The sequence below is a fragment of the Rhinolophus sinicus genome, chromosome 9, assembly GCF_057876585.1.
Source record: "Rhinolophus sinicus isolate RSI-liver-muscle chromosome 9, RSI-T2T, whole genome shotgun sequence".
In the NCBI taxonomy this organism is placed as follows: domain Eukaryota; kingdom Metazoa; phylum Chordata; class Mammalia; order Chiroptera; family Rhinolophidae; genus Rhinolophus; species Rhinolophus sinicus.
Genome location: NC_142509.1, coordinates 6678499 through 6750587, shown reverse-complemented (window position 1 = coordinate 6750587; position 72089 = coordinate 6678499). Strand labels below are relative to the sequence as shown.

The 72089-nt window shown below is 42.6% G+C and overlaps 1 protein-coding gene across 1 annotated transcript; it reads right to left on the bottom strand.

The window, feature by feature from the left end:
- Positions 1-64940: 64940 nt before the first annotated feature.
- SPATA19 (spermatogenesis associated 19) lies at positions 64941-69257 on the bottom strand. Its single transcript, XM_019719389.3, has 5 exons — positions 69078-69257; positions 68845-68901; positions 68258-68350; positions 68027-68118; positions 64941-65256 (listed from the first exon to the last, which is right to left on the bottom strand). The coding sequence occupies exons 1-5, from the start codon at positions 69153-69155 to the stop codon at positions 65175-65177; spliced, it is 402 nt and encodes a 133-aa protein (XP_019574948.2). The 5' UTR covers positions 69156-69257; the 3' UTR covers positions 64941-65174.
- Positions 69258-72089: the final 2832 nt, after the last annotated feature.

Sequence of the window (72089 nt, the reverse complement as noted above, 5' to 3'; positions counted from 1 at the left end):
GTTAAGAGGACTTCGTTAAGCAGAAGAAAAGAGAAAACAAACAAACTAAGTAACAAAAATATGAATAATAAAATGCAATAATTATGTACCTATTGATAACACTTTAAACATAAATGGATTAAATGCTCCAATAAAAAGACATAGGGTAGCAGAATGGATAAGAACACAGGATCCATGCATATGCTGTCTATAAAAGAACCAACTCACATCAAAAGACACACACAGAGACTGAAAGTAAAAAGATGGAAAAGATATTTCACACAAATGGAAACAAGAAAAAAACTGGCGTAGCAATACTTATATCAGATAAAATAGACTTTAAAATGAAGACCATAATAAAAGACAAAGAAGGACATCACATAATAATAAAGGGATTAATCCAGCAAGAGGATAAAACCCTAATAAATATATATGCACCCAACACAGGAGCACCTAAATATATAAAATAAATATTGACAGACCTAAAGACAGAGATAAAAATAACACAATCATAGTAGGGGACTTGAACACCCCATTGACACAATGGACAGATTTTCCAGACAGAAAATCAACACGGAAACAGTAGCCTTAAATGACACTTTAGGCCAGATGGATTTAATTGGTATTTTTAAAGCATTTCACCCCAAAGCAGCAGAATATACACTCTTTTCAAATGCACATGGAACATTTTCCAAGATAGACCAAATGTTAGGCCACAAAACAAGTCTCAGTAAACTTAAGAAGATTGAAATCATATCAAGCATCTTCTCTGACAATAGCAGTATGAAACTAGAAATCAATTACAAGAAAAAAAACAGAAAAACACACAAACACATGGCTGAATAATATTCTCCTAACTAATGACTGGATCAACAATGAGTTCAAGGAAGAAATCAAAAGATACCTTGAGACAAAGGAAAATGGAAACACAACAACCCAAAATCTATGGGACATGGCGAGAGAAGTCCTAAGAGGGAAATTCATAGCAATGCAGGCCTACCTAAAGAAACAAGAAAAATCTCAAATCAACAGTCTATCTTTACACGTAAGGGAAGTGGAAAAAGAGCAGCAAAATAAGCCTAAATTGAGTATACGAAGGAAATAATAAAGATCAGAATGGAAGTAAATTAAACAGAGACCAAAAAAATAATAATAATAAAATACAAAAGTTCAATGAAACCAAGAGCTGGTTTTTTGAAAAGATAAACACATGGTTCTCTGCTTTTTCTGTCTGACTTATTTCGCTCAGCACAAGGGGGGTGGGGGGTGAGGGGTGGGAGATGAGGGTAGGGGAGATCGAATATATGGTGATGGAAGGAGAACTGACTCTGGGTGATGAACACACAATGGGATTTATAGATGATGTAATACAGAATTGTACACCTGAAATCTGTGTAATTTTACTAACAATTGTCACCCCAATAAATTTAATAAAATAAAAAAATTTAAAAAAAATAAAAGATAAACAAAATTGACAAACCTTTAACCAGACTCATCAAGAAAAAAAAGACAGAGGATCCAAATCAATAAAATCAGAAGTGAAAGAGGAGAAGTGACCACAGAAATACAAAAAAATTTAAGAAAATACTATGAGCAACTATATGCCAACAAATTAAACATTCTGGAAGAAATGGATAAATTATTAGAAACATACTGTATTTCCAAGGCTAAATCCAGAAAACATAGAAAATCTGAACAGACATATTACTACCAACGAAATTGAATCAGTAATCAACAAGCTCCTAACAAACAAAAGTCCTAGACTAGATGACTTCAAAGGTGAATTTTATCAAACATGCAAAAAAGAATTAATACCCATTCTCCTCAAACTATTCCAAAAATTCCAGGAGGAGGGAAGTCTCCCAAGTTCATTTTACAAGGCCTCCATTACCCTGATCCCAAAACCAGATAAAGACATACCAAAACAAAACAAAACAAAACAAAAAGACAACTATGGGCCAATATCCAAAATGAACTTAGATACAGACATCCTCAACTAAATATTAGCAAACCAGATTCAGCAATACATTAAAATGATCATATCCCATGAACAAGTGGGATTCATTCCTCGTATGCAAGGTTGGTTCAATATCCGCAAATCAATTAATGTGATATATCACATAAACAAAATGAAAAACAAAAATAAGCATATCAATACATGAAGAAAAAGCATTTGACAAAATTCAGCATACATTTATGATCAAAACTCTCAGCAAAGTGGGAATGGAGGGAACAAATCTCAACATAACAAAGGACATATACGAGGTAAGAAAATTAAGTTCACAAATTCATCCTAGAAAAAGTGCTACGTACTTAATTGCTTAATATCACTACAGTCACTTTTGAAGTACTCCCCTTACGAAGTTATGCAACAATGCCAGTTCCTAGTTCACCCTTCAAAACAATTTTGGAACTCTTTTTCTGGAATGGCCATCAGAGATGTCATTGTTACCCTTGATGTCCTGAATGTCATCAAAATGTCTTTCTTTCAATACTTCCTTTATCTTTGGGTAAAAAAAAAAAAAACTAGTCATTGGGGGGCATATCAGGTGAGTACAGAGAGAGTTCCAATGCAATTATTTGTTTACTAGCTAAAAACTCCCTCACAGACAGTGCCATGTAAGCTAGTGCATTGTCTTGATGCAAGAGCCATGAATTGTTGGTAAAAAGTTCAGGTGATCTAACTTTTGCACAGAGCCTTTTCAACACTTCCAAATAATAAACTTGCTTAACTGTTTGTTCAATTGGTCTACGTTCATAATAAATAATCCCTCTGATTTCAAAAAAAGTTAGCAACATCATTGCAACAACATAGAAAACTTACTTGTCAGAGCTCATATGACAAACCCACAGCTAACATCATAGTCAATGTGGAAAAGCTAAAAGCATTCCCCTTAAGATCAGGAAAAAGACAAGGATGTCTACTTTTACCACTTTTATTCAATATAGTAATAGAAGTTCTAGCCATAGCAATCAGACAAGAAAAAGAAATAAAAGGCAAACAAATCAGAAAGAAGGAGTAAAATTGTCATTATTTGCAGATGACATGATATTATATAGAGAGAACCCCACAGATTCCACCCAAAAACTATTAAGACTGATAAATGAATTTAGTAAAGTAGCAGGATACAAAATAAATATTCAGAAATTAGTTGCATTTTTATACACAAATAATGAAGTATCAGAAAGAGAAATTAAGCAAACAATGCCATTTACAATTGCATTTAAAGAAAATAAAATATTTAGGAATATATTTAACCAAGGAAGTAAAAGACCTGTACTCAGAAAATTATAAGACATTGAAGAGATAAATTAAAGGAGATACAAATAAATGGAAACATATACTATGCTCGTGGAGAGGAAGAATTAATATAGTTTAAAATGTCTATACTACCCAAAGCAATATATAGATTTAACACAATCCTTATCAAAATATCAATGACATGTTTCACAGAACTAGAACAAATAATCCTAAAATTTATATGGAACCATACAAGACCCCAAACAGCCATGGCAATCTTGAGAAATAAGAACAAAGCAGGGGGTGTCATGCTACCTGATATCAAATTAAAAGGCTACAATAACCAAAACAGCATGGTATTCATGTGTCTATTTGTTGAACTTTTAAATATTATTAATTATTTTAATTAAACCTCTGCTATTTAATGTACAGAACTATTAAATTGTAAATGTTAATGTCGATAGTTAACGCCTCTATTTTTATTTAAAAAAAGAAAAAAATGCACTCATCTTTGTTTGCTCTAGTTTTTAAACTGGTAAGTATCAATGATTATATGTTAATATTCTAAATACATTTTTGTTTTAAATTGTTTTTTCTTCATGAAATTGCTACTAAATTATCTATAACACTGCATGCAATTACATGACAAAGAAAATGTATTTATACAAAGTTAAGTCACATGTATTATTATCATAGGAACAAAATATGGAATTCTTACAAAAAAAAGAAAGCATGGTATTGGCATAAAAATGGACACATATATTAATGGAATAGAATAGAAAGCCCACAAATAATTCCATGTCTATATGGTCATTTAATCTATGAAAAAGGAAACAAGAATTTATAATGAGGTAAAACAGTCTATTTAATAAGTGATTCTGGGAAAATTGGATAGATACATGCAAAAAATAATGAAACCAGACCACCTTCTTATGCCATATACAAGAATAAACTCAAAATGGATTAAAGACTTAAATGTAAGACCTGAAACCATAAAACTTCTAGAAGAAAATAAAGGAAGTAAATTTGCAGATATTACCCTTAGTAATATTTTTATTTATATATTCCCTCGGGGAAAGGAAGCAAAAGAAATAATAAACAAATGGGACTACATCAAACTAACAAGTTTTTTCACAGCAAAGGAAACCATCAACAAAACAAAAAGATATCCTACAGAATGGGAGAAGATATTTGCCAATAAAACATCTAATAAGGGGTTAATATCCAAAATTTATTTAAAAACTCATGCCACTGAGCACCAATAAAAACAAACAACCCAATTAAAAGATGAGCAGAGGACATGAAGAGACATTTCTCTAAACAGGACATACAGATGGCCGATAGACATATGAAAAGATACTCAACATCACCGATCATCAGAGAAAAGCAAATAAAACCACAATGAGATACCACGTCACTCCTGTCAGAATGCAAAAGGGAACCTTCCTGCACTGTTGGTGGGATTGCAAATTGGTGCAGCCACTATGGAAAACAGTATGGAGGTTTCTCAAAAAATTAAAAATAGAACTACTTTCTGACTCAGAAATTACATTCCTGGGGTATTTGTCCAAAGAAATCCAAAACACTAATTTGAAAAACTATACGCAACACTACGTTTATTGCAGTGCTATTCACAATAGCCAAGATATGGAAACAACCGAAATACCCATCAATAGACAATTGGGTAAAGAAATTGTGGTCCATTTATACAATGCTGTATTACTTGGCCATAAAAAAGAATGAAATCTTCCCATTTGCAACTACATGGATGGACCTAGAAAATATTATGCTAAGTGAAATAAGTCAGACAGAGAAAGACAAATATCATATAATCTCACTTATATGTAGAATCTAACGAACAGAATAAACAAGCAAACAAAACAGAAATAGTCTCAGAGATACAGAGAAAAAAACTGATGGCTGTTAGATGGGTCAGGGGAGTCGTGGGGGACGTGAAGGGATTATAAAGTACAAATTGGTAGTCACAAAATAGTCACAGGGATGTGAAATACAGTGTGGGGAGTATAATCAATAATGTATAGATTACGTAGGTTGTCATATGGGTACTAGAGAATCACTTCATCAATTGTGTAGATGCCTGATCACTGTGCTGTATACCTGAACCTGATATAGAATACTATTGAATGTCAACTATAATTAAATATATATATATATATATATATATATATATATATATATATATATATATATATATTCACATAAAGTATAGCATAGAGAATATGGTCAATGGTATAATAACAGCTATTACAATGTCAGAGGGATAGTAGATTGGGAGGATTATTATCACTTTGTGAGGGGTGTAAATGTCTAATCATTATGTTGTTTTATACACCTGAAACTAATTTAAAAAACTTAAATAAAAGTGAAGAATAAACCACTGAAATGAAGAACGAACTAGAAAGAATCACCAGCAGACTAAATGAAGCAGAGGACTGAATCAGCGATTTGTAAGACAATGTAGCAGAAAACACCCAATCAAAACAGAAGAAAAAAAAAGAACTCAGAAAAATGAGGACAGTTTAAGAGACCTCTGGGACAACATCATACATAACAGCATTCACATTATAGGGGTACCAAACGAAGCAGAGAGAAAGCAAGGGATTGAGAACCTATTTGAAGAAATAATATCTGAAAACTTTCCTAACCTGGTGACGGAAACAGACATAAAAGTCCAGGAAGCACAGAGAGTTCCAAACAAGATAAACCCAAAGAGGTCCACACCAAGACACATTATAATTAAGATGGCAAAGGTTAAAGACAAAGAGAGAATCCTAAAAGCAGCCAGAGAAAGGCAACTAGTAACTCAAAAGGGAGCTCTGTAAAACAGTCAGCTTATTTCTCAACAGAAATTTGCAGGCCAGAAGGGATAGGCAGGAAATATTCAAAGTGATGAAAAGCAAGGACCTACAACTAAGAATGCTCGATCCAACAAGGCTATCATTTAAAATTGAAGGGCAGATAAAGAGCTTCCCAGACAAGAAAAAGCTAAGAGAGTTCATCACCACCAAACCAGTATTACAAGGAATGTTAAAGAACTTGTTAAAGAAAAGGAAAAAAATAAAAAATATGAATAATAAAATGGCAATAACTACATATCTATCAACAATTAATCTCAATGTAAATGGATTAAATGCTCCAATCAAAAACATAGGGTGGCTGAATGGATAAGAAAACAAAACCCTCACATATGCTGCCTACAAGACACTCACTTCAGATTGATACACACACAGACTGAAAGTGAAGCGATGGAAAAAGATATTTCATGAAAATGGAAATAAACAAACAAACTAAAAGCTCTAGTAGCAACACTTCTATCAGTCAAAATCAACTTTAAAATAAAGACTAATAACAAGAGACAAAAAAGGACCCATTAATCCCACTTCTGGGTACTTATCTGAAGAAACCCAAAATACTATTTCAAAGGGACGTGTACATCCCTATGTTCACTGCAGCATTGTTTACAATAGCCAAGATGTGAAGACAGTCTGGGTGTCCATCAATGGATGAATTGATAAAGAGGAGGTGATAAAATTATATAATGGAATATTGCTCAGCCATGGAAGGGAATGGGTTCTTGCCATCTGTGGTGGCATGGATAAACTTGGAGGGTATTTTGTTGAGTGGAGCATATCAGACAGAGAAAGACAGATGCAATGTGATTTCACTTATATGTGGAATCTAAGGAACAAAGCAAACAAACAAAACAGAAACAAACTCATAGATACAGAGAACATTGTGATGATTACCAGATGAGAGAAGTGTTGATGAGGTGAGTGAAAAAGGGGGAAGGGATTAAGAAGTACAAATTGGTTGTTATAAAGTAGTCGTGGGGATATAGGGTATAACATAAGGAATAACATCAACAATATTGCAATAACTATATGTATGATTTCAGATGGGTATTAGATTTATCAGGTGACAGATGGGAGAGGATTGGGGGTAAAAAAGTGAAGGGATTAAGAAGTACAAATTAGGTGGTGAACACACAATGTGATATATATAGATGATGTATTACAGAGTTGTACACCTGAAATCTATGTAACTTTACTAACAATTGTCACCCCAATAAACTTTAATTTAAAAAAGTACAAATTGATAATTAGATAATTAGTCATGGGGATGTAAAGTAAAGCATAGAGAATATAATCAATGATATGGTAATAACTATGTATAATTCCAGGTGGGTAATAGGCTAGTCAGGTGGATAACTTCTCAAATTATACAAATGTCTAACTGCAATGCTGTATACCTGAAATTAATACAAAATAATATTGGATGTCAAATGTTATTGTAAAATGTAAAAGAGGTGGAGGTGAAGGGCAATAAGTGGTCCAAAGATGCCCAACACTTGATATACACATTGTATATACATAATTCCTCCCCTTGAATGTGAGCAGAACTTGTGACTAGATTAATAATCCATTTACTTTTTTTTTAATTAAAGCTTATCAGGGTGAAAATTGTTAGTACAGTTACATGGATTTCAGGTGTACAATTCTGTATTATATCATCTATAAATCCCATTGTGTGTTCCCCACCCAGAGTCAGTTCTCCTTCCATCACCATATATTTGATCCCCTTTACCCTCATCTACCATGCCCTCCCCCCTTATGCTCTGGTAATCACTAAACTACTGTCTTTGTCTATGAGATTTTGTTTCTCATTTGTTTCTCTTGTTCTTTTGTTGTTTTTGGTTTATATACCACACACCAATGAAATCATATGCTTCTCTGCTTTTTCTGTCTGACTTACTTCGCTAAGCGTTATAATCTCAAGATCCATCCATATTGTCACGAATGGTCCTATTTCATCTTTTCTTACTGCCGAATAGTATTCCACTGTGTATATATACCACAACTTCTTTATCCATTCATCTATCGAAGGACATTTTGGTTGTTTCCATGTCTTGGCCACCATAAATAAAGCTGCAATGAACATTGGAGTACACGTGTCTTTATATATAAATGTTTTCAGATTTTTTGGGTAGATACCCAGGAGAGGGATTGCTGGGTCATATGGCAATTCTATTCGTAATTTTTTGAGGAACCTCCACACTGCCTTCCATAACGGCTGCACCAGTCTGCATTCCCACCAACAGTGTATGAGGGTTCCTTTTTCTCCACAGCCTCTCCAACACTTGTTACTATTGGTCTTGTTGATGATAGCCATTCTGACTGGGGTGAGGTGATATCTCATTGTGGTTTTTATTTGCATTTATCTGATGATTAGTGATGCTGAGTGTTTTTTCATATGTCTATTTGCCATTTTTATGTCTTCTTTGGAGAAATGTCTCTTCAGGTTGTCCGCCCATTTTTCAATAGGGTTGTTTGATTTTTGTTGTTGAGTTTCATGAGTTCCTTCTATATTCTGGATATTACACCTTTATCAGAGGCACTGTTTGCTAAAATCTTCTCCCATTCAATTGGTTGCCTCTTTATTTTGTCGATGGTTTCTTTTGCTATGCAGAAGCTTTTAAGTTTCATATAGTCCCATTCATTTATTTTAGCTTTTACTTCCCTTGCGTTTGGAGTCAAATTCATAAAACGCGCTTTGAACCCAAGGTCCATAAGTTTAGTACTATGTTTTCTTCTATGCCGTTTATTGTGTCAGGTCTTATGCTTAAGTCTTTGATCCATTTTGAATTAATTTTGGTGACAGATAGCTGTACAGTTTCATTCTTTGACACGTGGCTTTCCAATTCTCCCGGCACAATTTATTGAAGAGGTTGTCTTTTCTCCATAGTATGTTTTTTGCTTCTTTGTCAAAAATTATCTCTCCATATATATGTGGTTTTATTTCTGAGTTCTCAATTCTATTCCATTGGTCTACGTTTCTGTTTTTCTGCCAGTACCATGCTGTTTTGATTATTGTTGACCTATAATTCAAGCTAAAGTCAGGGAGTGTGATACCTCCACTATTGTTCTTTTATCTCAAGATTGTTTTGGCTATTCAGGGTCTTTGTGGTTCCAAACAAATCTGATGATTTTTTGTTCTATTTCTTTAAAAAATGCCATTGGGATTTTGATGGGGATTGCATTAAATCTATACATTGCTTTGGGTAATATGACCATTTTAACTATGTTGATTCTTCCAATCCATGAGAACGGAATGTCTTTCCATTTCTTTGTGTCTTCTTCAATTTCTTTCAAAAATGTCCTATAGTTTTCAGCATATAGGTCTTTCACATCCTTGGATCAGTTTATTCCTAGGTTGTTGTTTTTTGTTTTTTGTTGTTTTTTTTTTGCTGCAATTGCAAAAGGAATTATTTTTTTATTTCTTTTTCTGAGATTTCATTGCTAGTATATAGGAAGGCAATGGACTTTTGTGCATTGATTTTGTAGCCAGCAACTTGACTGTATTCGTTGATTGTTTCTAATTGCTGTTTGGTGGAGTCTTTTGGGTTTTCTATATACAGCATCATGTCATCTGCAAAGAGTGACAATTTAACTTCTTCATTCCCAATTTGGATGCCTTTTATTTCTTTCTCTTTCCTGATTGCTCTGGCGAGGACTTCTAACACTATGTTGAAAAGCAGAGGTGATAGGGGACAGCCCTGTCATGTTCCTGAACATAGAGCAAAGGGCTTCAGCTTTTCACCATTAATTATGAGATTAGGGGGCCAGCCCAGTGGCTCAGGCAGTTAGAGCTCCATGCTCCTAACTCCGAAGGCTGCTGGTTCGATTCCCCTATGGGCCAGTGGACTCTCAACCACAAGGTTGCTGGTTCAACTACTTGAGTCCCGCAAAGGATGGTGGGCTCCGCCCCCTGCAACTAACATTGAACACGGCACCTTGAGCTGAGCTGCCTCCCAGATAGCTCAGTTGGTTGGAGCGCATTCTCTCAACCACAGGAAAAAAAAAATTATGAGATTAGCTGAGGGGTTTTCATATATGGCCTTTATTATGTTAAGGTATTTTCTTTCTATACCTATTTTATTAAGTGTTTTAATCATAAATGGATGTTGTATCTTGCCAAATGCTTTTTCTGTGTCAATTGATATAATCATATGATTTTTGTATTTTATTTTCTTGATGTGATGTATCACATTGATGGATTTGCATATGTTGAACCACCCTTGTGCCCCTGGGATGAACCCCACTTGGTCGTGATGAATATCTTTTGAATTCATTGTTGCATTCGATTTGCTAGAGTTTTGTTTAGGATTTCTGCATCTCTATTCATCAGAGATATTGGTCTGTAGTTCTCTTTTTGTGTGTTGTCCTGATCAGGTTTTGGTATCAGGATAATGGTGGCCTCATAAAATGAGTTAGGGAGTACTGTCTCTTCTTCAATTTTTTGGAAGAGTTTGAGCAGGATTGGCATTAGATCCTCTTTGAATGTTTGGTAGAATTCACTAGTGAAGCCATCTGGTCCTGGACTTTTGCTTTTGGGAAGGTTTTGGATGACTGATTCAATTTTCTTACTGGTGATCAGTCTGTTTAGATTTTCCAGTTCTTCATGGTTCAGCCCAGGATGGCTATGTTTCCAAGAAGTCGTCCATTTCTTCTAGGTTATTGAATTTGGTGGTATATAGTCTTTCATAGTATTCTTGGAAGAGCCGTTGTATTTCGGTGTCATCTGTGATAACTTCCCCTTTTTCATTTCTGATTTTGTTTATTAGTGTCCTCTCTTTTTATCTTAGTGAGCCTAGCTAAGGGTTTGTCAATTTTATTAATCTTTTGAAAGAATCAGCTCTTTGTCACATTAATTTTTTCTACTGTATTTTTGTTCCTGATTTCATTTAGTTCTGCTGTGATTTTTATTATTTCCTTTCTTCTGTTGACCTTGTGTTTCATTTGTTCTTCTTTTCCCAGTTCTTTAATGTGTAACATGAGGTTATTTATTTGGGATTTTTCTTGTTTCTTGAGAAAGTCCTGTAATTATATGAATTTCCCTCTTAAAACTGCTTTTGTTGCATCCACAAAATTTTTAGGATGTATTTTAATTCTCATTTGTTTCTATGTATCATGAGCTCTCCTCTAATTTCTCCTTTGACCCAGTTATTCTTTAAAAGTATGTTGTTTAATCTCCTTGTATTTGTGTTTTTTTTCTGTTTTCTTTTTGCAGTTGATATCCAATTTCAAAGCCTTTTTGATCAGAGAAAATACTTGGTATGATTTCAATCTTCTTAAATTTGCTGAGGCTGATTTTATGTCCCAATATATGGTCTATCCTTGAGAATGTTCCATGTACACTAGAAAAAAATGTATAGTCTGATGTTTTAGGATGAACTGCTCTATAATTATCAATTATGTCCATTTCATCTAATGTGTCATTTAGGGCTGCTATTTCCTTATTTATTTTCTGTTTGGATGATCTATCCATAGCTGTCAATGATGTATTTAGGTCCCGTAGTATAATTGTATTTTGGTCAATTTCTCCCTTTAGTTCTGTTAGTAGTTGCTTGGTATATTTCGGTGCTCCCTGATTGGGGGCATAAATATTGATGACTGCTGTCTTCTTGTTGTATAGCACCCTTTATCATTATGAAATGTCCATCTTTGTCTATTGTTATGTTTTTCACCCTGAAGTCTGTTTCATCTGATATCATTATGACTATACCTGATTTTCTCTGGATACCATTTGCTTGGAGTATCAATTTCCATGCTTTCACTTTGAGTCTATGCTTGTCCTTGTAGCTGAGATGTGTCTCTTGGAGACAGCATATGGTTGGGTTTAGTTTTTTGATCCAATCTGCTACTCTGTGCCTTTTTATTGGTGAGATCAGTCCATTTACATTTCGGGTGATTATTGATATGTGAGGATTTCCTGTCATTCTATCTTTAGTTTTCTGGTAAGGCTGTGTCTCCATTGTTTCTTTGTCTTTTTGTTGTTGTCTATTATTTATGTGTTGTGGTATTCTATGATGTTTACCTCTGTTTCTTCTTTTATTACAGTATATATTTCAGTTCTGGATTTTTTTTAAGTGGTTACCCTTAAGTTTATGTAAAAGAAAGTTTGATATTTAGAGTATTCCATTTTCTTCAGCACGCTTTCTTTCTCCATTCTCATATTCCAGTTCAGGCCTTTACTCTCCCCCTTTTTATGTTTTGGTTGACACAAATTTTCCCGGTTGATGGTGGTCAAATAGTCTCCTTTAGTATTTCTTGTAGTGCAGGTCGTGTATTAGAAAATTCCCTCAGCTTCTGTATGTCTGGAATGGTCTTTATTCCTCCTTCATATCTAAAGGACATCTTTGCTGGATATATTATTCTTGGCTCATAATTGCTTTCTTTCAATAGTTTGAATATTTGGTTCCACTCCCTCCTGGCTTGGAGAGTTTCTGCTGAAAAATCTGATGATAATCTAATGGGCTTTCCTTTGTAGGTTACCGTCTTCCTTTCCCTGGCTGCCTTGAGGATTATTTTGTTGTTGTTGATTTTTGACAGCTTCAATACAATGTGTCTTGGGGAAGGCAATTTGGAGTTGAGGTAATTAGGTGTTCTATTTTCTTCTTGGATTCAAGGATCCAGTTCTTTCCACAAATTTGGGAAGTTCTCATCGACTATTTGTTTAAATCTACTCTCTGTTCCCTTCTCTCTTTCTTCTCCTTCTGGTGTGCCCATTATTCTTATGTTGCCCTTTCTGATGGAGTCAGAAAGTTCTCGTATAGTTCTTTCATTTCTTTTAAGTCTCAAGTCTCTTTGTTCTTCCATCTGTTTCACTTCCAGGTTTCTATCTTCGATGTCACTGATTCTTTCCTCCATCTGGTCAACTCTACTACCTAAGCTGCCTATTTCATTCTTTATTTCTTCTATTGAGTTCTTAATCTCCAGAAATTCTATTTGGTTCTTTTTTAAAATTTCAATCTCTTTTGTAAAATGCTCATGTTGTTCTTTGATTGTGTTTCTGAGTTCATTAAACTGCCTTTCTATGTTTGCTTGCATCTCGTTGAGTTTTTTTCACAACTGCAATCTTGAATTCTCTGTCATTTAAGTCACATATTTCCATATCTTTAAGTTCCTTTTCTGCAGATTTTTCACTTTCTTTCTGAGCTGTCTTGTTGCCTTATTTATTCATGGCAATTACTGATTTATTAGTTCTCTTCCTAGACATCTACAGGAGTGACTTCTGCAACAGGTTGATAGGAAGAGGTCTTTCTTTTGTTTTTATGTGTTGGTAGAATGTTTTATTTTTTCTCTGACTGCATCCTTTATTTTTCTGTCTCACACTGTAGTGTTATGTTTTCTCTGTACTATTCTAGCTTCTCACACAATGGGGGGATTCCCTGGAAGGCGGGCTTCTCCTCTCTTAACAGTTTGCCTTGGTCATAGGGCTCCGTGTCCCTGTGGGGATGCGGAGAGCTTTTGAACTTCCAAAGCTCTTCCTGCACCAGATTCAGAGCCCATATGTTTCAGCAGTTCTGTTTACTCCTGCAGGGATCCACCCAGATAGGTGGGGACAGGGGCGAGGTAAGTTGTGAGAATTGGCCCAGAGCAATGGGGGTGACCAACACCACAGCCTGTCTTGCTTCCACAGCTCCCTCCCCTTTGCCAGAACTAGTTGGGCTGCGAATCTCTGTCCATGGGCCTCAGTTCTCAGAGCTGCAAATATTCTGTTGTTTTGATTTAACACTGCTACTCTTCCGATTGTAGCACCGGGCTGGTGACCGCGGGGCGAGCTCTGGGAAGGTAGCGAGGGCGCGGCTAGTCTCAATGCCTAAGGCTCCTGTTCTCTGCGACAGTGAAGTCTTAAACCACCATTTTCAGCCTTTTTCCCTCAGTCTTTGCTCTGAGGGCTCTTCCGTGAGTGTTTGTTTCAACCATGTTATATACTGCCCCCCTCAGCCCTGTGGCCCATAAACGGATCCCTAGCAGTCTAAGTTCTTCCTTCTCCCGCAGCTGTGGTAGTTCTGGGATGCAGTGAGCTCAGCTAGGTCTGCGTCCTGCGCCCATGAGGCTCTATCTCAGCACTTCTGCCTTCCCTCCTCCCCTGCTCACTCAATTTGCCCACCTTTAAGTGAATTCAGTAGTGAGACTCTTCATTTTGCCTGTCTGATATGCCAGGAGTCCTTTGTGGAGTTATAGTTTTTCAATGTGTTGTAAATTCCAGGGGAGATTTCCAGAGGCTCACTTCATGCCGCCATTTTTTTCTGTTTATCAATCCATTTACTTTTAATCAAAAGGGAGCTAATCCTGAATGGGACTGACCTAATCAGAGGTGCCTATAGAAGAAGGTGAAGTGTCAAAGAGGCATACTCCCAATGCAGCCTCCATGCATCTTACAGCTTCAAAGAAATGAATTCTACAGACAACCACGGGAGCTTGGAAGAGAATTCAACATTCAGGTGAGTCCCCAGCCCAGGCCAATACCTTGATATCAGCCTGTGGGACCCTGAGCAGAGGACCCCTGAAATTTGTGTGTAGACACTGGCTCATACAAACTCTGAGGTAATAAATTTAAGTTGTTTTTAGCCATCAAGTTTGTGGCATTTTGTTATGCAGCAATAGGAATTTAACATACTAACTGCTGGCAAAAATGTAGAGAATCAGGAAACTGTACCTACTGTTTATGGGCATGTACTTGGATTCCACTTAGAAAGCAGCTTGACATTACCTAAGAAGGTTGAAGATGCATATTGGCTGTGTCTGTTCAGTTTTGTGCTTTGGTACATACCCTAGACAAATTCCTTCCAGGTGCATCTGCACAACAGTGTTCATAGCAGTGTGGTTTAAATAGCCAGACACTAAAATCAACCTTAGTTAAATTTTCATCATTATCACAATAAATAAATCATGGTATATTTAGGAAATGGAATACTAATCAGCAACGAAAATGAACACACCACAGTTACATGAATCTCAAAAACATAATATTGAGTAAAGAAGCAAAATACAAAAGGGTACACACATTCCATTTCCATAAGGTTTACAAACAGGCAAAACAAGACTGTTCCTTTTTAGAAATACATACAGGTATTAAAACTAGATTTTTTTAGAGGCAAGGAAATAACTTTCGTGAACTTCAGAAAAGTGATTATCTTCCCTTGGGCAGAAGAAGGGAATTGTGTATAGTGATGGGAAAATGGGATTTTCTGGGATGCTGGCAATGATTTTCTTTTTCACTGCTGTTTGCTTTATAATTTTTAAAAACTATACACATAAATTACATGTGCTGCTCTGTATGGAGGATACATCTCACAGCAAAACGGGGCAGGGCAATGAAGGCCTCTGAATGGCATATCTTATCGCCATTCATAATAATGATTGATGTACCTGAGAAAGTCCTGTAAGCACAGATTTGGAGATTCCTCTGATGTGGGAAGATCAAACAGCCTGCCCTGGCCTTAGTGATGATGGCTCAGTGTGCCTCCCCTGCCCCCATCCCATCCTAGCAGACCTGATGCCTGATAACACCTGTCCTAGGTTCAGCAGCTGCAGCTCGGCTGGAAGGAGGGAGCCATCAAGAGCAGTCGCTGGCAGCAAACTAATAAGATTCATTTCTTTGAGACACCCAGGACATAGCCAGGGAGACTGGAGAATGTTAATTCTGCTTGCTAGGGCTCTGGGGGCTGGTTACTAATTTTTATTTTGTAAAGTTAATAGTTTCAGGCTGGTATATTTATTAGAGAAGGAACAGTGGAAAAAAGAGTATGTTCCTCTGTTATAAGCCTAAAAGGAAAAGAAAAGAAAAAAACAGACAAAATGAAGACATTCATTCATTAATCAGGTCTGAATCTTCTTTTCTAGAACCTGCCTGAATTGGCCAGGGTCAGAGTCGAGACCTGTTGTCTCTCCAGAGCTTACAGCAGTGAGAGCCTGAGTCATAAGATTTAAAGTGAAAACTTAGGGGCTTCCCTGGCTCTTGCTTTGTTCCAGCCCTTGCAGAAGTTCATTTCTATCATCTTAGAATTCAGATCATCTTAGACTTCTGTCTACCACAATCATCAATTGCTAATATTGTTATTCTAAACAAAGAAGTCCCAGGGATGTAAACAAAGCAATGTGCCCAAAGAGATAAAGAATGTCAAGAAATGCTCCATGCAATAGGGAGATTCATTAATTATTTGAGATGTAGTACACCCTGGAAATGGGAATAATCATTTTTATCTATTCATTCATTCAACAAACATGTTAGGTGCTATGGGAAGTCCATGGATAAATAAAGCAAAGAACCTTCTATGAGAGTTAAGTTTAAAATAAAACAAGAGGAAACTTTAAAAAAAATAGTTAAAGCAATCCTGACAAAGAAGAACAAAGCTGGAGGCATCAAAATGCCTGATTTCAAACCATACTACAAATCTGTAAGTAGTAATCAAAAAATTATGGTACAGTCATAAAAATAGACATATAAGCCAATGAAGAATCAAGAGCCAAGAAATAAACCCCTCCATACGCAATCAACTAATATTTGACAAGGGAACCAAAAATATTCAATGGGGAAAGAATAGTGTCTTCAATAAATGGTGCTGAGAAAACTGGATAACAATATACAAAAAAAAAAACCAAAACACAACAACAACAACAAAAAACACAACTAAATTGGACCTCTATACCACTCACAAAGATTAAGTCAAAATGGATTAAAGACTTAAATGTATGACCTGAAACCATAAAACACCTAGAAGAAAACATAAGGGGAAAACTCCTTGACATAGGTCTTAGCAATGATATTTTGGATATAACACCTAAACCACAAACAACAACAGCAAAAATAAGGAGCTGTATCAACTAACAAGCTTCAGCACAACAAAAGAAACAATCAACAAAATGAAAAGGCAATAGAATAGAAAAAATATTTGCAAATCATTTTTCTGATAAGGGACTAATAATATCCAAAATATATAAAGAAATCATACAAATTAATAATAAAAAATAATGATCTGATTTTTAAATGGGCAGAGGAACTAAATAGACATTTTTCCAAAGGAGACATAAACAGCCAACACACATGTGAAAAGATGACCAACATGACTAATCATCAGGGAAATGCAAATCAAAACCACAATGAGATATCACCTCACACCTGTCAGAATGGCTATTATAAAAAAGACAAGAGATAACAAATGTTAGAGAGGATAACAAGAGGGAATCCTTGTACACTGTTGGTGGGAATGTAAATTGGGGCAACCACTAGGAAAAACAGATGGAAGTTCCTCAAAAAAACTAAAAACAAAATTACCATATGACCCAGTATTTCCACTTCTGGATATATATCCAAAGGAAACAAAAGCAGGATATCAAAGCGATATCTGCACTCCAACGTTCATTGCATTATTATTCACAAAAGGTAAGGTATCAAAACGACCTAAGTGTCCATCAAAGGCTGAATGGATAAAGAAGTTGTAATATGTATACATTCATAAAAAATGGAATATTTTCCAGCCATGAGAAAGAATAAAACTCTGCTTTTTGTAACAAAGTGGATGGTCCTTGAGGACATTATATTAAGTAGAGTAAGTCAAACAGAAAAAGACAAAAACTGTATGATAGCTTATACGTGGAATATAACACTGCTGAACTTGTAGAAACAGAGTAGAATGATAGTTACCAGGTGCTAGGAGTGTGGAAAATGGGAAGATGTTGGTCAAAGGGTACAAACATCCAGTTAGAAGATTAATAAGTTCTGGAGATCTAATGTACAACATTGTGACTATAGATATCAATACTGTATTGTATATAGCCAAAGCAATCTTAAGAAAAAAGAACAATGCTGGAGGTATCACACTCCCTGACTTTAGCTTGTACTACAGGCAACAATAATCAAAACAGCATGGTATTGGCAGAAAAACAGACACATAGACCAATGGAATAGAATTGAGAACTCAGAAATAATACCACATAATATGGACATGGAAACAACCAAAATGTCCTTCGATAGATGAATGGATAAAGAAGTTGTGGTATATATACACAATGGAATACTATTCGGCGGTAAGAAAAGATGATATAGGAACATTTGTGACAACATGGATGGATCTTGAGAGAATAATATGGACAGATAATTTTTGACAAAGAAGCAGAAAACATACAATGGAGAAATAACAGCCTCTTCAATAAATGGTGCTGGGAGAATTGGAAAGCCACGTGCAAAAGAATGAAACTGGACTGCTATCTGTCACCATGTACCAAAATTAATTCAAAATGGATCAAAGACTGAAGCATAAGACATGAAACAATAAACTGCATAGAAGAAAACATAGGTATTAAACTTATGGACCTTGGGTTCAAAGAGCATTTTATGAATTTGACTCCAAAGGCAATGGAAGTAAAAGCTAAAATAAACGAATGGGACTATATGAAAGTTAAAAGCTTCTGCACAGCAAAAGAAACCACTGACAAAATAAAGAGGCCACCAACTGAATGGGAGAAGATTTTTGAAAACAGTGCCTCCCATAAGGGGCTAATATCCAAAATATACAAGGAACTCATGAAACTCAACAACAGAAAAACAAACAACCCAATTGAAAAATGGGCAGACGACCTGAAAAGACATTTCTCAAAAGAGGACATACAAATGGCAAGTAGACATATGAAAAAATGCCCAACATCACTAATCATCAGAGAAATGCAAATAAAAACCACAATGAGATATCACCTCACCCCAGTCAGAATGGCTAACATCAACAAGACAAATAGTAATAAGTGTTGGAGAGGCTGTGGAGAAAAAGGAACATTCATACACTGTTGGTGGGAATGCAGACTGGTGCAGCCGCTATGGAAGGCAGTGTGGAGGTTCCTCAAAAAAATTACGAAAAGAATTACCATATGACCCAGCAATCCCTCTCTTGGGTATCTACCCAAAAAATCTGAAAAAATGTATACAAAGACACGTGTGCTCCAATGTTCATTGCAGCTTTGTTTACGGTGGCCAAGACATGGAAACAACCAAAATGTCCTTCGATAGATGAATGGATAAAGAAGTTGTGGTATATATACACAATGGAATACTATTCGGCGGTAAGAAAAGATGACATAGGAACATTTGTGACAACATGGATGGATCTTGAGAGTATAATGCTAAGTGAAATAAGTCAGACAGAAAAAGCAGAGAACCATATGATTTCACTGATATGTGGTATATAAACCAAAAACAACAAAAGAACAAGACAAACAAATGAGAAACAGAAACTCATAGGCACAGACAATAGTTTAGTGGTTGCGAGAGGGTAAGGGGGTGGGGGGTGGGAGATGAGGGTAAGGAGGATCGAATATATGGTGATGGAAGGAGAACTGACTCTGGGTGGTGAACACACAATGGGATTTATAGATGATGTAATACAGAGTTGTACACCTGAAATCTATGTAACTTTACTAACAACTGTCACCCCAATAAACTTTAATTTTTTTAAAAAAGGAAGACTATGGATCAATTTTGGAACTCGCAGCAAGGCAAATTAATACAACCACTTTAGACAGTAATTCGGTCCCCTTTATCCTCATCTATCCTTACCTTCTGGTAGCCACTAAACATTGTGTGTTCACCACCCAGAGTCAGATGGAAGCAGAACTGACTCTGGGTGGTGAACAATGTGATATATAGATGATATATTATAGAATTGTACACCTTAAACCCATGTAAACCTTACTAACAATTGTCACCTCAATAAACTTGAATTTTAAAAAAAAAGAAAGTAATTTGGGTAAATCTAGTTATGTTGAAAGTGTGCTTAGCCTTTAGATCTAGCAACTGCAATTCTAAATATATTCCCTAGGGAAACCCTGTGTGTGTGTGTGTGTGTGTGTGTGTGTGTGTGTGTGTGTGTGTGTGCATTAGGGGCCATGCATGAGAATATGAGTTGTAACATTTTTTTGTAGTTGGAAAAAATATGTAGGAAAAGAGTCTGAAAGAACACTAATAGAAGATGGGACAAATTGTTATATAGTCATACAACACAATACTCTATAACAGTGCAAATAAAAAAAATTTAACCGTTAGCTATGGACAAATCTACAATATATAATGAATGAAAAGAATGTTACAGATTTTTTACGGAATAAAGCCAGTTATACAAAGTTTAATACCAAGCAAAAAACAATACTTATAACATAAATGAGCATATTGAATGGTAAAATTATATTTAATAAACAACAAATTTAGAGCAGTGGGTACCCCTGAGTGATGGAAGAAGATGGTGGAATTTGGGAGAAGTATAGGGCACTTCAAGTAAATACAGCAAAAGAGAAAATATTAAAATTTGGTAAATGTAGTTGGTGAGTACACAAATGTTCCCAATTATTATCTTTATTTGACTGTGTATCTGAACCATTTCGTAATTTTTAAAATTTTTTTAAACAAGTAGAAGAAATAGTAGAGACTTCAGCCCCAGCTTGTTCCCACATGGAGAAAAGGTAAAATTTCATTCTCTGTGGGCTGCGGTTAACATGTGTGGAGAAAGGAAACAAGGTCGATCACATTAAAATGGAGTATAGCTGAGCCACATAAGAATTGGAAATCAGTCTCTTCCCTCCCTCCCTCCACCTGGTCTTTTATCTCCACTTTATGTATCTATTTCCTTTTTCTGTCTCTTTACCATGTGTCATCTACTCATCGTATTCTCCTGGTCCCTCAAAATACCCTAGCACAAGTCTATGATTTTTCAACTCAAATGTCTGTACTGACCACTTCTCTGTGTCTCTTAGTTCAAATTTCTGAGAGAAACTGATTGGTTACTGCTAATGGTCAGCTGGCCTTGGATTAAGTGTGGATTTCTAATTCAATCAGCTTCAGCTGAGAGAAAAAGAGTTACATAATCAATAGGGATCCCTTTTAGGGGATTGTGGGCAAGGGAGAAGCTCAAGAATGATTTGGCTAAAGGACACAAACTTCCCTGTCCAGTTGTGGGACAGAGCCAGGAGTGCAGTTTCCAGGCTCTCGGCCTCACGTGGAAAGGTTCTGGCTCAGGTAGTAAATGACCATAAACTGTGATTGGTTGGCCATCAGCTGTGGCTACTTGGCCGTCAGCTGTAACCAGTGAGCCATTGGGCACTAATATAACTGCTGTGGCTACACTAGCAGCAAATGGGGGCTAGCAAGAAGATGGCGGCTGAGCTAGCAAGAGCAGATTGCAGTTAGCACGGCGGATTGCAGCTAGCAAGTGAAGTTGGTTGGCAGAGAAGCGGATGGCAGGTTGTAGATCATGTGGCTCCTGCTTCCTGTGTCTCCAACTCAGCCGCCAGGGAGACTATAGTGGTATGACTCCCCCATCTATGGCTCCATAGGTGTTCCTTTTTGGCCTCACCATATCCTGCATTCTTATGTGGGGAGCTGGACCAGAGGCCCCGCAGGCCGCCCCGCAAGACAAATGGCGCAGCGAGCAGGGTACGGTGCCAGCCAAAACTTTCCAAAGGGCGGTGGAGCTGTTTGTGTGTATGAACACTCAGTCTCAGGAAGACCAGGAGGAGCAGCTGCCAGAAAGCTGGACCCTCGTGGAGGGGTGGAAAGACCTGGACGGTTCCCCAACCAGCATAGGCCGGAGAAAGCTAAGGTCATTGCAGTCCTGTGGGAGGGAAGTGCTTGCTGAGGCCCTCACCCCCAGGTTGGGGACCACTTGGAGCCTTCGCCCTGCAGAGAGGGCACATATTTTGAGGCTAACACACAGCCCTGGCAAATGACTATGGACTATGGGGAATTGCCTTCTATCCCTAATTTAATGGAACATTTGACTGTTTGCTTGGGAAGGTACCACCATGTAGTGGAACTGGCAGATGTTTGCTTTTGTGTCTCGACCAGCCACCGTGGAGAATATGTGAGAAAGACTGGCTGTTCCCAGGAAGACTGACTGTGCCCAGAGAGAGTGGCAGTGCCCTGAGAGGCCTGGCTGAGTCCAGGAAGTCTGGCTGAGCCCAGAGAGAGTGGCAGTGCCCTGAGAGGCCTGACTGAGTCCAGGAAGTCTGGCTGAGCCCAGAGTACTGGTGGTGCCCTGAGGAACCCTGGCTGTGCCCAGAGAGCCTGGCTGTGTCCAGGATATTGCATTCACCTCCAGACTCCTCGCACAGGGCCCCTCACGGAAGACGCTTGTCGCGTAGATTGTGAGGCAAGAGCCTGTAGGGGTGGAGTGTGGGGACAGAGCCAAGAGTGTAGTTTCCAGGCTCTCGGCCTCACATAGACAGGTGCTGGCTCAGGTAGTAAATGGCCATTAACTGTGATTAGATGGCCATCAGCTGTGGCTAGTTGGCCGTCAGCTGTAACCAGTGAGCCATTGGCAACTAATAAACTGCCATGACTACGCTAGCAGAAAGTGGGGGCTAGTAAGAAGATGGTGGCTGGCAAGCGCAGATTGCAGTTAGCACGGCGGATTGCAGCTAGCAAGTGAGGTGGGTTGGCAGAGAGAAGTGGACGGCAGGTTGTGGATAGTGTGGCTCCTGCTCCCTGTGTCTCGACCAGCCGCCAGCAAGAAAATGGTAGTATGACTCCCCTATCTGTGGCTCCGTGGGTGTTCCTTTTTGGCCTCACCACATCCTGAGTTCTCATGTGGGGAGCTGGACCAGAGGCCCCGCAGGCCGCCCCACACAACAAATGGCGCAGCGAGCAGGGTCTCCCGCATGACACCAGTCCATTGGCCTAGTGGAGTAGGAAGGAAAGTACAGGGAATTAGAGCAGAAGCCTGCTCAGAAATAAAGAATGTGCATGAGGCTGAAGTACTCTGGTGTTGTTCTTCCCACACTACTTCTTGGGTGATCATCTGAAAAGTTGAGAAAAAAGAACTCCTCACATCAGATTCTTTGCATGGACAAGAGAATTAATGAATGAATGAGAGCCAGATAGAAAAGTTCATTGCATAAAGAATGGTGGGGGAGGGAAAAGCCATCAATCTGGTGACCATTGGGGTAGCCAGGCCCCAGACTGAACTCATTATCTGCACCCACAAGCCACTCAATAGCCTCCTCTTCTGGGCCTCTTGTCTCAATAAATGGCACCACTATTCATCTAGTGGCTCTGGATGGGCAAACTTTCTCCCTTTCCTCTCACCTAACCCCTCACGACATCATTTGTTTCTTCCCTCTGGGTGCTTCTCAGTGTTTGCCCACTTCTTGTCACTGCCAACTCCCATGTGTCTCAACCTGTCTTTATCTCACTTGGCTTCTATAAGAGTTGCCCACAACTCAGGCAAAGGAATCCTTAAACACTATCAATGTGACTCATGTCTTCATTCAATCATTATCTATTATATTTGCATAAGGTGTCAGCCACGGTGACAAGCACTAGATAGAGATGGGTTAGAAAAGTCATGATGATGCTTATATTCTTGGTGGTGCAGTATGAGCCATTAAAAAATAAACATAAAAATCATTTTAAGTATCAGTTGGGTAAGTGCTCCGTGTTCTTTGAGACTGTTTCTCCAGAAAACCGAATGTAAGTTGAGGCAGTTGGGAAAGGCTTGTCTGAGGATAAATGACTTGACCTAAGGCTGGTAGAAGTCATAGTCCCCTTCTTAAAACCCTTAATCATGTCCCCTTTTTAGAATAAAGATAATACATGGCAAAAACAGACACAATTCAGCTTCTGCTTCCCTTCCTGTCCAACTTCGTCTTCTCTTTCGCCCTATCTTTCCACTCCCAACCACCTGGACATCTCTCCATTCCCTTAAAGTGCCATTTTCTTCCTCATGTCACGACCTGCCTGCGTGCTCCACCTGCATCATCAGGGAAAGAACTTCTTTGTGTCTCCCTTCCCTCAGCCCCCATCACCTAGCCAATCATCTGTCAGGTATCGATTAAACAGGTGTGAGAAGCCACACCTCAACACCCCTGAGGAGAGGGTCTGCCTAAGTCTGTGTGTCATATACGAATATATTGTTCCTTCCTTATACCAAACACCCTTGCAACTATCTCTTCAACATCTATTAGAACTCTGAGCTTCACATGTCCAGGGTCATTTCTGTCTTGTTTCTCACTTATCCCTAGAGTGTGGATTATTAAACATGCTTAATCTAAATTTGCTGAATGAATGATATGACTGGCTTGGCTTTGTAGAAACTCAGAACCTTAGATTGGAAAGGACGTCAGGAGTCACCTAATCTTCTTCCCACCACATGCACACATAGCGCATAACAGCCTTTTCCAAATTTTGCACTTGTCTTCCCAGCTCAGCTGCGAGCTCATCAAGAACAAGGACAGCAGCTTATTCATCTTTGTACCTCCTTCCTCTATAGGACAACTAATTAGAGAGTTCCAAGCAGATCATTATCTCCACCCACAAACTAGAAGCTACGTGGTACAGAACCAGCAAGTGACTTACCTAAAGTGATTACAACAGTTCTGAATGCAAATGTACTTGTCCTGGCTTCTCCTTCTTGATGTCCCCATCTGCACAGTTTCATTGAGGCTCACTCTATACTCAGTGCCAACACTGCCCTGCATGTCCTTCCATAGTATCCAAGATTCACACTTTACAACCTTTACAATTCCATTTTCTTCCAAGAATCTCCTCTCCAGGTGTCACTCTGTGCCTCTATCACTGGCCGAATGCCTAGCAAAGCCCTAGGCTTCTCCTAGGCACTGTGATCTCAATTATAAAGAATGAGCAAGGAGCCAAAGACCATCACACACACACACACACACACACACACACACACACACACACACACACACATCATGAGCTCCAGAAATGAGTTTGCTTCATTTTCCCATCTTTAGGGCAGCCTCTAGCTTTAAGTCCTCCACTCTTGGCAGCAGTCTTTGCCTTTGGGAGAAAGACAAGCAACTTTAGAATGATATGGAAATCACCCCCCAAACATTTGCAAGCTTTGCAGGACTTGGAGCTGGTCCCAAACCAAATTCAATCAGCCCATTTTTCCCCCCACACTTGCTGCTTCCAGCTGAGATCCATCTCATACAGTGGAGCCCAGTGAATTAGGTGCACCTGATAAGTCCCAAGAGGTCCCAGCCCCACGAGAAAGGAGGAGTGGGGGGGATGGAAGGGAATCGAGCCAGCCCTGGGACAGCTGCCATACTAAGCCTGCTTTTGACAGAGGCCTCCGCCTCCACTGAGAAGGACCTTTGGCCAAAATACGAATTTACACAGCAAGGAAGTGATCCTGCTGGATTGTTGGGCCCAGTTCCTGAGCTTTTGGAGACTGAAAATACTCAACCTCTCAGACTCTGACTCAGGAAGCCCTAAGTCCCCCTGTCTTGTCAGATTAATAAATGATATTTGCAAGTGGATGTTGTGATACCGGTATTTTCTCCCCGTCTCTTATCCACAGAAACCTAATTGCAAAGGATTCACTGGATTCGATCCTCTGAAAAGACAATGAAATTTCAAAGGATCCATAAAAAGAGGCTGAAGAAAGCCTTAAACACACGGTCCTATGTGCTCTGAAAATATAACACTGATGTGTTTCATTGTGTCTCTCCTAGAAATAGGAGTATGTGGGAGATTTGTGGGAAGAAGGGGAATCAGAAGGACAAGACACTGACCAAATAAATGTAGGGTAAATGTTAAACAGTGATTCCAGAGGACAAAATGCAAGGTGTTTGCCCTAATCCTTCTCAGTATTGGTGGTTAAACAATATTTTCTCCAGCTGTCATACGTCACAAACTCTGACAGCCATCAGTACATGCTAACGCAGGATTTCCCTAGCAAAGCCCTCATCAGTCCTGCTATATCAACAGAAGTATCCAACTATTCAGAGGATTTGGATACCTAGAAGTGATGTCACTCCTCCCGAGGTCACAGTGTAACAATCTAATGAGAGTAAATCCGAGGGGAACTAGAATACTGAAACATGAAAACTCCTCCCGTTGCGGAGGAGTGAAAGCTGTGTCTCCTGTTCTTCAAGCAACAAGACGCTGTGTTGTGTTGTGGTTTTCGCTTCCATTATTCCTGCATTTGGAGAAATAAAACGAGCCCTGGAGCCAAATGGTCATGAGTTTTACTGCAGAACATGATGTTGTGACCTTAGACAAAACACTTCACTTCTTAGAGCCTTGATTCCCTAGGGTAGAAATAGGGGTAGGAAGGGGATTAATATTGACTCCTTTGGTTTGTTCTGAAGCCAATAATTGTTGTTCTCAGTGTCATTTGTGATCTGTGAGAGCTTCCATGCTCATCCCAAAATTCCTGTGGTCACAAAACCTGCCCTAGTCAGGTGAGGCAGCGCATCACTAGGGCCTGCAAAGTTACCAGAATGTGAGAGCTGTGTTCGCTGATCCTTACTGCTAAGTGATACAAAATCCTCATGAATTATACAAGATGCTTCATGTGGAAACAGAGAGATCATTTAAAGCAACAAAGTCATTTCTGAATCATGCCTCGGTGACTATGAACTATGGTTCCTACGTAGCTGTAACTTCTAGCTTCCTAATGAAATCCCCTATTATCCTCTCCCTCCCCCCACAGAGGAAGGCTGAAAACATCTCTACCTCCTCTTGAAAACAATCATCTCTGAGGATGGCTATCACAGCCTCCAGAGCACTGGTCAGCTATACTTTCCCACAAGGTTCAGCGCTCCCTCTCAGGGGCTGCCCGTGCATTCTAATGATGGAGACATTCCCCCAAACAGGGCCCGTGCAGACTACTGGAATGAAACTCATTTCCTGCCTGCAGTCTGTTTCACTCAATTTGGCTCCTTCTCTGGCACTGACCCAAGGATGCAGCTGAGTTTGGACTAACATTCCTACGGGGTGTGGGGGGGAGAACTTTGCTGCAAAGCAGTAACAGGATGATAATTAAAACAAACAATAAAATTAAAATTTCATCAGCTTTCTCAAAATATGAGTTTCAATCAACAGCAATATACATGGAGCTAGGACAATTCCATTTTGGCAAACATCCTAATCTTCTGAAGCAGGGAGAACACCCATGTCCTTCCAAAAGACGGTCTGGCTGGGACCTCCGGGAAGCTGGCCAGGAGAGGGAGTTTCCCAGGGCCTGGTTTTGCCCCTGCTGTGAGTTTGAGCTGTGCTGCTTTTGCAATGTGATTGCTAGAGCTCTGAAACATCATGCCCCTAAGAAGCAAATAGGAAGGAGAGAGATTCACAAGGCCAAAATAAGACAATCATCTCTCCTTTGGGAAATGAGAGAAATCCAAGCCAGTTGGCTCCGGGGAAGATGTGGCCAGGCCAGACAGAAGAAGACGGGAACCAAAACTAAAGAATTCAATAAGTACCAAAGGGTAAAAGGTCACCTTCCAATCTGGCTAGCTATCCTTCAGAAGAGCCAATCAGGACAGAGAGTAGAACTTCCAGGGTCAAGAGCTGATATTATAACACTTTAAACACCAAAGCACAAGAATGTTTCATAATTACCTACACTGCCTTGCTCTTCCTGAGAGAAGCATGGTTTATATGTTGGTGTATATTCTATATTCCTTATATATTTATATATAATTATTGCAACAAGTTCAAGATCATAATGTACAATCTATTTTTTAACCTGTCCTCTCCACCTGAAATACCATGAACATGCTTCCATATTGCTTCTGTCAACAGTTTACTATAAATGACCCGCTAAAATTAAATTCAGTTAAAGAGAATTTATTACATGAATCAGGAGCATGTCATAGAACCCAAAAAAGTACAGTTGGGACAGGAGGGGCCAACACCAGCTCCCCAACTCTCCAACGTGCATGAGCCATCTTCAGTCTCTGCGCTGTGCAATGTCTTCTTTCTGTAGCCAGTCCCCTGCTTTTGTGCACAGCATTGACCATTGGCTGCCCTACTGGACATCTGTCATCCAGAATACATACGAACCTACTAAACTCCCAATCCAAATGCCCAAGGTAGGTGATCTGACTGACCCAGTTTATGTCACCTGTACACACTTGAAGTCATCAGCATGGCTGATGGAAGTGGGAGAGGAAGGAAATTGATGTGGCAGTCCATTAAAGAAATGGACTTACTAACAAAGGTTATTTACTGTTTCTTCAAAAGTTATTCCCAGAAAATAGCCTGTATTAGTCAGGGTAAACTAACTGCTATTTACAAAAACCCCAAAGGTTTATTTCTTGTTCGCATCCCTCTTTTCTGTGGACCAGTGGAGATTGTGGGGGTGGGAACCAGAGGCACACTTCTACTTATGGTCGTTTAGAAAAGGTAGCTCCTTCCATCTGTGGCTCCCCGACATTACTGGGCGTTGGAGCCCTCTACTGGACCTTCTGAGCCCACCTGGCAGACAACAAGAGGAGAAGATTAGACTTACTCTTGGGCATGTACATCCCTTCCACCACAGGCTCTGCATAGTCGTGTGGCTGCGTCTAACCAGAAGGCAAGCCATGGCCACTCAGACAAGGAAAAAGACTTTGCTGAGCTCTAGGCAGTGAATGCTACAGCCCACCCTTCTGTTTCACTCTTCTTCCTATGCATAGAATACATTTAGCCCTCCCCAGGGGAGACCAGCAAAGTCCCAAGCAGTCCCTGTATTACCAGCCCTTTCTATTTCGCCTGGATGTAGCTCGCTTGAGTTACCTATGAAATAAAGATAAGCTGTTTGCCACCCAAAAATCCTACACACAATAGTGCAACAGGGACAAGATAACCACAACGAACACATTAAACACTCCCATTTGGGAGAAAAATGTGGAATGGGAGATCAGTCTGAAGCCAGTCTGATGTATACTGCGACAGACATGACTCCATGACCCCACCTTTGCTTACTGGGAAGTTGTTCCTCTTTTATCACCTTTCTCAGCTGCACATTAACTAAATGTTCGGGGTCCTGCCTCCTCAGACTCTTGGAGACATTCCTTGCCAAACGAGGGGTGTGAGGCTCATAGATTTTTGCTTGCCTGCTTGCTTTTTGCAATACAAATACCTCAAAAGCTTCACTGCTTCTGATCCATCTGCTCTCAGTCAGTTCCATTTGCATAAAATAAAAATCCCCATTCAAAGTTCTTTCCCAGACAAAATTCTAAAACATACTTAGTTTGTTTCTTCCTTCACTCTCACATCTCTTTTTCTTAGCAGCTCTTTAAAAGCTGTCTGATACAATAGGCTTAAATGGGACAGTCAAGCCCAATCTAATTTTTGCTACAGGATCAAGTCACTTTTTTCACTGAACAACTTTCTCAATCATATCTCTTACTGTTTAGAAAACAATCAGCTTTTCCAAACCCTTTGTGGCATAAGTGTTTTCTAAACCATGGCCATGGCCTTAGCAATTTTGTGAGTCTCATCTGCTCTCCCAGAACTTTGACATTCAGCTTATCCCAAAGTAGGATCTGATTCCCCTCCTTTGAAGTACAGGCTGACCTTAGTGACTTGGTAATAATGAATAGCATGAGGCAGAGTGACACTGCATGACCTCTGAGGCGATACAACTTCTGTCAGTCACCATGCTGTGAGAAAGCTCAAACTAACCCATGTAAGGAGACCAAATGGACAGGCACTGAAGTGCCAGCCAACAGCCAGAATCAGTCACCACATACATGAAGGAGTGAGCCTTCTGATTACTCCAGGACCCAGTTGTCAAGTCTTCCAGCTGAGCCCCAAACACTGCAGAGCAGAGACAAAATGTCCCTTCAGTGACCTTCCTGAACTCCTAATGCAATGAGTATATGAGTATAGTAAATCTTTGAGCTTAATAGAAGCTTAGGCTTCTAGCACTAAGTTTTAGAGTAATTTGTTATACAGCAATAATAGCTGGAACATGTTTGATGCCCCAAAGTTCTGTATTTTCTCCATTTCTTTTTATTTATCTTGAGTCTGCTAAATCTTTCCTAGCTTTCTTTCCTTGTAATACCTTGCCAAAGCAGCCAATAGAAGCCCATCATACATAAACATGCACAAAGTACTGGTATTCTATTTTCCAAACACTTCTGCTAGAGCTAAAATCTCAAGAGGTGCATGGTCTCCCTTCCAAGTTCTCACTGTGAAGTTCTTTTAAATCCTTTGCCACAGCAACATGGGGCTCTCTACCCTTCCAGCCTTCTTCATATGTTCCTTCATGACCTGCTGCCTAAATAAGTCAATGCCCTATGTTTAAGACTTTATGTTATAAAAGCACCCACTTCTGGGACCAATTTCAGTATTATTCAGGGTAGACTGCTGTAACAAAGAATCCCATAATTCAACAGCTTGACACTGTAAAGTCTTGTTTATTACTCACATCACAGTCTGATGCATGTCGGGGTAGGGGAGGGACCACTGCTCCAACTCCCTTTATCTAACTGGTTATCCATTGTCAGTGATGAGCCCTCCCCTGTCTCATCTTCTGCATCCTGCCAGCATGGAGAGCCTGTGGTTGGTCTCATGAAGTGGCCTGGAAACCTCTCTTCTGCCCACATTCTGGTGGATAAGTTGACACTGTGGGTAGGTTGCAGTTCCCACCTGTAAAGAGACAGTGCCAAGCACATTGCACACCCAGCAGCTGCCAACCCTCCTCCTTGTCTCTGCTCTCCAGCTCTCCTCTCTGGGCTCCTGCCTGGTTTATTCTCTTTGCAGGGTTTTTCCCAACTCCCAAAGCAACACCTCCCCCAGCCATTCCTACCAGATGGGGCAAATGGTGGCCTGAAATAGCAGGAGGAGCTTCTCAACTCCTAGGTCTTGGGATGTTCTCTCCAGATCCTCTGAGGAATTCCTGACATGAGCGCAACCGGGACTCCCTGTGATAAGCCGTAAAAATGTATTAGCATAATTAGATCAGCTACACTATGATGTCATTACACTCTCCTCTGCTGTCTGTTTCCTTCATTAATAAACACACACTCAGATTATAACTGCCTTCCTTGAATTAGTTTCTGTGTGCAGAAGGGATGGGAGAGAGAACAGGGTAGTTTGCGACTTTCCACTCTTTGACGTTCCAATTTCTGTGTACCTCCTCTCCCTGCACTTGTACAATCCAGCCCTCCAGGAACATGGGCGTCAGGTCTGCTTGGCACCAGCCCTCCCACACAGAGGCAAAAGCTTGCATTCAAGCTGGAGAACCTAAGCTCATCTCATTGGTCTGGGATGGTTCATGGAAAGATCTTCCAGAGGCCAAACAAGAATCTGGCCCAGATGGTATCAGGAAAGACAAGAGCGTTTGGCAAGCTCAACAGCATGCAGAGTCTAGAGACTTGAGCAATTGGACAGTAACTGTGGAAAAATATGGCTAAACCACAGCAGTCTCAGGAAAATTTAGAATCGAAGGAACTTTAGACATCATCTGATTCCCTTTGTTTAACTAAAATTATTAATAGACCTTGATTACTCAAAACCCTTTTCAGTGTCATCTCTGTTACAACTCTTCAATGCCCCAAATGTTAGAATTCTCTTCAAATAGCCTACCAAGAAAAAAAATCCCTTTATTTCACAAATAAATAAATGAGGCAAGAAACATGGTAAGACTTAAGGACCAAAGTGGCTCAGCTTGGTGGGGGCAGAGTAGTACCTGGAGACCAGATTTGCTGTGAGCCAGTCCAAAGGTCTCACAATTGTACATGTGATTGAGTAGTTGCCCAAGAAACCAAGTAGAAATGAAGTGGAATAAAATTAAGTGTTTTACAGCAAAATCCATCTTCTACCTTCTTACCTATAGAGGTATCACTCCATGACCTCTGAAATTAGGGCACAAATTTAAAATATATCAATAGTGAAAAGACATGAGAAAATTCAAGAGATTATTTTTTTATGAGAATTAGTTTTACTAACAACTGTAACAAGTAAAACCTAATATTTACTGAGCACTTTCCAGCATGCCAGGCCCTGTGTGAAGGATTTCTTTGTGCATTCTATTAGTTAATCCTCATAAAAATCCTCTGAGGGAAGTACTGTTATTGCCCCATTTTCCAACAAGAAGACTAAAGAACAGAAAAATGAAGTAATTTACCTCAGGTCACACACTTGGAATCACTGAGAAGATATGGGTGACTTAGAACCATATGCTCATCTACAACACTGATTTGGCCCTGGCAACTTGCGCTCAGCCCCAGTCTTGAGGTAGGACCAAACACCTTCAATTCACTCATTCAGCAAGTATGGACTAAATGCATTTTGGGTGTCTAGCTCTGTCCTGGGCACTGGGAGTCCTTTACAGAGCAAAGCAGGCAAGATTTCTGCTGTCTTTGTGGAGTGTACATATAGTGCCAGGAGAGAGAATAAACATGAAAATTAGAAAACAACATACTGCATCAGGTAGTAAGGAAAAGTGCTATGAGGGGAGAAAAAAGAGCAAGGAAGGGAGATCAGAAATGCTGACGCAGCATAATTTTAATAGGGTGTTCAGTGAAGGCTTACCTAGAAACTGACATCTAGACAAAGAATTGAAAAGGTTAGGGATGGTGCATGTGGTTCAGAATTTGCTAGTGGATTACGACAACATGGATGGGCCTGCAGGACATTATGCTAAGTGAAATAAGTCAGGCAGAGAAAGATAAATGCTGTATGATCTCACTTAGAGGTGGAATATAAAACAGAAAACAAAAAAAATGAATTCATAGGTAGAGAAAAGACAGGTGATTACCAGAGGCAGGGAGAGGTGGTGGGATGGGATGAGTGCAGGAGTTCAAGATACAAACTTCCAGTGATAATATTAATAAGTCATGGGCATGTAATGCAGCATGGTGACAACAGTTAATAATACTGTGTTGTATATTTGAAAGTTGCTAAGAGAATAATCTTAAAAGTTCTAATCATAAGAAAAAAAATTGTAACTCTGTGTAATGATGGATGTTAACTAAACTTATTGTGGTGATCATTTTGCAGTAAATACAAATATTGAATCATTATGTTGTATTCCTGAAACAAATATAATATTATATGGCAATTATACCTCAATTTTTAAAAAAAGCATTTTCTTGTGGAAAAGTTCTCTCCAATCAGGCATGGAAGAAACAAATTTCATAGAACCCCAAAATTTTGTAGCTAAAAGAAATACAGGATATGTGATAGTGCCTGCTACACAGTGGATATTTTTGCTAATTTTGCTATTTTTGATATTATGCTAATTTTCTTTTCTCTTAACGTTTGTTTTCTTTCTAGGAAGAATATTTAAAAATAATTCAGGAATTTATGTCATCAAAGGGCTGGAATAAAGATGAAATTTAAAAAGGCTTTTAATAACAAAGGCCCACTAAGAATTCTCAGTGAAATAGCTTCTGGTCAAGTTGATGGAGTAGATAAATGCTGTGCTCGCCTACTCCCAATCACTTCAAAATTACAAGTAAACTAGAGAACAACCATCATGGAGAACTACCTGAAGACTAGCTGAACAGAAGTCCTGTACTAAAGACGTACAGAAGAAGCCATGTTGAGACTGATAGGAGGAGCAGAGATGTGCAACAAACTTGTCCCACATCCACATTTGGTGGTTACAGATCAATTTGTAGGGATATCTCGGCTGCCAAGGTCCCCCGTAAGGAGCAAGGGTGTCCCAGCCCCCCACACAGCTCCCCAGCCTGGGGTTTCAGTGCTGGGAACAGAAGTCCTCATAACTTCTGGCTGTGAAAACCAGCCAAGATTGTGGCCAAGTGAGACAGAGGGCCCCTGGAGTCCCAGACATACTAAAGGGCCCAGGCACAGACTTAATTGCTGACAGACTCACTCACTCTGAGCTCCAGTTCTGGGGCAGCAGCTTAAAAGGTGCAAGGGAATATAAGAAGGAACTGAATTTTCTGGCTTCAGGACGAGGGCTGGAGGGGCAGCTTTCTTCCAGACAGTAGTTCTAGTAGAAGCCATTGTTCTTGTGTTGAGTCTTCCACTTACCCTGCCTACATGCACAGGGAGGTGCCATATCTGAGTTCCATCAACCTGGCAAACACTGTTCATCCCAGCTGGTGGTTCCCTGAGACCCCAGCCCATCCAACTTGGGGACCCACCCAAACCAATTCTAGTGGCTTTTCCATACAAATGGCCTGTCTTGGCTCATGCTGAGGACTTTCCTGAAATCTCTCAAAGTTTCACAAAACAAGCAGCATCTGGCCTTGACATGCCCCATACCTCTTGCTAAGCAGCCCCAAGCCTGGCACTAGTGTCAGGTGGCATCAGTTTGCAGCTTAGCCACTCCCAGGCACCTCTAAGCCCAGCACAAGTGGCAATCATCTGCAGATAACTTTGTAGCTCACATCAAGGCAGGGCACAGGCAGTGGCTGACCATGGCTGGCACATGAGCCCCTGCCAAGTGACCCCAGAGCCAACACACCCACTGGCCAGCTTCAGACCACACCAGAGCATCAACCAACCACCTCCACAAATGACACACCCAAAGGGCAGACTCAGCAGGCACCAGAATCCCACTAAAGAGAATCCTGCTCCATTGGGTCAGACCCTGCATAACAGCTTCTCCACTGTAGTCACGACCAATCTCCACAACCAATCAGCCCAAGAGTCGATCACTCTCACTGATGTGCAAACAGCAATCAAGGCTCAACTATATAGGAGGGCACATACAGCCCACACAAAGGACACACCTGGAGCACCCAGATCAGGTGACCAGAGAGGCTGTACCACTGGACCACAGGACACTTACTACATAGGTGACTCTACCAATACTGAGAGGTATAGCAGATCTACCTAATATATAGAAACAAACACAGGGAGGCAGTCAAAAAGAGGAAACAAAGAAACGTGTCCCAAGTGAAAGACAGGACAAAACTCCAGAAAAATATCTAAACAAAATTGAGACAAGCAATCTACCAGATGTGGCATTCAAAACAATAGTTATACGTATGTTCAATGATCTCAGTGAGAACCTCAACAAACAGATAGGAAATTCAAAAATAGAGATAGAAAACGTAATGGGATTTATAGATGATGTAATACAGAATTGTACACCTGAAATCTATGTAATTTTACTAACAATTGTCACCCCAATAAATTTAATTTTTAAAAAAATGCAAAAAAGACAAAAAAAAAAAAAAGACTGTCAGCTGAATTCTCAACAGAAATGTGAAGGTCAGAAAGCGTTGGTATGAAATATTCAAAGTCATGAAAAGAAAGGACCTATAACCAAGATTACTCTACCCAGCAAAGCTATCATTTAAAATTGAAGGAGAGATAAAGAGCTTCCCAGACCAAAAAAAAGCTAAAAGAGTTCATAACCACCAAACTAGTATTACAAGAAATGTTAAAGGACGTATTTAAGAAAAAGGAAAAAAATAAAAATTTGAATAATAAAATGGCAATAACTACATATCTATCAACAATTACTTTCAATGTAAATAGATTAAATGTTCCAATCAAAAGATAGGGTGGCTGAATGAATAAGAAAACAAGACCCTTACATATGCTGCATACAGGACCCTCACTTCAGATTGAAAAACACACAGACTGAAAGTAAAGGGATAGAAAAAGATAGTCCATGAAAATGGAAACAAACAAACAAAGCTACAGTAATAATACTTATACCAGACAAAATAGACTTTAAAACAAAGGCTATAGCAAGAGACAAAGAAGGACCTAATAATCTCACTTCTGGATATTTATCCACAGAAACCCAAAACACTAACTGGAAAATATGTGCATCTATATGTTCATTGCAGCATTATTTACAATAGGCAAGATATGGAAGTAACCTAAGTGCCCATCAATAAATGAATGGATAAAGAAGAAGTACATATATACAATGGACTATGACTCAGCCATAAAAAAGACTGAAATCTTACCTTCTGCAACAACATGGATGGACCTAGAGGAAATTACGCTAAGTGAAATAAGTCAGACAGAGAAAGGCAAATACCATATGATTTTACTTATATGTGGAATCTAAAAAACAAAATAAGTGAACAAACCAAACAGAAACAAACTCATAAATACAGAAAACATTTTAACGGTAGCCAGATGGGAAGGGTTTGAGGAGAACGGGTGAAAAAAAGGGGAAGGGTTTAAAAAGTACAAATTGGTAGTTACAAAATAGTCATGGGGATGTAAAGTACAGCTTAGAGAATATAGTCAATAATATTGTAATAACTATGGTGTCAGGAAGGTGCAAGACTTATCGGGGGATCACTTCTTAAGTTATATAAATGTTTAACCAGTATGCTGTACAACTGAAATGAATATAATATTGAATGTCAACTGTAATTAAAAAAATGAAAGTTATTAAAACAAAGAATTATCAGTGAAGCAGAGGGACTCAGCTCTGTAACAAAGATCAAATGAAAGATGCTGCCTGCCCTTCTGCCATAGGTGTTCCCCCAAAATTCATATGTTGATTTCCAGTATCCCTTATTTGGAAACAGGGTCTTTGCAGATGAAATTAGTTAACATGGGGTCATACTGAAGTAGAGTGAGCCCCTCCCCAATATTATTGACATCCTTATAAAAAGGGAAGCCAAGGAATACCAAAGATTTCCAGCAAACACCAGAAGCTAGGAGAGCACCATGGAGCAGATTCTCCGTCACAGCCCTCAGAAGGAACAACCCTGCTGACACATTGATTTAGGAATTCTAGCCTCCAAAACTGTGAGACCATGAATTTCCTTTGTGTAAGCCATTCAGTTTGTGTTACGTAGTTACAGCCCTGGCACATTAATCCACCTTCCAAGCCTGTTGTTTCAGATGGTTCATAGTGGCTGTTATTAAATTGAGAGAAAGGTATGAAGTAGGGACAAAAAAGAAAAACAAATGAAGCACACTTGAGAACTCTAAAGAACTTTGGGGGCTGCTACTAGCATTTGGAACTAATGGGAAGCAAATACTTGTAGTTCAGAAACTTACCAAAGTTTTAAAGGAATTTGAATACCAAAGAAACTATTAGCTGGCTTGGAAGAGCCAGTGATGGAAAACACACTGGTAGGAAGCAGGCTATGAAAGTTGTGCAGCTTCCAGAAGGACATTCTCCCCTGCACCCTCCCAAGATGTTACCATGGAGGGTGGTGAGCAAAGGGCAGAGCAGGAGCTTTGGAGAACAACAGACACAGAAACTTCTCCAAGAGAGTGTAATCGAGGTTTGACCAAGGAATGACTGCCCCCACCGCTGTGTAGAACATCTTCACATTGCCCGCCTAGCAAGATTTCACCCCTTCTGTGGCTGCTGTATGTCTGCCGATTAGCACTGTCCAAGTGGGCGAGGGCTTTGCTTGTTACCTTGACCCAGCTCCCCCATTGCATCTTGGAGACAAGTGTGGCGGGAGTGGATGGTTTGCCTTTTCGTTCATAGATAGGCAAATCTTGAGACACCCCAGGAAAACTTGATAGAGGCCAGAGGGTGAGAGTGTGTTTTGCACAGAAAGGAGAGACCAACAGATTTGGTGATGAAAGGGCCACCTGTGATACAGTTTGCCCACTTCACCAACATCCAGTGTGCTGTTTTCCTCTTCTGTCTGGGCACACAGCTGGACTTCCTAGTCCCTCTCGTGATTAAACATGATCATGTGTGTAAGTTCTCACCAATGGAACACGAGTGAATGTAGAGGGTGCATTTTCCAGGCCAGAGCTTCTAAGAAGTGTCTGTGACCCACTCTGCTCTCTCTCCCATTCCGCCATCTAGACATAGAGGCACAAGGCCTTCCAAAATCAAAGAGCCATGATGAAAGAGCTTGAGTTTCTGCAGCAGTATGGGCTGGAACACCATTTGTTGATCAGAAATTCCATATTGGACTGTTACGTGAGCAAAGAATAAACTTCTGCTCTTTTCTAGCAATTAACCCCCTGAGATTTTTCCTTTAGTCAACTACTCAGTGAATTGTTTACTAGCCTACATTCCCTTGACTGGAAAATCAGTTGATTTGAATTTAATAATAATAAAAAGTCTAGTGGTCTTCTATGTTTCTTTGACAGTATGAATCCTGACTCTGTTATCTCTTTGGGCATGTTACTTAACCTTACAGAGCCTCAGTTTTCCTCACTATAAAATAAAGATGGTCTTAGGACTTTTGTGAAGATTAGATAATGTGTAAAAAGTGCTCAAGTAGAGTCTGGTACACAGTGGAAGTCCAGTAAAATATCTTTCTGTTCTATCAGAAAGAAGAAAGAAAGAAATAGACTTCTATTACAATAGACATGTAAGCCACTGACATTCTGGAGCAGCTAGCCTAACCTTCCCTAATATATACCACAATGCAATCAACGTGGGGAAGAGCACAAACTCCACTGCCAAGAGACATCCTGGTGTCACGAGATAATCCCTGGATTAGGATTTAGTTCTAGAATCAGCTCTGCCATTAACCATCCCTGTGGCCCCAACAAGTCACGGGACTTTCCCTAAAGTCTCAGGGCTGCTCTGGGGATGCAGTGCCCCCAGGTGGGGGTAAGGATGACTTCTGAGTGCTGGGGAGGCCCTACTCCGAGATCTCCTTTCTCCCTTTGCAGCCCTGGAGATGGCACGCAGAACCTTCTGCCCCCTGCCCTCTCCACCTTCTGAGAAATGCTGGGCAGCTCTTCACACTGTGTCACTAACTTTCCTGGTTAAAGAAAATACAAATCATTTCCAAGCCAAATAACAAGTATTTTACCATCCTCTATTTTACTTCACCCATGGCCTGTTCTCTTCCAAAAGCAGTTACACATCAAGGTTAAACTGACAATGGGAATGCCTGATCTTAATGGAGAGTACCCCAGCTTGTGAAACACCTTTATATACACAGATTTATTTGAGCATCACGTCATGAGATTGATGAGGAAACCGAGTCTCAAATATATCAAATGAATTTCTCCAAAGAGTAAGAAATAAGAGGTGGGGTGAGTTTCTGAGGGCCTGCTGGGTCGCAGGCTCTTGGGGGAAAGGTCTTGGGGCTGGTAAGGGGTAAAGACCTGCCTGGAACCCTTTCTGTCCAGCTTTTGCCTGCAGGACTTTCCTTGGCGCAGGAAAGTTGGCCCAGGACCCCTCCTTCCTGTGTTCTCTAGGTCTCTCCTTAACCCGTCTCCTCCCTTCACATTATGTTGACAGAAAGTGAAATTAGACATTTTCATTTTTCACACCTTCAAAAAAGGCAAATTCTGTTTCCTTCCCATTTTATAAATGGAAAAATTATAACACAGAAAAGTAAGTGGGTTTTCCCTAAGATTCTTCCATGGATGGAGTCATCATCTTGAAAGGACGTTCAATTTGTCTTCTTTTGTTCAGGCAGAACTCCCCTCCACCTTTACATACAGCTTATACCACTCTCTGTTGCCCTCCATCTCCTCCGCTCTCCACCACACCTGTCAACACTCAGGCCCACCCAAAGCCTGCAGGAAGGTCAAAAAGTTATAGCAGCAAAACCCTGCGGTACATTGTTCATTTGAATGGCAGTGGATGACACGAGGATGAATTTCAGTTTGTGGCCATAGCTCTATCTTAGAAATGGGCTTGTGTTGGAATATTATTGTCAGAGATGGGAATGAAAGGGATGAGGCAGAGAAAGCCAGCGAGGGAAAAAGAGCTGTCCAATTCTGTCAGGCACAGGCTCCAGAGCAACAGAGATATACTGAGAGTTCAATTTCTGTTTGCCTTAGCCAGGGAGAAAATCTAATTAAATATGGTGTCTGAGTTTGGAGAAGCTGGGATGGGGTTGGAATATAAAATGTGACAGCTACCCATAGATCAGAAGGCAGTATTAATAAACCCACAGAACGGGACAGCAGGATCCTCTGGTAGCATTGATAGAATGCAAAGCAAAGACAAAGCTGGGTGGGCATAGCACATGGTGATGCTGATAAAAGCACACCAGGGATACCTGCCCCACCTCTGTGGCCCATGAAATGCTATTAGAGTAGCACCACAGCTGGTCCTCTCTTCTCTCCTCCTTCTCATCCTCTTCTCCAGGACTCTGGTCTCACTGGACTCCGGTCTCACTTCTATTTTCCCCAGGCATGCAAACTCAGCATCAATGAGTTTTTCTGAGAATGATTGAAGCCAGGACAGGAGATGGTGAATGAATAAGAGGAGTAACTGAGTCTCCATTTCAGCAGAGAACACTTAGATAAGGAAGAAATAACCAAAGCCACAAAACTCCCTCTCTGCGGTTCTGCAGTCTCTGAGAATGGACTAGTGGGGTCTAGTAGAGTAAAATCTTGCTTGGAGGCCTAGGGCTTCTATAAGTGGTCTCAGTCCTTTGCTGGGCTGCCCACCATGTGTTGGACACTTGCAAAATTTCCCAGTCCTCTCACATTCCCAACACCAGGGAAAATCCCTGGGACTTCACTTTTTGAAGAACAGCAGGAACTCCTTAAAAGTGTTAGAGTGTAGACCAATGGAGTTTGGGTAAAATACCTGGAGACCAGTGGCTCTGATCCCTGGCTCCCCTGACTGCCTAGGAACTGCTCCTGGCAGCACTGGGGCTGGGGTTGTTTCTTGGTGAGTGGAAGTACCACCACCCATCCCCATCCCCACCACGTACTGTGACCTTTCTCGGTTGTCACCGTCACAGAGTTAGGCTCCTGGACCTCAGCTGAATAATGTTGTTCTTTGTCATCTGTATTTAATTGACATCAACTAGTATGCTATGACTTTGCCTTATTTTTCCTAAACTTTCTGTGGTATAGCTAGCATCTGCCTGGAGTATGTTCAGCAGTTTTTATTGTATATTAATCTGTGCTGTCTATGATGCTGCATTATTTTCCAGAGACTGTGTGTGTGACCCTAACAACAGTTGTCACTGCAAGTAAGTCTATTTCTGCCCACATACAATCAAATTTTAAATTTATACCTTGATCTTCCCACACCACCTCTCCACATCCCACTTCTACAAACATCTAGCTTCGTTGTTTTGGGAACTGAATTTAGGATCAGAAGGTGTTGATTGAAAGCTCACCGTCAGCACTTACTAGTTGTGTATACTGACCTCTCTGACTAATCTGAGCCCCAGTTTCCTTTTCTGTTAAATGGGAATAATAATAATTTCAGCCACTCCTGACAGAGTATAAAAATTAAACAAGATCACCTATGAGAAAAGTGTTCTTCAAACTCTGAGACTATTACCTGGACACAAGCCTAAAGAAAAGAAATCCATTCCACAATCAGGAGACAGCCTAATTATTGTAACAAGAGTTTGCATTTACCTTGTGCATCAGAGCTCCAAGCAGCCCTTATCAAACATTTCACCTGTCTTGGCAATGTCTCCTGAGGTTTGTCAGCATTTAATAGATGAGAAAACTGTCCTCATTTAATAGATGAGAAAACTGGATCATAGAGAGACCAAGACATCTTTTCAGACGCAAAGCCGCTTATGTCATTCTGTCGCTGTTTTAAAACTTACCTTAGGAAAAAGGCAGACCAGAATGGCAAGCAGAGCCTAAGGCCCATCTCACCTGACCCAGGACATCTTTACTGGCCTCCTCCTGGGCCATTTGCCCTCACTCTGCACACTAACTCTGTTGCCTTGTCCACATTGCTTAACCTCTCTCAATCCTTACTGCAGTTTCCTACCCCCTCCATCCTTCTTGTTCACTCTGTTCCAGCCACAACAGCTGTTTCTTGGCCAGGCCAGGCCCACTTGTGCCTCAGGGCCTTAGCACTTACTGTTCCCTCTGTCAGGCTCTTCTTCTCCAGATATCCGTAGCTCACTTCCTCACCTCATTCAGTCTATCCTCAAATGTTACCTGTATAGCAAGGCCATATGGGACCACTTTATATAAAAGAGCAATTCCCAGTCATTGTCACTCTACTTTTTTTTTTTCCTTCAAAACATACAGCACCACCAGACTGTCTGTCTATGAGGTCTGATAATTAAGTTCACGAACTCATCTTAGAAAAAGTGCTACATACCTCATTGCTGAATATCACTATGGCCACTTTTGAAGTACTCCCCTTGGGAAGCTATGCACTAACACCAGTGCCTAGTCCACCCTTCAAAGCAATTTTGGAACTCTTTTTCTGGAATGGCCATCACAGCTGTCGTTGTATTACCCTTGATGTCATGAATGTGATCAAAATGTCTTCCTTTCAATATTCCTTTATCTTCGGGTAAAGAAAGAAGATATTGGGGGCCAGATCAGGTGAGTAGGGAGGGTGTTCCAATACAGTTATTTATTTACTGGCTAAAAACTCCCTCATAGACAGTGCTGTGTGAGCTGGTGCATTGTCGTGATGCAAGAGCCATGAATTGTTAGTGAAAAATTCATCTAACTTTTTCATGCAGCCTTTTCATCACTTCCAAATAGTAAACTTGGCTAACCATTTTTCCAGTTGGTACAAATTCGTAATGAATAATCCCTCTGATATCAAAAGAGGTTAGCAACATCGTTGCAACAAGTTCATGAACTTACTTGTCAGACCTCGTATCTATCTACTTATCTATCAACCATGTATCATCTACATATCAATTATCTATCATCTATCTATCTATGTATCTATCTATCTATCATCTATCTATCTATCTATCTACCAATTTGCTTAATGTCTTTCTTTTACCCAGTGCTACAATTTCAGGTCCTATAAGAGTGCCTGGCAAATGAAGTGTGCTTTACAGATAGCAGCAGTAATTGTTTCTGTTATTACACTTCATCCTCACAATAATCTCAACTGCTTAGACGCAGTATGTTTAATGGCCAAATGAACAGGATAGGAGCCTGGCAATATAAGTTAAAATCTTGGTTCCTCCACTTATAATCTACATAATTTTGTGCCACTTTCTTAACCTCTCTGTGTCTGTTTCATCGGTAAAGTATGGCTATGAACAGTACCAACATCATAGAGTTGTTTAGAGAAGTAAATTGTATCATCGAGCGCATAGCAAAAGCTCATCTGTTACCATTATTATAACTGTCAGCATTGTCACCATCATCACCATTATCATTCTTAGCATTAACCCTGTGAGTTAGGCCCAACAAATATAATGATCCTTTAACATTTGTTTTATTTAATATAAAGACTCAGAGAAGTTAGTGGAACAAAGTCACAAAATATATCTCTACCTCAACTAGAACTGGAGCCCATTCACCTCTTTCTTAGCCAAGACTTCTGCTGTAGTGCCCCTCATTCTCCCTTTGCCACCGTTGAATAAAGAGCACCCAAATTGTGCAGCGAGCACTCTCCTCCCCTGCCTCCATCCTCACTCAGCACAGAGCAGCCACAGCCAAAGCCATGTACACTGTGTTTTTCCCAAGCCTTGCAACATGCACTATTTGTTGCCTCTCCAATAGTCACTTTCTCTCTTCCTTCTTGTAACAGAATCCCGTTTTTCGTGTATGCAGTCCCAGGAATGAATCATTACTGCTCTGAGCCAATCACAGAAATCTGAATTTCCCTTTATTATTAATAAGCAATGAAATGTAACGGGATCCTATTAAAGACTTATGGGAAATATTTCCTCCCTGGTAAAAAGACAGAGCCACCCCAGAGAAGATTTTGGTCACATTCCTCAGCCCCTCCACTTAGGTTGCAGTTGTGTGTTGATGTGCTTGTTGCTACAGCTGCCATCTTGCAACCATGGGGTGCTGCACGACTGAAAAAGCTACAAATAGCATCCTCGTGTCACTCACCTTGGGCCCCCATTCTTCTTCTGGCAGCACCCCTCTGTGGTTCATCTAGTTTTCTGCCTATTCTTTATAATGCCAGTTTGCACTGGCACAACTAAGACAGGGAGTCTAAAACTGAGTCTATTTTATTGATGTATGTGGTTCCCAACAACTGTTTGCTATAGTCAAGCTAGCCCTCATCTAGCTGCCCTCAGCATCTCCTGAGAAAACAAGACTCTAAGCTTCTATCCTATCATCACTCATGTTCACATAACCTCACATCCAGCTTGGACCATTCCCAGCGACCCTCACGCATTTATTTATGAATGCCTGCCACATGTCAGGTACGGGGCTGGTTGCTGGAAAGGCAGCTGTGAACAAGATACACACCATCCTTGCCCTCATGGGATGCACTTACATTGTACTCTACAGTTCACAGAGCACAGCTTGAGTCTTTCACATCATCTACCAATCACCCTATAGGATACAGCAGAAATCAATATTTATAGGTCTACGTTTTTTTTTTTAATCTTTCAATGATTTTCAGAGAAAGTAAGCCACTTGCCCTTAATTATATATCTAGAAAGTAATAGAGTTGGGACTTCAAGTTTTATATTCTTTCTACCACAGTAAAACTTAAATTCTGAATAAATACAGTTCAGGATGACCATAATACGAAGAGGACTCCTATGATCAAAGATGTCCTGTAGTGATCAAGGACGCTGTTTCTCCTACTGCTACTCACTCATGTCCCGGCAGCATGTAGGGGTGACCTAGAGTTGGGAGAATAGGAGGAAGCTGGGCTCATAATGAGGAGACCACAACCAAGTGACAAGACCTCCTCACCGAGGGTCCTGCTTTGGAGCAATTCTGCTGCCCTTTTACCAAACACAGCGGTATGAGTGCTAGACTCACCTGAAATTTGTACCCAGATCAAGAAGGGCGGGTGAGGGTTCACGCCTAGAAATGGAGGAGCGAGCATCCTGATGGGGGCTGTGTGCTGAAAGTGAGATTTGTGGAAAGATGGAAAAATAGAGAAGAGAAACAAGAGACCCCCCTCCCCCAAGGGAAAGCAGTCTGCAAAAGCTGATTTATGCCTGTCCTTTCTCTCTGTGTTGTATTCCTTGAAAGGCCTTTTGTGTCCAGTAATAAGTATAAACAGCAATCCAGAAGGATTGCCCTGGAGGCTGTTAATCGCTATAGGAACCATCACCCAAGTGATTTTTGGAAAGATGCTTTCTACAGCTAGGGTTCATTTCAAGGGGCCCTTTTCACACCCATGAAAATTCCATTCAGGAAAGGAAACAAAGTGCAGTTTGCACATCACAGTGTGGACATTAATTGAGAGTAGGCGGAGTGGGCATGGAAAGACGTATTAGTAACACAGATAGGCTGTTAGTTAGCCTCGGTCTGAGAACGTAACAGGCAAATTGGTTTGCATTTCAATGGGGTGCTTTAGGCTACACTGAATCAGTTCAACTTTTATTTAGCACCTACTAAAGATGAACAAAACCTAGATGTTGCCTTAAAGAATCTTACCACCTAGCAAGTCTTACAGGCCCATAAAGAGGGGAAAAAAAACCTGTTGAAAAATATAACGTTTAAAAAAAAAGTATTCTAAACAAATATACAGAGAGATGTGGAAATTGATACTTGTTGGCAAGCTGGGAGCAAGGAGAAAAGAGGAAACATTTGACGGAGGATATGGCATTTGAACTGGGTCTTAAAGGGTGAATAGAATGTATGAACAGAGGATGAAGATAGGGCGGGCACTGTTCTGAAGAACAGAACGTCCACTCAGTGGTAGGAGACAGGAACAAGCCAGACATGTCAGAGAAGAAGGTCCTCACCTGTCTGGGATGGGCCGGTCTGACCTGCTAGGTGTGGAGGCATGGTTCAGGTGAACTCTGGAGGCCCTATCTCGTCATCTAAAATAACTCTCAGAAGCATAGAAATGCACAAACATTGTGGAGAGAATTACATACATAAAATCCCTGCCCACTAACTGCTTACAGAGGAAGGGAACATATTAGTTGTTCTAATTGAACTTCCTGACACAAACACTTGAGGCTCCTAGGGTTGAAATTGGGAGGGGTCTCAGACTTGGGGCTTGGCATGGAGGCAGCCTCAACCACACTGTAGCTTTCTCCTCTCCTGTTGTGGAAAGGAAAATTATGTGTTTCCATCCATCAGGAACCTAAGCTTGGTCGAAGTACAAGGTAGTGGGAGCCAAGATCGAAACACAGCTTTTCTGATGAAAAAGTCCCACTGAGAGTTGGATGCAAGGAAAAAGTACCATCTCTTCTGGGCTATACTAATCATAACCACATTTATTGGGACCCTTACTAAGTGTATAGGATGTTTGCTCTATCCCTGCCATGTAGATATTATTATTCCCATTGTACCTGTGAGCCCAAGGCCACAGAGTTAATCCAAGATTTTATTCCCTCAACACAATTTGTTGAGTGCCTTCTATGTTGCTCCCAAGACCAGGTCGACTGGGGCTTGCTGAACAAACCCAGCACGGGATAAAAGATCAGAAAGATCTCAGAGGACTGGGCAGAGCAAATAACAGTCAGACATCAAGGGCTTGTCCAGGCCCAGAAAGCAGGAAGGAGTGAAATCATCAATCAAATAGTAACATCCTTCCCTACTCCTACGATTTGACCAGGACCAATTCTGGGGTAGGAGGGCTGGAGGGCTCTACAGTCCCATTTTCCAGAGAGGTAAGCTGGGGTCTGGACACATTGAATGTTTTGCCCAAAGACTTGCCTCCTGAACCTGGAGTAAAGGAGTACAGGGAAGAGGGTGGGGTAGATAATGTTGTGTCTGCTGGCTTGCAGCGCCGTGAAAGAATTCAAGAATTAGGTAGAAATATAGAAGGAAGATTTATTAACGTAAGAGGAGGGTTGGCTGAGCAGAGTCTGCTGGAAACTACTGCAAACTACTGTGTAGAGTCTTCGTTTGGTCTCAAATTTTATACTCTCTAACCAGGATGTAAATTGCTCTGGCCTGTAGTTGGGGGTGGGGGGAGGTGCAGTTAAGCCAGTGGTAGCAGCCTTTGCAGATGTTGTGTAGATTTAAGTTGGAGCCAGAAGTGGATCCCACAGATGCAAAACCTCTCCCAAGTCACAGGGCCTGCACTGGGCTGAAGTAAATAGAAACACTGAAACTGGTCTGCATAGTAAAGGCACAGCAAGCAGAGTCACAGAAAGCTTTCACAAAGTCCCAAGCTAAAGTACAGATATTAATTTGAATTATATCAGAGATCCAAATCTCAAAGATAGAAGATTTAGTGCCACCATTACAATCCCCTGTCTTAACAGATAACACCAGCTCCACCCAGGCACCAAGCTGGGCATTTTACACACATTGCCTCACCTAGTATCACAACAACACTGAGAGAAGGATACTAGTATCTTACAGGTGGCAAAAACCCAAGCCTAGAGAAGCTCAGTAACTCAACCACAGTCACACAGCTGGTGAAGGCAAAGCAGCGATGGACATGGTTCTGGTGAAGGCAAAGCAGCGATGGACATGGTTCTGGTGAAGGCAAAGCAGCGATGGACATGGTTCTGGTGAAGGCAAAGCAGCGATGGACATGGTTCTGGTGAAGGCAAAGCAGCGATGGACATGGTTCTGCTGTTTCCACCCACTTCCTCCTTCCACCTCCGCTCGTGGCTTCCCAGACAGCTGCCTGACAAAAGGGAGCCAAAATGGTGCAAACTCAAAGAAAAGTAACCTTTGTTCTTCTCTTGCTTCACGAAGCATTGACGCTGACAATGGGGGACTCTGGTAGTAAAATGTGCATGCGCGCGCACACATACTGTGTCTGCAATATGGAATGTTGACGTTATTCTGGTGAGACCCAGGGAGAGCCCACACCCAAACTGATAGGTGGGCCTCTCCTCTGCAGAAAGCAGAACCCACCTCCTTCAGGGAAGAACCCAGAAAAAGTTCTGAGAGGTATGCCCTAGATGAGTAGGATTAAAGGGGTTCAAGGTGAATAAGATTACAGGGTAAGCCAAACTGCCTAGGACTTGTTTCTCTCTGCTCCTCTCCCTTTTGTTAATGCTCTTGCACCAAAACAGAGCAGGTTGCCAGGAGGCAGTCACAGGGGTAACTGGCAAAAGATGCCCCCAAAGGCCAAGTGAGGGAGCAGCTGCTGTGAACAGACTAGCTCCAGCTGCTGACCCTGGAGTTCCCAAATTCTCTTCTACTAAGGACAGCTGTCTCAGAATCACGTGGAAGTCTCTGATAAAATACAGGGTCCTTGGTTCCATCCCAAGCCTATCCATCAAAATAAACTAGGTGGTGTTCCAAAACCTCCATCTTTAACAGGTGCCCTCACACTTTGGTGGGTTCTGATGCCCCCTGTAGTTGGAGACGCCCTCCTTTACTACCAGCTCTGCAAAGTGGACACAGGACTTAGGTCTCAAAAGGGGCTCTGAAGCTGTAGGACGGATTCACAGTGCTGTTCCTTTCCTGGAACACACACACCCTGCGTGCCCCCATTCTATGCCTCATTAAAGGGCACCCTAGAAGCCCCAAGTTGTGCAGGCAGAGACTGCGCTTCGTGGAATGGCAAGGTGATTTCACTCTCCTAGCCTCTGCTAGCAGCCAGAGAGGGCAAGGCACCATCTTCCCCCCAAACAAAGGCCCCCTGCTTGCTCCCAAACCAAGGAGTCCTGAGTGGACAGGGAACTTGCCCCACTTGGAGAATGTGCATAAAATCTAAGTGCCCATGCTAATGGAGTGTGCTGGTGGCTGGTGTACAATGCACATGGTGGAAAGATCTGAGAAATCAGCAGATTGGGGTTGAAGGAGGGGCGCACTATCTAGGGACCAGCAACTGGCAACACTGGATCAACAGCATCATCTGCTGGCCGCAAAATGACACATCACCCTCCATCTTAGTCCAGGCCTTGCAGGGAGCCTCTCTCTCCAGACCCCAAGGGAGCCTGAGGCCAGAGGAAGCAGTGTCATTCCTCGGTTGGCACACAGACCCAGAGGAAACCCCTCCCCAGAGTGTGAGGGGAATCAGGAGGTCCACCTGGTCCCAAGGAAGCATGTCTCAGAGTCCAAAGAGCTAGGAATCTGGTTCTTCTAGGCAAACATCACCTGCCTTGAAAAGGTACAGACTCTGACCTGACCATGATTTCTGAAACACCCCCACACACACACACACTGACCTCCAAATACACTTTTTTTTTTTTTTTTTTTTTTATAGATTTGGCCTGGGAGGGGACGTCTGACTTATAATTAGCTGAAGATGTCCACCTTGTAACTGGCAAGTGTGTGGTCACTTTGTGACTGGCATCCTGCCATGTATGATCGGCCTGTGGATGAATGTTTTTTTGTTTGTTTGTTTGTTTTTTAATTTCATTTTATTAAATTTATTGGGGTGACAATTATTAGTAAAATTACATAGATTTCAGGTGTACAATTCTGTATTACATCATCTATAAATCCCATTGTGTTCATCACCCAGAGTCAGTTCTCCTTCCATCACCATATATTCGATCCCCCTTACCCTCATCTCCCACCCCCCACCCCCCACTTCTAATTTTAACTAAATCTTTGACTAAATCTAACTAAAACTTTATTTTAACTAAATCTTGATCTGTGATCCCCCCAATATCTTTAGATGCATCCAGAATCTTTCACTTTCCAACATCAACTTCTAGAGGGCAATGACTGAGTATCCTTTATGCAATGGCTAAATCACCAACTCCCACTGCAAAGGGCTAACGGAAGTATTTTCTGAATGTGAAGAATAGTAGCCAACAACCATCCCGTCAGAAAGGGGCTGTGCTGGGATGATGCCCGTCCCTGGGCATCATCACTGTGGCCACCACGTTGATGGCGATGGTCTGCTACATGCCAGGCATGTGCTGTGCACTTTACAGAGGTCGTCTCGTTGATCTTCCCAAGGACTGCAGGAAACTGAGCCACAAAGAAGTTAAGCAACTTGCTCTAGGTCACACAGCGACTAAATGATAGAGCCAGGATTGCCCCGACCAGCGGGGCATTCAACAGGGACCGAAGGGAGACACCCTGAAAAGAGAAAATAGGAGGCGCGAAGAAATGGAGGCAAGACAAAGTTCTGATCAAGCCTCAAATTTTTTATTGCAGCTACAAGATTATATGGGTTAGGGTAAACTGGGCGGGGAGTGAATGAGGAAGGAGAGAGTGGAATGAGGAAGGGGCTTTACTTATCAGAGACGTGACCTTCTAAGGGCAAACTGACGGTTCCAGGAATTAGGTCATGTGCTGCCGGATAGCATAGTTTCTCTGAGTCAGGCTCCTACATCTCCTCTCTCTTTATCTTTTTAAGAGAGTGAGCCTTAACCAAGACGGGAACTCAGGGGCCCAGACGGTCCCAATAGCCCCCGGTGCCTTTTGTGGACCAGGGGTGGGGCAGTTATTTTTGTTGTAGGCACCAACCCCTATGCAGTCTGGGCATGAGTTCAGGGAGAGCTGAAACTGGGTCAGTCGGGACCCTCCCTTGCAGTACCCAATCGCTGCAGCCGTCTGGTGCTTAAGCCCTTTAGATCGGGCCGACACGTTTTCAGCCACCGTGTCTGCTACAAGTTTATATAGCTGGAGCCCGTATGATTACCTTCCGAATGGTCATTTGCGGCCAGACGTTGATAATGAATATGGATAGGTTTGGCCAAAATGTTGTCTATTTGTTGTTTGATGAATCCTGTCAATTTATTAAATGCCCAAGGTCCGAGGGAGACAAGTAGGAGTAATCCTAGAAGGGGGCCAAGGATGGGGAGGAGGACAGGCAAGAGACCATTAAAACTGGTTAGAAAGGGGTTGTCAAGAAGTTGTTTTTTGCGTTGAAGAAGATCTTCTTGGAGTCTTTTGACCTTGTCTCGCACTATGCCGGATTTGTTGGCATAGAAGCAGCATTGTTTCTGTAAAGCTAAACAGATCCCCCCTTGTTCCGCTGTTAGAAGATCAAGCCCTCGTCTGTTTTGGAGTACTACTTCTGTTAAGGAATCGACCTGGTCTTGAAGGTCATTAATAGTATCTGATAGTGTGGTAACATTATCAATAAGTTGGAGAGAGAGCCGTTGATAAGTGTCTACGGACACGCCTACCCCGGCAGCACCTGTGGCCATAGCGGCGGTTATACCTAGTCCTGCCATAAGGGGAATAAATGCGAGGGCCCGTTTCTGTCGTCCAGGGAAAAGATCAAGGGCTGGTATAGGAAGTGACTGATCTCCGGGTAGAATATCTATATCTGGTAAGAGAAAAGCCAGCGCACAGAGGCCAGTCCAATTGGTGGGGAGGGCCGTGAAGGCCAGGCCGTTGCCGCAGATGAAAACATGATTACGAGCGGGGCAGGCAGGAGCAGTGGAATTAACAATAGCGGTGCAGTTTAAGGGGAAGAAGCCTACATCAAGGGCATTGGGGGGGGGGACTTGTAGTGTTGGAGAATAAGCAGTAACTGTAGGTATAACCCATAGGCTGAGTAGAAAAAGGGGGTGATATAGAACAATTAGAGGAGTTGTATAAGGGTTGAGATAGGTTAGCGGGGAGGGCAAGAGGCATAGGCTTACCTAGAGCCATGCAGAGCCAGCAATCCTTGGCCAAGGCAGGATTGGTGATGTTTAAGGTTTTTAGTGTGGACTCTATGAGGGACATGGTGTTATGGTCTAGATCAGTGTGTTTATGTTTTTGGCGAATTAAAGGGTGATGAGAGAGGAATGTATTTTGGGCAGCCGCGAGGACCTCTAAGCGTTGTCTGACCTGTTTTTGTTTTATTTGGTCAGAGGGGCCTCCTCCGTCAGAAAGATGTATAGGGGGAGTTTGAGGCCAGCAAACCGTGGTCCCTATTGTGGCTGAACCGCAGCCGGCTTGGCCAATCTTGAGGACCCCAGTAGAATAACGGGGGTCACTTTCTCCCCCAAAGGAGCCTGTCCAGCTCTGGGTTGTAATGGCTGTAAAATAGGGGGAGTTGCCGAGAAGGCAAGACTGTGAATTTTTATAACAGGAGCTGTGAATGATTTGGTAGTTAGACTTATTACAGGCTGCTGGGCAGGGGCCAGGGCGGCCGTTAACAGTGGGGATATGGGTGGGTTTTGTAATACATAGCCACTTGGGTTTTCCTTGGGAGCCCCCTATTGAGGATTTAGAATTGACCAAGTGGGCCGTTTGTGTACCACAGTCTACCGTGGAGAGGCTCCTGTCGGAAGAGGACAGATGGGGTGTGGAGCCGCCTGGACAATCACACGGTTTGCCATATAGGGTCAGGTAAAGTTGATCTCTGGGGGGAGGAGGTCCGAAGCCAGCCAAAACGCAAGAAGTCACCAGGAGTAGATATCCAGCGAGAATGACTGGGTGTAACATCTGTAGAAGAAAAAAAGAAAGGAAATATCTTAGGGATTAAGTCCCTGGTGGTGATGGATTAGTGATAGGGGGGTTAATGGCTTTAACCAGACGAGCGGGTAGCCAACGGGGATTATTTTCCTGGGTATCATATATGCAGGCCGATCCTCACGCCCAGATGAGAACTGGGTCGGGCCCGTTCCATTTTGCCGTGAGGGGATCTCTCCACATGACCTTGGCGTATTGATGTTTTGTTTTTTGACGCCAAAGGCAGTCTGCAGCGGAGTTACCCTGGTTATCTAGTTGTAGAAAATTGAGGACGAACAGGACGTGATTTAGAATATTACGAGGAGAACCTTTAGTGGGGTAGGAAGTGGATGTTTTGAGTTTATTTAAGGTGTTTTTTAAGGTTTGATGAGCCCGTTCAACAATTCCTTGTCCCTGGGGATTGTACGGGATACCAGTGACATGTTGAATCTGAAATTGGCCGCAAAACTGTTTAAAGGCCTGGGCAGTGTACCCAGGGCCATTATCAGTTTTTATCTTTTGGGGCTTTCCGAGTACAGTTAGACACTGGAGGACATGGGCAATAACATTTTTTGTAGCTTCTCCTGTATGGAGGCTGGAGAAGATAAACCCACTGTAAGTATCGATGGTGACATGAGCATATTTGAGGGACTCGAACTCTGGGATATAGGTAACATCCATTTGCCAGATTTCATTGGCGAGAATTTCCCGAGGATTGACCCCTAAGTGGGGTGTTGGGAGAAGGGTAACACATCCAGGGCAGCTCTTGACTATTTCCCTGGCCTGATCCCTAGTAATTTTGAACATGAGGCGGAGTGTGCGGGCATTTAAATGATGGAGGGCGTGACGCTGTTGAGCTTTGGTTAGGGGGTCGGTGAGAACGGGGAGGACGAGCCAGGTGCCGGCGTCTGCAAGGGCGTTACCCTGAGTCAGTGGGCCAGGAAGGTCGGAATGGGCCCGTAAATGGCCGACAAAGAAGGGGTGATGTCTTGAGGTAATGAGCCGTTGAAGACGGCAGAAAAGAGGGACTGCATTGCTGGAGGGTTTGATGTAGGGCACAGTTTCTAGAAGGGGGAGGGAGAAGGCGATATAAGCACTGTCTGTATATAGGTTAAATGGAGTATCTGGGAGTTGGATAAAAACCTGTAGGATAGCAAACAGTTCAACTAGCTGTGCAGATTGATAGGGTGAAGGGACTGTAAAGGTTTGGCCATTGATAACATAGGCAGCCTGACTGTTGGAGGAGCCGTCAGTGAAGACTAAGGCAGCCGCTAATAGGGGCTTGGCACTGGTAATTTTTGGAAAAATAAATGGGTGAACTCGTGTAAATTGGAGCAATCTATTGGCAGGGTAATTGTTGTCTATAGTACCCGGAAAGGAAGAAAGTACCACTGTCCAGTTATCATCGTTTTGCATGAGCCAATTAATTTGATTTTTAGTATAAGGGAGGATAATCCGGTTAGGGTCCTTCCCAAAATATAGTCGACTTTTTTCTCTCCCTATTTGGATGATGTTGGCTGTTAATGTGGGATAGGGAGTAAGAACCTTGACGGGCGAGGAGGGTAAATGGATCCACAATAGGGGGGCCTCTTGCCATAGTACCGCCGTTGGAGAGTGAGGGGTGGCACATATGATAAGAGAAAAGGGTTGGTGGTAAGATATGTGTTTAATCTGTTGCTGTTCAATGGCTAATTGTATTATTTGAAGGGACTGGTGAGCTTCCGGAGTAAGCGAACGTGGAGAAAGAGGATTAGGATCTCCCTGTAAGATATCAAATAATGGTTTTAACTGTCCTGTAGTGAGCCTGAGATATGGCCGGAGCCAGTTAATGTCTCCCAAGAATTTTTGAAAATCATTGAGCGTACGGAGATGGGATGTTTTTAGCATAATCTTTTGAGTGATAATAAGATTGGAATTGAGCTCGAAGCCAAGATAATAGTAGGAATCTTGTATTTGAATCTTGTTAGGAGCGATTTGGAGGCCAAATTGGGCAAGATTTTTAGTAAGTTCCAGGCAGCATTGGAGAACCTTTTCGGAGGATGCCCCGGCCAAAAGGATGTCATCCATGTAATGGATGATGTAAATAGAGGGCCACCGAGTGCGAAGAGGGTCAACTGCTTGGGCCACAAATTTTTGGCATAGTGTAGGGCTATTGGCCATGCCTTGTGGAAGGACCTTCCATTGATAGTGAGGCATGGGTCCTTTGAAATTAATGACTGGGAGACTAAAGGCAAATCTCTCTTTGTCTTGGGGATGGAGGGGAATGGTGAAAAAGCAGTCTTTTAGATCAATAATAATTTGGGCGTGATTGGCTGGTATGGCAACAGGGGAGGGGAGGCCAGGTTGAAGGGCCCCCATGGCAAACATAGTTTTATTAATTTCACGGAGGTCTTGGAGAAGTCTCCAGGCTCCACTCTTTTTTTTAATAACAAATATAGGAGTGTTCCACGGGGAGGTAGTAGGCTCAAGATGGCCGGCCGCCAGTTGTTCCTGCACTAACTGTGTGGCGGCTGTGAGTTTTTCTGAATTAAGTGGCCATTGGTCTACCCATACAGGCTCATCCGATTTCCATCTTATTTTGTCTGCATGTGGTACAGGGAAGTCAATGGCCGCTAGGAGAAATTTTGGTCGGGATGTCCCAGACCTGTCCGATTATTGTTGGTTATAACAGTTATGGGATGTTTGATGCCTTGTCCCGACTTTCCAAGCCCCTGTCCTGGGACAAAGCCTTGGTTGAGCATTTGTTGTGTGACTACTTCATTGGGGCTACACATGATAAGCTTTAACTGGGAAAGTATATCGCGTCCCCAGAGGTTAACGGGCAGCCCTGGGATGATATAAGGTTGGACGTGGCCGGTATTACCTTCACTGTCTGCCCAAGTGAGAAGTTTTGTACTCTGTCTAGGGTTAGTAGACTGACTGATGCCCTTTAGATGGGTGGAGGCAACAGTGGTAGGCCACGAGGCAGGCCAAAAGTGAGAGGCGATGACCGTAGCGTCAGCCCCAGTGTCAATGAGTCCTTTAAAGGGTTTATTGTCTAATTTTAGAGTGAGTAGGGGTCTGTCAGGGGTAATTTGTTGTATCCAGTAGGTATCCGAGGTCCCAAAGGCAGAGTGTAGTCTGGGGTGAGGGAGGTTAGACTTAGTGGAGGAATCTAAGGGAAGTAAAATAAGTTGAGCTATTTTCTGGCCTTGTTGAATATTAACCAGCCCGTTAGGTGCTGAGGCCAGGAGAGTAATGATCCCTGTGTAATCTTGGTCAATTACTCCCGGGATAATATTAATCCCCGCTAGAGCTGAACTACCGCGCCCAAGGACTAGCCCGAAGGTATTGGGTGGTAGAGGCCCATGGGCATTGGTAGGGAGGAGTTGTATGCCTTGATCAGGGGTTAATAATGCTGGGGTGGGGGACAAGAGGTCCAATCCTGCACTGCCTGGGGTGGCTCTGCAAAGGGAGGTAATGGAGACTGGGACTGAGGAACAAACCGTATTGCCCTGGTTTGTTTTGGGGACTTGGGGCCAGGGGCTGGCCCCGTTGCGGGTTTCCCGACCTGGGGGGAATTGGGTTACCCATAGCATCTACCTTGGAGTGACAGTCTCTAGCCCAATGTTTGCCGCGTTTACAGCGAGGACAGATAGTGGAAGGTGGCTGACGGGGCTGTTTGTCTATAGGGCATTCCCGGACAAAATGACCAGGCTGTTTACAATTGTAACAGGATTTTTGATTGTCCTGTGTGAAGCTTTTTAGTGCGGCTCCAATGGCTAGACCGATGGCGTGAGACGCCCCGACACCAGAACAAAGTTTAATATAGTCTGAGAGGGAGCCATTGTGATGGGGGCGGATGGCGTTTTGGCATGTGGCATTGGCATTTTCAAATGCAAGATGTTTAATAAAGGCGCTATCTGACTCTTCTTTTTCAATTAAGTGCTCGGCAGCCTCAGTTAGGCGGCTGATGAAATCGCAATAGGATTCGTCAGGCCCTTGATGGATTTTGGCCAAGGAGGTGCTGGCGGGCCCTTTGGGTGGGAGTTTACGCCAGGCCTTGAGGCCGGCATTTTGGACCTGAGCTAACAAGCCTGGGGGGAAGGCGGCCTGAGTCTCATTGGTGTTATAGGGCGGTCGGCCGAGAAGGCGATCTCTAGTCCAGGAGCGGGAGGACTGGCTCTGAGTATTTCGTTCAGCCATTTTTCGTGCGTTCTCCGCATACTCTGTGCGCCATAAAACAAAATCACCGCCAGACAGGGCGGCGTGAGCTAAAGTGAACCAATCATTTGGCGTTAGCCAACGGTCGGTGAGGCTTTCCAGCAAGGCTACCGTGAAGGGAGCCACAGGGCCATAAGCGTGGACCGCAGCCTTTAAGTCTTTTAAATATTTAATGTTTAAAGGGCGGTAGCGCTGTCTGTCTCTTGGGGGTTCCGTTTCTTCCTCTGAGGGGGGGTTATTTTGTTCCTCAGCCTCATTATCGGACTCCTCCGCGGTATCCTCCTCTTGGGGGTCCTCAGGGGTCTGAGTATCGGGACCTACCTCTGCAGCCTGTCTGCGAGTGACCGGAAAGGCGAGGACAGGTTTTTGTTTAGGAGCTCGTTTTAGGGGTAGACGGGGGGAAAAGGGCAGCCCAGAGAGTGCAGCGAGTTCAGCCTCAAGGGCACGGAGTTCTTTGAGAAGACTAATGTGTTGGCGTTTTTCCTGGAGGGCCTCTCGAAGAGAGGCAATCTGTTGTGTTAGGGAAGCGGCTGTTTGAGTAGGGGGATTGGAGTGAGGAATAGTAGAAGGGGGACCGTGGACGATGGGAGCAAGGAATGGAGGGTGTTGAGGGATGATATAAGGAGGTGGCCGGAAGGGTGGAGGAGACGATACAGAGGGGTCCTTCTGATGGTAATGAGCGGCCACATCCTCAAGGGTAGCCTGGTCCTCGGGAGGGAGGGTTGTGTCTGAATCTTGGGGAAGGTTTTTAAGGCAGGGATAAAGTCTTAATGAGGGATGACTAGGGGGTTTAGCCGAATTTTGGGTAGGGCCTTCCTCGAGACAGGGCTTGGGCTTAGGGTCAGTAATAGGGATATCTATAGACACGGAGTCATTTTCTGACGGGGGATGGGACGATTCCTTTAAGAGGCTCTCCCCCTTTTTTATAACCTCTCTAACGTCCGGGTCATGGGAGTGAACCCTGAGGACGTCATTTATGAGATTCCAGTAAGTAAAAGTAGAAACGGGGACCTTTTCAGGCCCAAAGGCTTTATAAAAATCTTGGAACGCATCGCCGACGCGCTTCCAAATCCTAATATCAATCGTTCCTTCTTGGGGGAACCAGGGACAAATATCTGTCAGAAACTCGAAAAATTCACGGAGATCCTTTTTTCTAGCCTTAATTCCACGCACCTTGAGGGAACTCTTTAACCCAGAAATGAACAGTTCATGAGAACTTAATGTCTGACCCATGGTCCCCTTCTCAGCCCTTCAATCAACAAGCGAAACAATCAGATGCCCATCTGGCCGTGACCCTCGCGGGACTAAATCTGTCTTAGCTAAGGCGCTTCGGTATAAACCCCCGAACTGGTGGACTGGAGTCCAGTCGCCGTTATGCCGTATGACAGAACCGGAACCGCAGATTAGGGCCCAAGCAAGCTCCGTGACGAGAAGTCGTGGAACTATCACTCATTCACACATTCATTCGACCGAGGGGTAATATTAAATCTAAAATCATCCCAAAACATCTATTTTCGTCTGTCTGCTTACCTCTATCAGATCAGGCTCACGGATCGGCTTGTATCCGCGGAGATCAGGAAACGAGTCAGGCTCGCGCGGTAAAATCGCGCGGAGACTCAGCAACGCGTCCGGCCGGACTTAAGGCAGACAGTTTTTCAAGGGGTCTGGGATCTTCGAGCCCCACGTTGGGCGCCAGAAATGCCCCGACCAGCGGGGCATTCAACAGGGACCGAAGGGAGACACCCTGAAAAGAGAAAATAGGAGGCGCGAAGAAATGGAGGCAAGACAAAGTTCTGATCAAGCCTCAAATTTTTTATTGCAGCTACAAGATTATATGGGTTAGGGTAAACTGGGCGGGGAGTGAATGAGGAAGGAGAGAGTGGAATGAGGAAGGGGCTTTACTTATCAGAGACGTGACCTTCTAAGGGCAAACTGACGGTTCCAGGAATTAGGTCATGTGCTGCCGGATAGCATAGTTTCTCTGAGTCAGGCTCCTACACAGGATTCCAGCCCAAGCAATCTAAAACTAGAAACTTGCGTCTTAGCAATTATGTTATATCGCCTCCCAGAAAAACTACATATGTGCACAAGTTTAATAAGTGCATCCTCTTGGCCAAAAGTATGCACATGTAGTTCCTTACTGAGTCTTCCAGGCATCCCACTTATAAGGTAGGAACAGATATGGCTGCTGGTTTCCCTGAAATGCCCTCTCACATACCAGACCATTCCTCACGGTGCCTCCAGGCCCACCCATAAAGAGATGCCTTATGGAGGACACCTGAAATGAGAGGTCTGAAAAGGGTGGAGGAGAACACCCCCCCTCCCCGCACCAACTGAAGTGAGCACTAAGAAAATAGTGACACAAACCCTGGAGGCCCAGACCCATGCAGTGTTCATTTCTCCCACAAGTATCCACCCAGCACCTGTATTAGGCCCGTGGAGGGGCTGTGAGAGCACCCGCAGCCCATCCTCTGCGGGTGCACCTTTAAAGGTGGAGACTTCAGCGATGAAAGAAATGGGTAAGTAATCATAGACAGTGGTTGTGACAAGATCGCTCTTAAGAAAGTTGTGTATTTGGACCTTCTCTCTAATCTGCCCCTGCCTTTGTTATCTTCCCCTCAAAGTCCCTCCATAGCCTCCCCGACCCCAGCCAAGCCCAGTGATTGGAGACCTTCCAGCTTCAGGCCTTTGCCTCCACTCCCCTTTAGAGACCCCGCGCGCACTCCCTCCTGCAGCGCTGCAGGACCCCGCCCTGCCCCGGGTCCCACCGCCCAGAAACAAGGAGAAGGAAAGAGAGAGGGCAAAGCAGGATTGAGGAGAGGAGGGCGGGCGGCAGGGAGGTTAGAGGAGAGGAGGGGGGCAAGGAGGCCGGAAGTGGGGCGAAGCAAGAGAAGGGAGCGAGGCAGCCGGTGCCGGGGCGCGCGCCACCCCAGCCTCCACCAACCCGGTCCCTCTGCCCCTCCCCCCACCCGACCTCCTGCTGGGAGCAAAGTTTCCCAAACTCGCGCGGAGCAACTGCTGCTTTCTCCGGCCTTTGTTTTCCCTCAGGATGGAAATGAATTTCGAGCCTCGCTGCGGAGCCTGCCAAGTAATTAGAAAGCAAGTCGCACTCTGTGTCTGATGGCTCCGCTAGGGTCTCCTGGTTGGCTCGCGCCCGCCAGAGACCGCGGGTCCCGCCCCGCCGCGGAAAAGCCGCGGAAGCTCCTGGCAGGGGAGCGACTGTTCCCAAGGGCACATATTAAATAAAATAGGCCGGATGTCCAATCATTTGGGAGGAAGATGTAAACAGAAGCAGAACCAGCCTGCTGGTGCGGGAGCTACACGGTTAGCGCCCACCGGTTAAGCCACCCGAGAGGGGCCCGGGTGGGGCCAGGTCCTAGCTCTGTTCTCCATTACACTGCGCTCCCTACTACGCGCCACAGCCTGTTTTGAGACTCAGGACTCAAGGTCCCCTCCCTGCTGTCTTCACTCTTCCTCCGCAACCCCTCCAGCCACTTGCCCCGGGGCAGAGCGCCTGCCCGGAGTCCCCGCCCCGCCTTGCCTCTGTCCAGAGCCCCATTTTCATGTACCGGTTTGGCTGAGTGCCTAATGTTCTCCTCTGGGGATGGACCAAAGCCCCACCCCACCTCTCAGTGGACACCCCGGGTCACTGGCTGGGTCTCCATCCTAGGGGATCCCACCACATGTGGTGCCTTCCATTAGAGCATGTGATGTTAAGTCCTCCACTGCCACCTCAAGCTGCAGTGGCAGACGCAGAAGGTGGCCTCTCCCATCTCCCCTGGTGTCCCAAGGCTCTGCTTTGTGGTGACCAGTCTGTCTTCTACGAGATACCAGGCTGGATCTAAGTCGCTGCTTTGTCTAGAATTAACAACTTCCCCTTTAGGAAATCACACACACCTGGATAAGAACAGGCCAGCCCTCCCCCGACTCCTGCAATCATCACCGCCAAGAAGTCCCAGGTAAGACTTCTACACACGTCAGCCTGGACCAGCTCCAGTGCCCACCTGCCACCCCATCTCCCACCCCCCACCCCTCAGCTCCAGTGCCCACCTGCCACCCCATCTCCCACCCCCGCCCCTCAAGGAGGGTCCATGACCCACAAAGCCTTTATTAGCTCTTTCAGCTCCGTTTAACTACACAAATGATGTAGTCAGCTTGGTCACAGCTGACTGGTCCCAAATTTGCCAGTGATTTTCTTTTAATTTACTGTGGCTCAGTCCCCCTGTAACACAGGTAGAGGAGGCACATTTGTTCCCCAATTCCCCTCCTGGGGTTAATCATGCACAGAAAAAAACTCCATTTGAGCCACATAATGATTTCATTTCCTCGCTAGGTTTTGAAGGAGCTACAGCTATAATACTAATGTAGGTCCCTCTTCCCAAATTCCAGATGTTTGTGTGTGAGAGCTACGCAGAGCTTGTGAGCTGCTTAACCTTACTTCTCAGGTCACAGCCAGAAACTGAAGGCCTCCTTTCCTTTCTAAGCATAAGGGGCCCCCCCTTTTCCAAGGGCCTAAAGCTGGACCCCTTTGCACATCTCTCCTTCTCTGAGAAGCCTTGCTTGGCCAGCATGATAGGCTCAACTACTCTTTCTCTCTGGGTCCTCCGGCCAGTTTTCATGGGGTTATTTTGCACCCATCTGTAGGATCCCCACCTGTGCACCTCTCAGCCTCCTCTCCTGCTATTCTTCCGGCCATACCTTGCATTCCAACCATGAAGGCCCAGGCCTAGTTCCCTAAATGTCCTTGTGCCTTCCCGTGTGGGTGTTCCCTTTCCTAGAAGACCCTTCATTGCCACAGTCTGGCAAAGCCTCTGCTTAAATGTCACCTCTGCTGGGAAGTCAATACGTTTCCTCTCAAGCAGAGAAGATCACTCTCACCTCTGCTCTATCATTTATATTCTTTTGGTTTATTTTCATACCACATTGTATTATTTGTTTGCGTGTCAGCCCCGTCACCACTCTGAGTTCCTTGAGAATGGGACAGAATACTCACCTGGGTATCCTCCTATTTTAGCACAGTACTGGATACAGATACCCATTAAGTTTTATTTGAACGAACAGCTTAGTTTCTGTATATGAATGTGAACTGTATTCATCATTAAACTAAGATACTCAGAGGCCTTGCAGCTGTCAGACTTCCCAAATGATGGTAAAATCTAAACGCTAAAGCCCACACAGTAGCTGACTGGTGGGAGAGGCTAGTTCACCTTCAGGAAATCTTTTTACTTGGAAATGGCGCCATCTGGTGGTAAAAACAGCCCCTCAGTTCGGAAAGTTGCAAGGGTTTTGCCACTTTGCTAAACTGTGAAGCAGGAGCTTAGGCAGCCCGTGAGCCCTGGCAAGCTGAGCGCCACTTCTTGCCTTCCCAACACTTGAATGAGGGGTTGGGAGAGCCAAGTTGCCTCCAGGTTTGCTGAGGAACTCCTGGTTACCTCTTGTCTACCTCTCTCTTCCTGCTGAGATCTATACTGCCCCAGAACCGTTCTTCTCTTCACTCTCTCGGTACTACGCATCGCCGAGTCACGTCCGTGCTGTCTCAAATCCGTTCTCTCCATCTCCTCACCTCCCGAGGGAACCCTGTTCCATCCTGTACCACAGACTTCCTCCACATGGATGAGCACCTATGCCTCCAACATTCCTGCACTCCTCATCTCTGCGGGGAAAACATTGGACCCTTAACAAGGTCTACACCACACAGGGTCTGACCCTGGCCCCCTCCCCTCAAAGCCTCCTCTGTGACCCCTCTCCTTCCTGCTCCTGTCCAGCTCGAGTGGCCTTTTGGCATTTCCTCTGTCACATCATGCTCCTCTCCTCATCTCAAAGTCCTCTCCTTTGCCACTGTCCAGGGCTGCTCCTCTGCCCCCCTGCCTGGTTAACTCCTATCATGCTCTTACCCCTCTTCTTCTTTTCCCCCTACATGGCCTTCTTCCCAGTTTCTGCTGGCAAAAGCTCGCCACCAGCACGACCTACACCATCAACCAAAATGACCCCTTACCCGAGCTGATCTTTATAATGGACTGGTAAGGGCACTGGCTCTGGCATGAGATTTCCTGGATTCAAATCCTGGCTATGCCATTTAATGGCTGTGTGACATCAGGAAAGCTACTTAACCTCTCTGAACTTCCAGTTCTTTATCTGCAAAATGAGGGTAATAATTTTTAAATAATCAAAAATAAATCTCAGATATTTTCTCTGATTAGGGCAAGTTCCCATTCTACATAGTATTTCTCTTTTACAGTAGTTGTGAAAATTGTGACTAATAAATACCTGAAACAGAATATCCAAAAACTGTGGGACAATTACAAAAGGTGTGACATATGCATAATGGGAATACCAGAAGGAGGAAAATAAAAGGAATAAAAAAAATATTTGAAGTAATAATAGTTGGGAATTTTCCAAAACTAATGACAGACTCCAAACAATAGATCCAGGAAGCTCAGAACACCAAGCAGGGTAAATACCAAAAAATCTACACCTACGCATGTTATATTCAAAGTGCAAAAAGTCAAAGATGAAGAAAACAATTTTTTGAAAGCCAGAGGGGGATAGGAATCTTACCCAGAAAGGAGTATAGACAAAAATTACATTCAACTTCCCTTTAGAAACCGTGCAAGCAAGAAGTAAGTGGAGTGAAATATTCAGTGTTGAAAGAAAGAAAGAAAAAAAAACCTACTAGAGTTCTGTATCCTTCAAAATTGTCCTTCAAAAGTAAAGTAGAAATAGTTTCTCAAACTAACAAAAATCAAAGGAAATTTGTTGCCAGTAGACCTGCTTTGCGAGAAATGTTAAAAGTTCTTCAGAGAGGGCTGGCCCGGTGGCTCAGGCGGTTGGAGCTCTGGGCTCCTAACGCTGAAGGCTACCGGTTTGATTCCACATGAGCCAGTGGGCTCTCAACCACAAGGTTGCTGGTTTGACTAATCAACTCCCACAAGGGATGGTGAGCTGTGCTCCCTGCAACTAACAACGGCAACTGGACCTGGAACTGAGCTGCACCCTCCACAACCAAGATTGAAAGGACAACAACTTGACTTGGAAAAAGACCTGGAAGTACACACTGTTCCCCAGTAAAGTCCTGTTCCCCTTCCCCAATAAAATCTTATTTTAAAAAAAAATAAGGTTCTTCAGAGAGAGGAAAAAGGATATAGGTCAGAAACTTGGATCTCTATAAAGAAAGGAAGAGTGTTGGAGAAGCAAAAAATAAAGTTGAAATAAATACTTGAGTGAAACAAACAAGCCACACTTCCCTCAGGAAATCCTCCTGCCCTGGCCCACCACAGCCCTCACCAGCTCCGTTCCTACAGTTCCAGGAGCACCCAGCATGGCTTGCATCAGGCAGGGCTGTGGTAGCCTGTTATCTGTCTCACCACAGGCTACAATCGATATGTCCCCAGAGGCAAGCCAGGAGGTGCTCAGTGTCTGATGAATAAACAAATGAACAGCAAAGCACTAATACCAGAGGCCAAAGTGGTGGGTAAATAGCATGTCTTTTTATTAGGAAATCATGGAGAATATTCCAGTGCTGCCATTGTCACAAGGAAGGGCTCACCCGCTGGATTCTGTCTGGCCAGGTGTGGTTGCTCCTCAGGTTAAAGGTGGTGGGGGGTACATATTTCTTACATAGGATGCTCCTTGACCATGAAGGATGTCAACCTGGGAAGCAGAGAAATGCCCAGGGGGTGTTTCACAGAAATATGGAATGATAAAGCTCAGGGTTGGCAATGGCTCCTCCTCCATAGAGCTGGCTGCGGAGAGCAGAAAAACTCATGGGAGGAGAGAGTGGTGGTGTCAGAGCTGGGATTGAAGCCTGGCTCTGATGCTTCAAACTTCAGAAACCCCTGCAAGCACCTCAGATTCTTCATGTCAGTTAATATTAGCAAACCATTGACGTGGCATTTAGCACATGCTGGATACCACTGTCCTCAAGGCAGTGTTCTGAAGCCTTAGGAAACTGAGGCACAGTAGCATAATGCAACTCTCCCATGGTGGAGCTGGACTGGAACCCAGCGTCTGCTCCCAAGGCGTGGCTGGCATCTGCATAATGGGCATAAACAATGCCTCCTATTAAGGTTGTTTTGGGTCAGAGGAGACATCTTGACAAAGTGCCTTGTGCAGAAGCTGGCATACAGGAAGTGCTCAATAAATGCCATACTACATCTCTGTGGCCCTCCTTTAAGCTTGTTGGGGGTCAGCTGTGTCTAAATCACTCCTTCAGCCACCCATGACAGCCAGTATGGTCTTTCATGCCTTGCAGGGATGCAGTAACTATTTCCTAAATGGATGGCTCCTGTAGTTGTATCACCTGTCATTGGCCTTCCACCTTCCAGAGCCACATAAATAGCCACTGTTATTACCACTGCTACCGAGTGCAGGCCAAGGGGTCATGTGACCCAAAGTCATGTACCTACTTGGTGGTAGGGCCAAAACTTATGTGCCCTCGCTCCTGACTACAGTGCCTGTGATCTTGTGGTTCAAAATGGGGTCAGCAGACCAGCAGCAGCATTGCCTGGGAGCATCAGAAATGCAGAGCTGCAGGCCCAACAATGGCCTAAAATCAGACCCTCAAGTGATCCCCAGGCCTGCAGACCATTGAAAAGCACTGTCTGACACCACAGTTAAGAGAGTCAGAGAGGCCAATCTGAACGTCAAGTCCTTCCAGAAACTTATGAGAGGCACTGCGGGAGCCTAAAGCAGCTGCCTCCTCCCCTGCATGCATTGGTCCCAAGTGCAGGCCCTCACCGAGGGTGAAAGGCTAAACCTGACTATCAAGCCCCTGCCCCAGTGCACAGTCTTCCTGCCCAGGATAGCCATCTGCTCTGCCCGGCTCCTCACCTGTCAGTTCTCTCAGCAGTCTGAGTGGGAATTTCTGCTGTGAAGCTCCTGAGATGATTCATCCATTAAATGGCATAAGCTGCAGGGGACAGAGAAGAGGGATGACTGCAAGATGGCAGAGCTCACCCGGCCACAGCCCAGGCTGGGGTGGGGCATGCAGCCCATGCCTGGGCCATCACCCCATCCGGGCCTAGGAGTAGAGTCTTACGAAGAAGGAGTCAGCCCAGAGGGGTGCCAGGCTTGGCCAGGCCTAGGTTTGAGCTGGAGCCAAGGGAGACCGTCAGAAGTAAGGCCAGCAGCCACCCCCATCCCACCTGCCCCCAGTTAGGAATACAAATAGACTTGTCCCAGTGGCTTACCTTCTTCTCACCTGCTCTATTCTATCACGCATAACCTCTTCTCTCACCTCACTTGGCACTTGGAAGATACGGGTATGGCTGCAAAACACCATTCAAACCCTGGGACTCCTGAGTTTTTTTGTTTGTTTATTTGTTTTTCACTAGGCATCATGAAACTGCTAGTGTTGCAATCATATGAATGATAGTTCCGACCCTATCGCCATGAACTTTTGAGCTGGTCCTTGACCTTTCTAGTACCGTGTTTCCCCGAAAATAAGACCTAGCTGGACAATCAGCTCTAATGCATCCTTTGGAGCAAAAATTAATATAAGACCCGATTTTATATTATATTATATAAGACCGGGCATATATTATATTATTATACTATATTAAAGACCTGGTCTTATTTTACAATATAATATAATATAATATAATATAATATAATATAATATAATATAATATACTTATTATAGTAAAATAAGACCGGGTCTTATATTAATTTTTGCTCCAAAAAAAGCATTAGAGCTGATTGCCCAGCAAGGTCTTATTTTCGGGGAAACACGGTATCAGGAACTCAAAGTGTTCTTTTTACTAACCAAGTACCACTGAGCCACCCGATACTCCTGGGCAGCTGCAAATGATCCTAAGGAGAATTCAGAGGTTAAGTGCCTTTACTAAAGAGTTACACAGCAGGCCAGTGGTCTTGGAAGGCATGAAATTCACTCCTTCTGAATTCCTCTCCAACTTCGTTATCAGCTCTTTATGATCAGCATTGTACCATATTCACTATGGTTTAGAGATACTTTTAGAAAAATCTGTCACAAGGAAGCTCATTGCTACTGTTGTTTTTATTTCACCCTGCTGGGTTTGCCTTCCTCTCTATGGTCCCCTTCCTGTCCTTCCCAATTCCATATTCCCCTCCTCCCCTCACAAACCCTCCACTCTAGTGAGATCAGTCTGTCCACTGAATCCCCCATTTCTGTGTCTATTGAAACTGCCTTCTCTGGATAATGCCTTGTTCTAGGTGCTTCGTGACTTTTAATGTGAAGACAGTGTTGATACTGCCTGGGGGACATAGGTGTACTCATGAATATTGTTCACACCAGGAGGAGCTGGGTCTGTGCCCAAAGAGATATAAGAAAAATGAAGGGATTCCAGAGGACAGAGATTACCCCCAACAGAGGCAGAAAGGGGGAGGCCTCAGGGAAGAGGAGACCGCAGCACTGGGCCCTGGAGTCCAGACCAGATTGGCCAAGTTGCCAAGGCTCTTGCATCTGTGAGAGGCCCACTCCCGCTCCTGTTTATTTATGTCCTGCTCAGTTCATGGGTCAATCCAAGCACATGTCCTGCTGGAAATCTTTTTGAGTACCCAGCAACTATGCCTAGGACGGGAGCAACCTGAGTCTCGCAAGCTATGCTTTTGTCGATGCTCCTCAGGCCTTCTTGGAACATTGTCTTTAACATTTGCACACTTTCTTCACCTAGTTAAGTTTCATCTGTTTGAGACTGGGGACTCTGATTATTCTTTTCACTCCCTTCCAGAGGGCCTAGCAAACATCAGATGGTCAGAACACATCTACAAATAAAGGAGTATCCAGTGATGCTTCATTAAGGGATGTGTATTCCCTGACTACACACTTACTGATGCTAATAGGAGAAGGCCAAAACCAGTAGACTGTAGGGGGAACCAGGCAGAGCTTATTGGTTTAAAATCTCCATAGAAATCCAGAGGGGAAAAATTATGTAGAGATAATTGACTGTGATTCCTGTAGAATGGCTCTAAAGCTTTAACCTAGTGATGCCACACAGCTAAGATTTAAAACGTAGTGGAAGATGATATGCACATTATCCAAACCAAGGAACTGTAACGTTTAGAGTTCTATAGCGCAGCCATGCCAGGCATGGACAAGCCTCCCGTGTGTACAGCTGTGGTTGGATTACAATCAACAACATTTATGGTTTTAGGGACTTTGGAAGGTTTCACATCCTAAAAGTCTTTTCCCATGTAGGTATCAAATCCCCTTCCTATTATGTAGTTACTGAGCATTTGAATCCCTATTTAAAGTGCTAATGTCACTGGAAGGGGTAAACACCTGAAAATTAGATGTCCTGAAACAAAAATACATTTCTTGAGAAATATATCCTGCTTGATAGAAAAGAGCAAGGCTAGAGATGGAGGCACGGAAAAAACACATGGAGGAATTTATAGAGATGAAGGAGGGCTCCTTCACAGTTTAATCCCACAGTTCTACTGGGAAAAAGTAGCCCCAAGTGAGCACAAGTCCCAGAAAGGAAATAGGGAAGCTTATGCTGAAAGAGTGAGCCAGATCAGGCCCAGCTCTCTCCACCTTGAGTTAGCAACTTCAGAGCCAGGATGTGGATGGTCTATGCTTCTGCAGGCACAGTGGGAAGCTGGCAGAGCCACCAGAATGCTGAGCACACAGTTCTAGCCTCAGGCACTGAGAAACCTCCTCTCACCTCAGTTGCAGATGAGGGCTTTGGCTTTTGCATTTTAAAAGCTTATTTTCTTTTAGCTCTTTAAAGTGCAGACACTTCTGAACAAATCAGCTGCAAAAAATAACAAGCACCTGAAATTTATTCAGAAGCATTTAAGAAATGGTGAGCAAGCTTAGTTTTCCAACCCCTCAAGTCATTTTAAAACTTAGGAATGAGCTGGGCTTTCAAGGTAGCAAAGATATTTCCTTAAGACCCCAAAGTAAGGCTGAACACTTTCTCAGTCACAGGAGTCAACACCTCTAGATAAGAATGGCTGTGGGTTTGTGTTGGCCAGGGAGCCTGCTGAGGGGATTTTGTGCCTTCTCTTCTCTCTCCCTACAACTTAGCTCAGGACAAATGAGACTTGCTTTACCTCCATCTTATGAACTGGATTCTTGTTCTTTCCTCCAGGACCTCTTGACTCTGGTTTGCTGACAAATCAGACTTTGAGAGATGGTGCTTCACCTAGGAAATTCAGGTAAGGCCCACGTGATGACTCCCCAGCAAGGGTTCCATGGCTAGGGCAGAGCCAGCCTGGACAAGCTCCACCCACTCACCCAACCACCCCACATTCCCCCAGGATAGTTGTGTCAAACTCAATTACCACATCTCTGGTCACATGCACATCTTGGCCATAGGTAGGAGGGTTAGTGGTGGACATCTTCTCTTTTATTTCCTGGGAAGCCTCTTCTTCAGTCTTAAAGGTGAATAATTTCCCTCTGAAAGTGTCACTCAACATCTGATCCCCAGTTCTTCCTGTTTTTCCTTTTCCCTTTTCTTCCTCTCCATCACAACACACATGCCACATGTCCATGCATACACACTCTGTATCCAACAGTCTTGGCAATAATTGTGCCTATTGCTACCTTCCCATGGGCTTCCAGGGAGCTCACTAAGTCCGTGGCCTTATTCCTGAGACATCCTGTAGCTGGGCGGCACACCTGAAACCCTGCATCCAGTATGCCTGAGATGCCGGGTAGGGCTACTGGTGATTCCAATGTGTCCCTTACAAGGACACAAGCCCCAGCATCCTCTAGTATATCTGGTGAATTAGACACAGCTATAGGCAGGGTATTTGGCAATGAACTTGAGTTTCTCATTCTAGGGAAAGAGAAGTCCAGATCCCTATACCAACTGAGGCCAGTTCTCTACAATTTTGGGTACCCTGAATCATAAAGGAATCTTACTCACTTTTTTCAACCAGTGTTGTACTACAGACACAGCCTCGCTTTCCACAACTTCAATATCCTGCAACAAATTGGTAAGTTGATGCCTTAGAAATACCTAGAAGCCCAGCTCCCCTCCTCCATTCTTATCCATAGTTATACATTGTAAGGTCTTCTCTCTAGAATTTTAGCAGGGGGCTCAAAAGAGAGAAGATACATGAGAAACAATTCTACATGGCTACTACCAACTTCACTTACCGAACTGGTTTTTGGTGGGAAGGGGAACCCTACACCTTTCCGGGAGAGAATATACACAATCCATGTCGTAATTATCATTTTTGAACTTATGCCAGGCCTTATTCTTGACTCCCTCCTTCCATTGAAGCTGCCTGAGAACCCCTCTAGAACAAGAAGGCCATTGAAGGGAGGTGCTCACCTGATTGGCTGGCCAATGATGATGTGACAATGACCTCCTTTAATCTCCAGGGTGAGAGAGGAGTTGGAAAAGAGAGGTCATGGAGTAATCTGCTTTACTGATGCCATAGCTCAGAAATGGAGATGGGGCAAAGGGAGGTAAGGCTAAGATGCAGCCAATATGAGCCTGAGGAAGATACAAGCGTGAAGTTACCCAAACTGTAGATAGAGATGGTAGGGAGGAGCTTACGGCTTGTCACCCAGTCTTGACAATGTTGAAATAGAAAGAGATTTTATGAATCAAAAGAATAAGTTTGTAACAAAATGAGCGGGGCCCTCTAGACGTTCATTCAAACAAGGCCACAGGCATTTCTTATTCCTTATATATAGGGAAGAAAGCTTATTCACCAAAAAGAACTTCAAAGATGGGGGACCAAAATTCTCAACAAGGACATTTTGTTTTGTCACTTAGTTTATACAAGTGATTCAAATCATGAAAGATAAGAGGTATAAAGTAAAAAGTGAAAATACCAATTCTTGTAATAGATATTTCCTAATTATTTCAAGTCACGTATAGTGGACTGCATAGGTGGAAGGACAGTAAAGTGGAAATGAAAAGGGGATTGTGTTGCGACTTCAAATTTAAGGTAAAAAAAAAAATTGATAAGGGCTCAGACGGCTGCTATTCCAATCTAGAAACTGCATCAGGAAATTGAGGAAAGTTTAGAATAGCCTCAAGGACCCTAAGCAAATGTTTAGCTGCTCTCAAAAGTATTTGTAGCATAGCCGAGACTATTCTCAGGGTCTCAGGATCCCAGATTGTAATCCTGTCTCTACCTCTACCTTGTTATGTGACCTTAACCCATTGATTGGGTTAAGGCTAATGATTAGTCTCTCTGGTCCTAATTTCTGTTTTCAAAATGAAAAGAATAGAGTCATGTCCCTAGTTTTCTTCTAGCTCTAATATTCTATAGATGTTCTCATTCTCATTTTTCTAGAGAGTCTTGAAAGCCTTTATCTCATTCTCCCCAATTCCCTTAATATAACCACTATGTCTTCACTCTCAACAAATCACCTCAAATTTACATTTATATTTATGGAATATTTATGGAATATGCTCTTATGCTGAGGCAAGAAACAGGTCCTAAAATCAAAAAGGTTTATTTCTCATTCTCAAAAACTCCAATACAACTTGAGTAATTCTTCAGGGTGGTTGTACTCCACGTGGTGACTTAGAGATCCAGGAAGAAATCCACCCTGTGTCTCCATGGTCTCAGGATGTGACCCTCCATGATTAATTCAAGGGAAGAGAATACCTAGAGGATTAAAATCAGCTCTTTGAAATGGGCTTTCAAACCAAAGCTTTCTTCTTAAAGCTTTTTGTCCAACACTAATTATATGACTCCAACCTAACTCCAAGGGAGACTAGAAATTGTAAAACAGAAGATGAAATTACTTGTCAACATCTCTGTTTCTGCCACCATCCCATAAAAATTATGCTTCCATCCTTATTGATGCAATTTTATTCTTTGAATATTGAAAACATTAATATGATTCAAAAGTTAAAAGTACATAAAAATATATACTCAGGGAATTTCCATGTCCTTTCCCAGCTCTTCAACCTTGTTCTTACTTCAGAAGCAACATTTTTATAAATGTCTAGGTTATTCATCCTGTATTGATGTTTCCAAAATGAACAGATACATAAATCTATTCTCACTTTTGTAGTATTAAGTTATAAAATGCATACAGTAAAATTTACAAATACATGTAATGTACCAGAAAAAAATGTTTAAGCACACACACATATGTATGTTTAATCACCACCCAGATCATGATATAGAATATTTCCAGTATCCCAGCAGGCTCCCAGTCAAAACTCTCCCACAAGATGACCAGCATTTTAACTTCTATCACCATAGATAGATTTTGCCTAGTATTTCATTTTATTACTGTAACACATTGTTTATCAAATTTACTATTGATGGGCATTTGTGTTATCTCTGGTTTGATGCTTTTTAAAATAATGTTGCTATAAATATTCTTATACCTATCTTTTGTTTGACATAAGCACTAAATCTTCTGAGTATGGACATACAAAGGAGTGGAATTTCTAAGTCATAAGCCTTACATATATTTAGTATTTGTTTATACCAAAGACTATTACAAGGTGCTTATACCAACTACTGCCCAGAAGCAAGGTAGGAAAGCAACAGTTGCTCCATATTCTTATCAACACTTGTTATTGTCACTCTTTTAATGTTTAACCAGGTGAGTGGAGATATAGTGGTAACTAAGAATAGCTTAATTTGCGTTAATTAATTAATGATAAGTATCTGAGTTATATTATAATTAATGAGTTATATTATATTTAATGAGTTATATTATAATAGGTATAATTATTATAATTTGCTACAATTAATTTTTAATTAGTTAATAAAATCATTATAATTTGCTTTAATTAATTAATGATAAGTATCTGAGTTATATTATAATTATAAGTATCTGAGTTATATTATAATTAATGATAAGTATGTGACTAACTCTATTTTTGAGGAACTGTCAAAACTTTTTCTAAGTGGTAGCACCATTTTGCATTTGCACCATTGATATGTGAATTCCAATTTCTCCACATATTTGCCAACATTGTGATTATCTGTCATTCTGATTTTAGCCATTTTAGTGAGAATTAAGTAGTGTCTGATTGTGTTTTTTATTTGTATCCCCCTAGTGGTTAATCATGCTGAGTATCTTTTCATGTGCTTATAGGCCATTTGCATAGCTTCTTTGGAGAAATGTCTACTCAAATATTTTGCCATTTTATAATTAGATTATTTGTCTTTGTATTGCTTTTTG

Bases quoted from the DNA above. Each gene is read 5' to 3' on its own strand.
- SPATA19 (XM_019719389.3), bottom strand. From the start codon at position 69,155: ATGATAATTACGACATGGATTGTGTATATTCTCTCCCGGAAAGGTGTA. The intron at 68,902-69,077 runs GTAAGTGAAGTT...AATTTGTTGCAG, and splicing joins TCCCACCAAAAACCAGTTCG to GATATTGAAGTTGTGGAAAG. The intron at 65,257-68,026 runs GTAAAGCAAGTC...GGTGTTTTGCAG, and splicing joins ATCCAGTTCATAAGATGGAG to CCATACCCGTATCTTCCAAG.